The 72,089-nt window shown below is 34.9% G+C and overlaps 5 protein-coding genes and 4 long non-coding RNA genes across 9 annotated transcripts; 6 read left to right on the top strand and 3 right to left on the bottom strand.

The window, feature by feature from the left end:
- The first annotated feature begins 14,986 nt into the window (after positions 1-14,986).
- LOC149587267 (uncharacterized) lies at positions 14,987-17,618 on the top strand. The gene is made up of 3 exons (XM_089863450.1): positions 14,987-16,236; positions 17,013-17,315; positions 17,503-17,618. Exons 1-2 carry the CDS (start codon positions 15,990-15,992, stop codon positions 17,204-17,206), a joined length of 441 nt encoding a protein of 146 aa, XP_089719576.1. The 5' UTR covers positions 14,987-15,989; the 3' UTR covers positions 17,207-17,315; positions 17,503-17,618.
- Positions 17,619-17,634: 16 nt separating this feature from the next.
- LOC149587266 (uncharacterized) lies at positions 17,635-20,311 on the top strand. The gene is made up of 7 exons (XM_089863773.1): positions 17,635-17,645; positions 18,207-18,477; positions 18,738-18,917; positions 19,096-19,146; positions 19,209-19,282; positions 19,449-19,680; positions 20,166-20,311. The coding sequence occupies exons 2-7, from the start codon at positions 18,258-18,260 to the stop codon at positions 20,309-20,311; spliced, it is 903 nt and encodes a 300-aa protein (XP_089719899.1). The 5' UTR covers positions 17,635-17,645; positions 18,207-18,257.
- A 3,166-nt stretch (positions 20,312-23,477) lies between these two features.
- LOC149587265 (uncharacterized) lies at positions 23,478-24,238 on the bottom strand. Its single transcript, XM_089863354.1, has 2 exons — positions 24,201-24,238; positions 23,478-24,126 (listed from the first exon to the last, which is right to left on the bottom strand). Exon 2 carries the CDS (start codon positions 23,945-23,947, stop codon positions 23,570-23,572), a length of 378 nt encoding a protein of 125 aa, XP_089719480.1. The 5' UTR covers positions 23,948-24,126; positions 24,201-24,238; the 3' UTR covers positions 23,478-23,569.
- Positions 24,239-34,063: 9,825 nt separating this feature from the next.
- Positions 34,064-36,716, top strand: LOC149587264 (uncharacterized). Its single transcript, XM_089863689.1, has 3 exons — positions 34,064-35,313; positions 36,090-36,392; positions 36,580-36,716. Exons 1-2 carry the CDS (start codon positions 35,067-35,069, stop codon positions 36,281-36,283), a joined length of 441 nt encoding a protein of 146 aa, XP_089719815.1. The 5' UTR covers positions 34,064-35,066; the 3' UTR covers positions 36,284-36,392; positions 36,580-36,716.
- On the top strand, positions 36,712-39,388 carry LOC149587263 (uncharacterized). The gene is made up of 7 exons (XM_089863550.1): positions 36,712-36,722; positions 37,284-37,554; positions 37,815-37,994; positions 38,173-38,223; positions 38,286-38,359; positions 38,526-38,757; positions 39,243-39,388. Exons 2-7 carry the CDS (start codon positions 37,335-37,337, stop codon positions 39,386-39,388), a joined length of 903 nt encoding a protein of 300 aa, XP_089719676.1. The 5' UTR covers positions 36,712-36,722; positions 37,284-37,334.
- Positions 39,389-42,459: 3,071 nt separating this feature from the next.
- On the bottom strand, positions 42,460-43,311 carry LOC149587262 (uncharacterized). The gene is made up of 2 exons (XR_016380363.1): positions 43,037-43,311; positions 42,460-42,943 (listed from the first exon to the last, which is right to left on the bottom strand). It is a non-coding gene; the product is annotated as an uncharacterized LOC149587262 (long non-coding RNA).
- A 3,538-nt stretch (positions 43,312-46,849) lies between these two features.
- Positions 46,850-47,644, top strand: LOC149587261 (uncharacterized). Its single transcript, XR_016380305.1, has 2 exons — positions 46,850-47,052; positions 47,114-47,644. It is a non-coding gene; the product is annotated as an uncharacterized LOC149587261 (long non-coding RNA).
- Positions 47,645-49,429: 1,785 nt separating this feature from the next.
- Positions 49,430-50,234, top strand: LOC149587260 (uncharacterized). Its single transcript, XR_016380249.1, has 3 exons — positions 49,430-49,473; positions 49,529-49,688; positions 49,758-50,234. It is a non-coding gene; the product is annotated as an uncharacterized LOC149587260 (long non-coding RNA).
- A 4,016-nt stretch (positions 50,235-54,250) lies between these two features.
- LOC149587259 (uncharacterized) lies at positions 54,251-54,808 on the bottom strand. Its single transcript, XR_016380378.1, has 3 exons — positions 54,673-54,808; positions 54,541-54,590; positions 54,251-54,476 (listed from the first exon to the last, which is right to left on the bottom strand). It is a non-coding gene; the product is annotated as an uncharacterized LOC149587259 (long non-coding RNA).
- Positions 54,809-72,089: the final 17,281 nt, after the last annotated feature.

Below are 72,089 nucleotides of genomic sequence, written 5' to 3'. Positions count from 1 at the left end.
TGATGTGATCATATATTCGCCTTTGATCCGAGTTTAGTAACGCCACATTGTCATCATCAGTCTCGAAATTGATTTCCATGGCAGCTTCCACATCAGCCATCGCGTGTTCAGTTTCGATAACAATTTCTTTCCCTTGTAGCGCATTTTCATCGTCTTCACTTTCGGCCTCCGATACTATGGTTTCTAGCTCGTTCGCCTTTTTAGAAGCCTTCCGTTTCTTTTCAACTTCTTTGGAAACCGACAGCTTCTCGTGATATTCTCTCCTGTCTTTTAACACCGAAAGCGAGTTTTCGAAAGCATCGGCGTATGTTTCAAAATCGCCCAATAGCTCAGTTTCGTCACGCCACGGTTTGAAGAGGATCAGTAGAGCGTGACAATACTGTTCTTTCTCCTCCATCGGGTCGTGAATAAAGTGCTCTATTATGTACGGCTTAATTCTCTTTCTCATGAAACCCAGATTGTTTTTCAACTGGATGAGATTCGCATTTTTCTCGACACCCTCGGAGCGCATGGCATAATCGTAAAACTGACCAAATTCCCGCAAACTAAGATTTTCCAAGCTGTCGGGACGATTCGGATACTTGTCGTCGACGAACCCTTTTTGGCAAGTGTCCTTGCTTTCGGGGTCAGTTTCCCTCAAACGAGCGAGTTCCTTGTAACCTTTCAAAATTCTCGATCGGTTTTCTTTCAAGTTAGTGTTTATAAATTTAGTGCTGTCAGACTTGTTGTAAAGGTCTTGGCCCAGCATCATATCGAGAGCTTCATAAATTCCTATTTGCTTGCACGTCAAAGATTTCAATCTATAGGCAAATAATTTTTTGGACAAACTTTCGTTGCCTAACTCGGCCAAAGTTTGGTCCATGTCAGCCCGGTCTCCCTTTGTCACGTAAGCCGTAACATAGTTTGCCACTATTTCCGATTTGTCAGCGACAAATTGCAAATCCATGTTGGCTTTGGAAGCCAATAGTAGCGTTGGATTATAATCATTTATTAATTCTTCGTGCTGTTTTCTCGGCAAGTCGTACAACCGTTTCTGCACCTTTTTCATTTTACGGTGACGAGTAACTGATCTAACGGAATTCATAGTCGCTACGTTTGTTACGTTACGAGGGAAACCGTAACGACACACTCTCGATCCTTTTTTAGAATTTTTCACCTTCTTGTAACAACTGGAGGTGCATTTGTGAAATTGAAATTTTTTTACCAGCCGGTGCAATTCTGGACTTATCGATGCGCTTGGCATCGAACACGTGACGTGTTTTTGCACGTAATCCAAAATAGTCTCGGGCGAAGAAGTTCCAATCTTTGGAGCGTCCTTGGCCCACAAAAGCATGTGGTAGTGAGGTAAACCACGAGATTGGTATTCAACCCGCCAAAAATGATGTTCTATCATGCCAAGAACTGGATTTTGCTTACACAAGACAAAGTTGTTTAGCAGCGACCTCACTTTGTTGTGAAAGTGCAAATTTACGCTAAGCGGATCCAAATTCAACAATTCAGCCACCGTCATCGACTCTATTCCTGGAACGTCTGAATTCACTTTTCTCAAGTGATCGTGCAGTTCCATATCATCGTATTCGGCCGGATTAAAAGTTAAAAGCCAGGTGGGAGGACCAAATTCCCGAATCATCGCTAAAACGTTTCTAAGAACTTTATACCAGTAGTCCTTAGTTCCTCGAATATGACCCAAGAAAGTAGCTAAATTACTCTCAAGTTCTTTATCGCCAGATTCAACGCGACTGAGCAAATTTTCAACCCCAATAGGCATGGGTTTTTTTACACGAAGAACGTAGTTCAAACTGCTAGAAATCGCTTTCATTTCGCATTCTTGATAAGAATGGAACAGATAGGCGTAATCTCGTCTAAAAATTGGACTCTTGTTCAAAAAACGGGATAAACGATACTCGGTTTCCGTTATTTTCCCAAATGGTCTATCATCGTGCTTGCCAAAGCGACCCTTAGGGAACAAATGAACAAAGCTCATGTATTCCAAGTTTTTGTCCCAAGTGCTAACTGGCTCGGCTTCGACGCGCTTCATTTGGTAAGCGCCCAGTAAATCTTTCGGTGGTTGAACGTTCACTGGATGAATAGAGTAATGATCGTACAGATCATTGGCTTCGCCCTCAGATAGTTTTCGCAACAAAGCCTCGGGCTGTGTTAAAATTTTGTAGGCGTTGCCTGGTGCAAGCCTAGACTGATTTTCATCCTGCTCCTGTATGTTCGAAGCGTTTTGGTCACCTTGGACGTCGTGACTACTATCCGCTGGCCCTTCTGTTTGAAGCGCAGCGGAAGCGCGTGTCAAGGCATCAGATCCATCATTAATTAACGCAAGTGGATCTGTTAGGCTCAGTAATTCTTCGGGAGTCGATGAATTTCCATTTCCATCAATTTCTTGCGTGCCACAAATATATTCCTCATTCATTGTCGAAATATCAATGTCTTTGTAAAAAGGGTTTATCTTTTTCAGCACACTGAATGCTTTCAACACTTTTTCGAGGCAAACAACCTGCTGCCAAACCTTTTTGTCCGCAGTGGGAACGCCGTTCACCAAGATATGCAGTTCGTGATTTTTCGGCAACGTCTTGGGAATCATCTTCAAATTTTTTTCCACTGGAATTGGAAGATAAATTACTCTTCCCTTTAAAGCTTTAACCGTACCAAACTTAACGTTGGAATTGGTTTTAGTGCCTAACCGCACCACAGTGTGGAAGGCTTTCACAAGTTGAATTAAAACTTTCTCGAACATGTTTAAATTGGTGACATCTGGCGGAGGATTGTCAACTGCCAAGTTGTTCAGAAAACATCTAATGGGAACTTTACCCTTTCCCAAATCCGTAGCGCAGTAACGACATAGAAGCATGTCCGCTTCTCTAGCGTCCGAATTATTCATTATCCAGCCAGCTCTTAAAATCAGATAGGCCTCGTTCTCAAAAACAGCACTGTTTACCAATTTTTCTACTGCTCTTAAATCAGATTTTTTCAATAATCTTAAACAGCAGTCGCAGGGCGTGTCGTGAAACTCGTTGGTGTTTAGCATTGCCCGAGCGAATTGATTCTCGTAAAGACTCAAGATTTCACTTTCATCGAGACTCGGCCGAGGAGCGTTAACGCTTCCTTCAGGAGCATCGTTTTGTTCCTTATTTAAATTTTTCCCACGTGTAGCAAGGGTTTTCCTTAATTCCGCCATGACATTCGTCACAGACTCGTAATCACCACGTTCAATTTCAGTTGAAATTTTAGTTAGCGCGTTAAGCAACGCTTTGATGTGATAAATATTATTCCCCCAGTAGCAAAATCGACGTTGGGCCAACGGAGTCGGTTCGAGGTCCAACCAACACTGACGTAAAAGCGTCGGTAAACTTTCATTTCGACCGTCGAAATGTCCTATCCGTTTAAGCGTTGGCCCGACTTCCGGCCGTAGAAATTTTGCCAGCACTTTCACCGACTCTAAAAAGTAAGCGTGTCCAGCTCTTACATTATCAAACAAGAAGTCGGCTTTGTTATCTGGTTATGGTCGGATTATTAATCTAATTGCGGTCGGCTTTATCTACTGTTATTTGTCGGATTGATGGCTTGTTTGTGGTCGGCTTTATGGCTTGTTTATGGCCGGCTTTATGGCTTAATTAGGGTCGGCTTTACGACTTGATTATGGTAGGCTTTATGGATTGTTTATGGTCGGCTTTATGGCTTAATTAGGGTCGGCTTTACGACTTGATTATGGTAGGCTTTATGGATTGTTTATGGTTGGCTTTATGGATTGTTTATGGTCGGTTTTGTGGATTTTTTATGGTTGGCTTTATGGATTGTTTATGGTCGGTTTTGTGGATTGTTTATGGTTGGCTTTATGGATTGTTTATGGTCGGCTTTTGGCTTGTTTATGGTCGGCTTTAAGGGTTGTAGTTACCGTCTTCTAAACACCACTTTCATCTGGTCTTTTGTCCATCCCACATGGACACCAGTGTGTACTTACTGGCTTCTACTCCTTCATCATCGATAAGGTTAGCGATCGGCTAGGGTTACAAGAAACTTCTAGTTTCCCAATGGTGCAGTTTCCACCAAAGGTTCACGCAATTGTGCTGTTATTATCCATTACTAAGATTCGAAACCTTATGTACCGATTGGAGTAAGACAACAATGGGCGTATGCTTCATTTCAAACGTCAATATTAGTCTAGTCTCTCAAGAATGTTCAATAGCTATTTTTTAAACGATGTAACACGCAATAAGGTTAGTAATTATCGAAGAAAATATATAATATTAATTATATTTATTTTAATGTTTAAGATAATCTTAAACCGTTGATACACTAGTGCACTTTGATAAAAACGCATTTTAGTTGGTAAGGAGTCGAGAAGCCAACATAATCCTTCATTACATTAACCGACTTAAAATGTAACTATCAGACTACTCTATTCTATTGTTGTCAAGGCCGACTGCAAAGCGGAGTTAGCAACTGAAGTTGGATAAAAGTCGGATTTCCGTTTTAAGTGCCAACTAGACCATAAACCGACGAATCTACCTCGAACCGACTCAAACGCGGAAGAAGCTTCATTATAACGAAATTTGACATGTTTAGTATTGATCGGTAGGTAGTCGGATATGCCAACCTCTCGACCCTTGTTGTTATTTGATAAGAAACCCATGTAAGTTGGTAAGGAGTTGAGCAGCCGACCTAATCCTTTCTTACACCAACCGAAAAAAAATGTAACCATCAGCCAACTCTATTTGTTTGTTCTCACGTCCGACTTCAAAGCGGAGCTAGTAACTGAAGTTGGATAAGCGTCGGACTTTAGTTGCAAGTGCCGACTAGACCATAAACCGACGAATCTACCTCGAACCAACTCAAACGCGGAAGAAGCTTCATTATAACTAAATCTGAAGTTTTTAGTATGATCGGTAGGTAGTCGGATATGCCGACCTCTTGTCCCTTAATTGTTGTTATTTTGATAAAAACCCATGTTAGTTGGTAAGGAGTTGAGCAGCCGACCTAGTCCTTTCTTACTCCAACCGACATAAAATGTAACTATCAGCCAACTCTTTTTGTTTGTTCTCACGGCCGACTTTAAAGCGGAGCTGGTATCTGAAGTTGGATAAGAGGATAAAAACCCATGTTAGTTGGTAAGGAGTTGAGCAGCCGACCTAGTCCTTTCTTACTCCAACCGACATAAAATGTAACTATCAGCCAACTCTTTTTGTTTGTTCTTACGGCCGACTTTAAAGCGGAGCTGGTATCTGAAGTTGGATAAGAGGCGGACTTTAGTTGTAAGTGCTGACTAGGCCATAAAGCGAAGAATGCACCTCGAACCGACTCAATCACGGAAGAAGCTTCATTACAACAAAATCAGAAATGTTCAGTGTGATCGGTAGGCCGTCGGATATGTCGACCTCTAGACCCTTGTAGTTATCCTTTATTTGATAGAAACGCATGTTAGTTGGTAAGGAGTCGAGCAGCCGACCTAATCCTTCATTACATTAACCGACTTAAAGACGACTATCAGCCAACTCTATTTTATTGTTCTCACGGCCGACTGCAAAGCGGAGTTGGCAACTGAAGTTGGATAAGAGTCGGATTTTAGTCGTAACTACCGACTGGACCATAAACCGACGAATCTACCTCGAACCGACTCGAACGCGGAACACTTGTGCTACTGGGGTCAGAATATTTCTAATTCCCGAATAGTGAGGAGCCAGTTCAGCGAAAGCACGCAAATAACTTTGGCACTCTTCGCTATCAGCGCAGTAAGCAGTGTGTCCTAGGAACGGAACTATTTTCACCATTACTTCGGCTCCATCTGGTGGTATAAACACGTTTGATTTTTTGCAAAATTCTTTTCTTAATTCGCAAAGGTCCAAATCAGACTCAAAAATTTTAGTCAAAGATTTTTCATTCGCATTGGCAACTGTGTTTACGAAAGCTAGTACTTTTGCAATGGCTCGAGTTCGAACATTACAAATATCACTGCATTCCCAATATACAGTTTTGTTTTGGGTTTCAATAAACCCACCTTCATTGATCACAAAATTTGCTTTTGGATTCTTCTCTTCAGTTTCAACAATGTTGAAAAGATTCGTAACATCTCCCGATTCATTAACTTGTAAAACTAGTTCAACATTACTAGTTGCGTTATTGTTTTTCATGTCAACGACATTTCCCATTTCGTCAACAAACAATTCTTTAGTCGAAGTGGTAACACGGTCTCTCAGAACTTTTCGTACACGACCATCAGAATCCAATTGAAAAATTTTGCCGTAATGTGACTCATCGTCATTTTTCAATATTTTACCATTATTTCCAATCGGATAATAGGTAGTTTCATGGAAATAGGCCTCTTTCATGCTACTGTGAAGCCTTTTACCACCCACAACTTCTGCCAAATTACCAGGATCAATGGACCCAATTTCTTTGATTTTCTGAACAAAATCCTTAAATTCACTAACTATCCTCGTTACTTGGGCGTGGTAAGCCGAATATAATTGCCTTTTGAAATGCAATATTCTACCAGCTAGCACTTGGCATTTTAGCTTGTGAGAGATAGACTTCGTGCGTTGTTTTTTAGTCTCACCGTTGAAAGACTCTGACGCCGCCAGTCTTTCAGTTAGACGTTTGACTAGAAACCTTTTATAGCTTTCAGCTATAATTTTTTTGTTTTTCGTTTTGAAAATTCCCGCATTGAGAAGCTTTTTTGCAAAACCAAACTTATCTTGTTTAGTGGGTTTCATATATTTTTTTTTATTTTTTGATTGGGAACCCACATTAGTAGTGCCACCACGTGGTTTAGTCCAATTTTTTTTTTTCGCAATACCAAGGCCAGATTTACGCGCAACTTGATTATTTGCGTATTTTCTCTGAAAGCACTCCTTCTTTTTCAAATAGTGCTTTTTAAGGCAAAGTTGCCTACTTTGCTTCTTTTGCAAAGCTTTACTCTCAGCTTGCAATTTTAAGTTAGCTTCTGTTCTAGATTTCCCCATTGCAAGGCGTTTTTTTTTCCGCTTAGCTTGTTCTCGAGTAACCATTTTAAATAGTCAAGAATGGCTGTCACAATAATGTATTTAATAATATATTGCAACGGGTTTTGCAAATATGTTTGTTACACCCAGCAGTTCACAAGGAACTTTTTAAGAACTCTTTGAATTGGCAAAGGTACACACAGAACCCTTTGAATTGGCAAAGGTACACACAGAAACCCTTGAATTTGCAAAGGTACACAAAGAAACCCTTGAATTTGCAAAGGTACACAAAGAAACCCTTGAATTTGCAAAGGTACACAAAGAAACCCTTGAATTTGCAAAGGTACACAAAGAAACCCTTGAATTTGCAAAGGTACACAAAGAAACCCTTTAAATTTGCAAAGGTACACAAAGAAACCCTTTAAATTTGCAAAGGTACACAAAGAAACCCTTGAATTTGCAAAGGTACACAAAGAAACCCTTGAATTTGCAAAGGTACACAAAGAAACCCTTGAATTTGCAAAGGTACACAAAGAAACCCTTGAATTTGCAAAGGTACACAAAGAAACCCTTGAATTTGCAAAGGTACACAAAGAAACCCTTGAATTTGCAAAGGTACACAAAGAAACCCTTGAATTTGCAAAGGTACACAAAGAACCCTTTGCAAAACACTCAGATTTCAATGATGTAGGTAATAATGAAATGTGAGTAATAAAAAATAGGCTTATCATAAACTTTAACAAAAGGAAAATTGGAAAGAAAAAAATAATTGAGCACAAACGATGTATGAAGTTGGTTTAAATAACCAACTTATTAACCCATAAAATACTTCTAAATATAATTTGAAGTAATAGATATAATTAAATACAGGTTTTTAATAGAGGAATACGAACCTTAAGCCTGGCTTCGGAAAGTTGCCGCCTAAAAGTGAACTTTGAAGAGGCAGAGTTCGTAAGGGTGTAGCCCACTCGATCACGCAAGTGCGTGCAACTTGCGTGATCGAGTGGGGCAGTGAGCTCAAAAATAGGATAATGTGCTCCCTGAGTGGGGTGTGGTAAGGGCGAAAAGCCGAAAAAAAGTGAACTTTAAAGAGGGGGAAGGTGCCCTATTAAAAATCAAAATTGCGGCTGTATGTAAGGAAGTTTTACTAGTTAAACCTTGGTTAAATCTATCACATAAGGGTAGTTTTTAGGTTTTAACGGGCAAAATTATAATTACATTTATATCATAGAATTGAACGTTGTTGAACAAACGATTATTCTCCTTTTGGAGTATATAGAGTTTGTAGAAAGTGGCAGAAAGAGATGTTAGTGGAAAGAGCCCAAGTATAAGTATGCAGTCATAAAAGGGAAGAAAACAATGACATGAGGTTAGATGTTTGTTTGAATATTTTTGGAAATTTCAAAACATGCTCCTGCAAATCTGTGTTTTATGTCAGGATTGGTTATAAACCCAGATTTCCCATTCATGGGAGCTTCACCTGATAACAAAATTTCTTGCGAATGCTGCGGTCTTGGATTATTAGAAATCAAATGCCCTTATTCAGTAAGAGAAATAAAAATAGACGAGTATGCACCCTTACGAAAACACCTTGATCAAATTTTAAGAATTTGATCAAAAATGTTTCCAAAAATAGAACGTTTGATAAAATAACAATTTGATAAGGTGGTTGGATCTGATTTTGACCATTTTTTGATAATATCTTTCCCTATCAAATAGAAGTTGGTCATTGTTTGATTCTTTCCCTTCCTATCAAACGAAATTTGATCCGTATTTGATAATATCTGTTTCTATGAAACAAAATTTGACCCATATTTGATAATATCCGTTTCTATGAATCAAAATTTGATCCCTATTTGATAATATCACTCCTTATCAAATGGAATTTGATCATTATTTGATAATATCACTCCTTATCAATTGGAATTTGATCATTATTTGATAATATCACTCCTTATCAATTGGAATTTGATCATTATTTGATAATATCACTCCTTATCAATTGGAATTTGATCATTATTTGATAATATCTCTCCCTATCAAATTGAATTTGATCATTATTTGATAATATCTCTCCCTATCAAATTGAATTTGATCCTCATTTGATAATATCTCTCCCTATCAAATTGAATTTGATCCTCATTTGATAATATCTCTCCCTATCAAATTGAATTTGATCCTCATTGGATAATATCTCTCCCTATCAAATTGAATTTGATCCTTATTTGATAATATCTCTCCCTATCAAATAGAATTTGATCCTCATTTGATAATATCTCTCCCTATCAAATAGACTTTGATACATATTTGATAATATCTCTTCTTATCAAATTGAATTTGATCCTCATATGATAATATCTCTCCCTATCAAATAGCATTTGATCCTCATTTGATAATATCTCTCCCTATCAAAAATAATTTGATCCTCATTTGATAATATCTCTCCCTATCAAATTGAATTTGATCCTCATTTGATAATATCTTTCCCTATTAAAGAGAAGTTGATCCTTACTTGATAATATCTCACCCTATCAAATTGATAATACCTCTTTCTATGATAAAACATTTGACCCATATTTGAAAATATCTCTCTCTATCAGACAATTTTTTAATATTTTTTATTTCGGAAATGGAGTTTTGATAATTTTTGACATGATCAATAATAACGTGATAATTTTTTACATGATCAATAATAACGTGATAGTTTTTACATCATCAATTATAACGTGATATTTTATTGGATTTTACTAATTGATTTTGCAGAATTAACAAGAATAGTATCAGGGATAGATAGACTTTTTTAAGACGGAATGGGTAACAGGGTTATTCGGGTGCGCGTCCTAGTCCACGACCCCCTTACCCGTGACGGAGGGGTATGAAAGAAGAGGCGGGTCTTATTTTTGTTATGCCGTTGTATGTATATCCGGGTCAAATAAACGTCGTCTGCCCCTTCGTCTGCCAAGTTGGAATGGGCACGGATTGTAATTTTTGAAATAACATTGTTTAAAAATGGAAGTTACACAAGACATAGGGCTTGCAACTGAAAAAAAAACGGGGAAGACCCAAGAAAATTAAAAGTGAGTTAGAATTGAGTAAAAGTCTTCATAGATATTACAGCACGAACAGGTTTTAACCAAACACTAAACTCACAAAACTCCTGACCATTCACTAAGCCTTGGTTAACTTCATCAAATTCGTTTACAAAATTATGAGGATAGTAGAAATGATTGGCTTAAGAAAGAATTAGCGAACACTTTTCACCTTTACAGATGTACTCCAAATCCAAAACACCGGCACCAAATTCACTAACTACCTTCTTAATTGCTATTAAAAACAATTCCCGAATAATTACCGGACCCTCGTATTTAGACGGCTCCATTTTGAACCCCTGTGAAGACGCTTATCTGTACAACCATAGCCCACTCGATCCGCGCTCTATAGCTATATAGCGCGAGCAGCTTGCGTCGTGACGCGCGTGATCGAGTGGGCTATGGTACAACGCAAGAGGGGTCGTAGTCATGGCGACAGAGGTAAACAGGAATTACGTATTTTTGGCCCTCCCCGTCAGCAACGTCACCAATACGTAGTTTTTGTGAGCCAATAAGATAATTTAATTTTTTGGTTACGTGTTGAAGGAAGGGACTATATACTCGTCTATGAGTCGGACTGAAGTAAAGGCCAAACATTGTTTATTCCGTCTTAAAAAAGTCTATCTATCCCTGATAGTATCAAATGCATTTCTATACACGAAAATTGGATTACTTTCTCATAGTCTCCAAATAATTGTCTTCTTCAAATCATAGTTAAAAACAATTTTATATAAAAAAACTTAAGACAACAACTCGGTTGAATATGATAAACCTCAATCACAGTTTTGGTTTCATTTGATCACCTCTTCCTTCATCATATAATTGATTATAATTTAATAAAAACGATATGCAATCTCTATCAAAATAATTCAGCACAATTATCTAATTGTCTATAATTGACGATAGACATGAAAATATTTTAGTAATTATCCGACTTCACGCAGCTCGTGCTAAAAACGTTCGACAGTTATATATTATTTTGAGTCATTATGAAATGGTATTAAATTTCATAAGAAAATTATATATTTAGTATATCATAATAAATCTTGTTGTTAATGACCCGGCTTATGCGGATGCCTCATAGATTGTATTCTACAAAATTTGGTAGTACACAAACGTAATCCAATACTTCAATAACTTGACTGACAATAGCACTGGCTGGAATAATACAAATTCCGTTACATTTTGATTCAACATTTAGCAAATGATTAACCCTAAAGTTGCATGGTTCTTGGTATCGGAAGGCCGTCATCCCCATCTTAAATTTTTGAATAATTGCATATGCTGAACCATTAAAACTAAACAAATATAGCACATAGCCTACACACTTTTCAGTATGTCTCAAGGTCGTATTATTCATAACGTTTGGCGAAATCAAATTGAATAGAACAGTATATGAATTCCTCTTCTGTGCTCGATTTAATTCTTTTGAATTGTATACTATATTTCGAATTTTTAATCTTGGATAAATGCGCACAGTTGTCGGAAATCCAATTTCAATCAGCTTTGCTTTTATATTGGTTTGACATGAATACTTTTTTGGCTTCCCTAGCAATTTAACCTCGCCAAAATTAGTTTCAAGGAACGCGTCAGAATTGCTACCAGCTAATCGGTTCAAAAATGAACTAGCAAGGGAGGGTTTCTTTATGTAATGTTTTTCAATTTCTAGAGCATGATTTATGTGAATATATTGAATGATTTGTTTATTTATTTCTTGAGTTCCGTGAAAGCATGTTTTAATTCTTTGATTATTGTCCTCAAAGATGAATGCGGACGTTGTCTATAGAGGTCCCCAGTTGCGTACAGTGTCGCATAAATGTAGCAATTGATGAACATTAAATGTACAAAAACTGTTCCCATATATTTTACAAATTCCTTCAAAAGAAACTCTGATAATTCTATATCGGCATGCGTAATTTTGCTCTGCAGGAGCAAATATATTGAATGACATAATAAAGCCAAGTGTTTCAAAAACCGACCAGGAATGATTCCTTTGAGAACTGGCAATGCATAAAACAGTAAAAAGTTTCTATACTCCGAAGCTTTCCGATGCTTCAAGGTTGTAATTGAACGAGGGGTTCTTGTTATAAATCTTGGCGGCTTTATGGAAAGTAGTTTTTCATCAACCAAATGCAATTTTGTTCCAAGATAGTATTCTCCCAAATGATTTTTACTATTAACTATAGCGTTTAAAAATTGTCTCGTAACTCCTAAAAGCACAGTGTGCATATAGTCCGGAACGAGCGCCTTTGATAAATCTACTTTAGGAATCATAGATAATACGGACAATCCCTTGATTCCTTTTACAACTGATCCAGTTGTTAAAGCTTCATTCCCGGCCTCTATTATAGATTCATGTGTTCTGTTCGGGATGCCGTCCATATATTTATACACCCTTGATGAGATGTCGTATTCACCAGGATGTTCACAAACAGCACATCCAAATTTCCCATTAAATTGGGTCATGTTTAGCAAAGGGGCCCTTGCTACAGCGTCTACGCAAAATATTTGTGTAAATACTTTGGACACCATCTCGGTTTTTGTTTCTCGGTGTACCCAGAAAATTCCATCTGATTGCAACTTTTTTAAGGTTTTCGTTAGGGGATACAAAAAGGAATTCATTTCAGGTTTACCGCTGCCATACCAAAGGCCAGCAACTAAAATGTACTTCCGTTGGTTATTGGAGCTTATTTCTGGAATACATAATTGGATTGGCCATAAGCTTTTGTTGCTACTTTTGAAGATGGGCACGCCATCAACATTACACATTAGCGAAAAGTTATTTACATTTTTTAGTTCATTTATCTCTGAATATTGTTTACCATCGAAAATATTGTGGATTGAACGTTCCACTTTATTTCGCTCTCTAGTTAGACTTTCTCTACTTTCAAAGCTATGCCTTAAATGGTCAAACAAGCGACCTCTTTCCAGATGCACTTTTAGTGAGTTCACGATATCGATTTCGTAAAACATTTCAACGTCTTTTGATATTTTAGCTATATTTTTGCAACAGCTTGGACACTCAAATCTAGTTTCTAATTCTAGTTCTAATCCCAAATAAAATGTGCAGGATGAGCAAAATAAATGTCTTTTTACAGGGGCTGGAAACGACTGTATATACTTGTAAAATGTAAACTTTGAAGTAAAAAAATCCGTTTCCGGAGGTAAATGCAAAAAAATAAGAGCTATGATATCGTCCAAACAAGACTTGGAAAGTTTGTGCTTCAAAGATAGGGATAATATGGAAATAGCGCTCTCAAATTTTGTTATTTTACTGTTTTGGTATAACAATTCTTCTCTGCTATCTTCATCTTTATGGTAATTAAATTCTTCATCCTCTATTTGATTTAGTGGCTCTGGTACAAAGTAAGCGCCTGAACAATAAATGACATACATAAAAAATTCAGAATGTGTTTGTTGGTTCTTAATACTGTATGCATTATGCCACGCTTTACATTTAAAATCAGTGGAAAAAGGCAAGCGATCAAACCGTAAGTAAAGTGATGAATAATGTTAGTTTTTGTAATGCTAAAAGTAATATTTTGAAGGGATTCATATTAAACCTATAATTTTATTCTTCGTATTTTATTAAACTACACCATCGAATAAAAAAAGGCAAAAATATTAAGGAATGACCTACAATGCCAGGTTATCACAGTTTCTACATCCAAGAAACATTTATTTATAAAACTACCGAAATTTAGAAAATGTATACCTTTATTTTCAAATAATGTGGGTGCATCAATGGTGGCTTCGGCGTTTATAGTTTGTTCTGAATTTGGTGTACACTCTGTCAAAATACGCTTTTATATAGTACTGTACAAGCAGGTGTCAAATAATTCTTAAACCTTTCGCTCGTATTAGGTAGATGGCTTATTGTTACTTTTATGTGTATGAAGGGTGTTATGCAAAAAGATGTGTCACAAATTCAGGGGCGCATTCTACGGGTCAAAACAAGACTAAGTCACCAAAGAAATATGGTCCAAAACTGAACACCCGCGGAGATACGGGCCATCAAAGTATCACGTAAAATGCGATGAATTTTCCCTTCAAGTGAAGCGACGAATATGGCTTGACCATATTGTTTTCAATTAATTGGTCATAATTGAAAAAGATTCGATATTTAAGAAACGATCGATTCTGGGGGGTAATATTACGAGTCATACAGTATTACAATCACGTTAGAATTAGCATTGGTCGTTTGTCGCCGTATGCGTCATTTCTTGCATACGTGGCCGATAGTGAATCTGTCTTAGAAGAATGTCCCACGACACAGATATCCACGAATGTTCGATGGCAAACGTAACTCCACAGGGTTCGATAACAGACATGCGAGATTGGGTAATAATACCACGGTCTGGTTAAAACACCGGTTTTAAAACGTTCATGCCGTTGTCACGACATCCTTCCAATAGGCGCTCTTGCTTACACGTAAAGCGCTTTACTCGTTGGCTTGACAAAGAAGTTTAATGAATGAAAAACCAAGCCACTCAGCAACTACAGCGATCTGAAAACGCCGTTGTAACTTTAGGCCAAATTAAAACACTTTACCAAATTAAATGTTTAATTTTTTGGTCTAAAATGCTTTTAGCTCTGCCTCCAGAATCGATCGTTTCTTAAATATCGAATCTTTTTCAATTATGACCAATTAATTGAAAACAATATGGTGAAGCCATATTCGTCGCTTCACTTGAAGGGGAAATTCATCGCATTTTACGTGATACTTTGATGGCCCGTATCTCCGCGGGTGTTCAGTTTTGGACCATAGTTCTTTGGTGACTTAGTCTTGTTTTGACCCGTAGAATGCGCCCCTGAATTTGTGACACATCTTTTTGTAACACCCTATATTAAAGAATAATTTAGTTCTACCAATTAATGGTGCCAGGAAGGAGTTAAGTAACTAAGTCTCAAAACTCAAAAATAAAACAAGAAGTTGGACCCCATGCAATTTACATGAAGGTGAGAAGGCCTGAGGTAATCACCTTGTATATTCTCTCTGGCCGCACAATCAATTTTCCACCGATTCTTGGTGCTTTTCGGTATCTATATATGTACGTCGGAAATGTCATTTTAAATCGTCATTAAACTAGCGACTGATCTGCACGTACAATAATCACTCTCATGCACACAGAATCTTTTAGTATAACAAGATTAGAATAAACTTACTCTTGCTCCCTCATTATAAAGATATTTTCTATATTTTCTATTTGACATATTGAACAAATATCTTCTAATGATACCAAAATTATTACTTTTTGAAAGTCTTTATCAAAATCAATTTCAATGCTTCATACAATAGTTCAAACACTGCGGTTTTGAGATTTACACTGAAAGTTTTCCGTAAATAGAATTCGCCTACTCACAGAAAGAACTTTTATTCCTTTAAGCTTTGCAAGAATTTGAAAAAACAATTCCTTATCTTGGGTACATAATCATGGACAGTATACTAAGAAAATGGGAAAGGAAAGTCATTTGTTCGAATAAAAGAGCAAATAGCATGTATTTTTCAAAATCTTTAAACACCCTCTAGTTTAAAACTGGAATTCACCATATGTCAAATTAAATAAATCAAAATTTTTATAATTTAATGCGAGTGCTTTGATATAAATTTGCTTAAGTTTTCGTCCTCTTTCAAATAAACAGTCTACTTGTAAAAACGAAAAGACCGCCTACCTGACAATCAAAAATAGCGTCACGACAAGTCCATACAACACGAGTAAAGAAATTCCAGGTTGGGCCCAATACATCTCATTCACAGCGATGGACGTTTTCTTGACTTGGCTACTAGGCCTATGTACTTGTATTTGCATTCCTGACTCATCTCTGTCCGAGAGCTAGAACAGAGTACGCCGTCGCCTTTACGTGTTCAAAATTGTCGATCTCGGCGTCGCGGTGGTTTCCGCCATTGTTTCTTAAAGTTGAGCTAGAAGGGAACTGATTTTTGGCCGTCGACATGGAAGAAAATACCTCAACGGAGTGTAATCAAGATTCAGATTTTAGTGGGACCCAGAATGAACTCGAAAACCAAAATGATGAAATTGAATACGCCTTGTTGGAGTTTCCTGAAGAAAATTTCGTGGATATTTACAAAGTTGCGATTATCCGTGATTGGGATCCAAACAAACCACCTGACGATGGATCAGAAGTCTTTGTAAACTGGAAAAAATCTATAGTCTCCGCAAAAGTGATCAAGCTTGCTTGTAAGTAAAACATGTGATATTCAGACGGAATGTCATACATTTCAAATTTTGGCCGTATTAAACCGTTAGTGAGTCAGTTTCCAATTTAACATTGTGACAGTTGTAGCTTTGTAAATGCATGGTATGATCACCTTTACAAGTGTGTGTCACTGGTGAAAACTGTGACGTTCGGGGCGTTCCAATTGCATGGTATATGATTTTCATTACTAGAGAATAGACTAGTGGCGGTAGAGAGGGGTGTAAACTTCGTATCCCTCCCTCTGGGCGCGCTTTTGTAAGAGGGGATGACACTGAGATAAGAGATAGGGTATGACGTTTGCATACTTAGAACTGCCATTACTCTATATAAGCCACCCCCAAAAAACCATCCGTTGGATGAGAACTCTATCGTCGTTAGCTTTTAGTTAATATTATGTTTCCACTACTCAAACGTCTAGAGCTTTTTCAAAAACAGGTCTATATCCCAAGTATCAAGCTGCGACCACCAAACACCGCATGCAAAGTGCAGGGAGGGTAAGTTGTGCGACCTTGTCCTTATATCGCTTTGCTCCTCAAATACGAGTTGCATTTGTTTACGTGAGGCGGCTTATAGTTGTAGTAGTGGAATAGTTAGTATAAGTCGCTGTGGCATAGTGTCTTAGTTGTTACCACCCCTCTATGCAATGTAACGGACCCAGATGTAAATAAGCTACAAGCTTAACGTGGAATTCTCTTCCTAGTAAATCTTAGATTATTCAACTAGGTTAATGTACTTTGAGAGAAAATATTTAATTTAGGTACCAAATTAGAGTTGGTTCCTCTTCGTGAAAATATGCTAGATGAAACAATTAAAAGAGAAGTGCAAGAGAAAGATTCAGAAGCAGGTGATGAAGAATATACATCGGCTTCAAGATCGCAAATGAAGCGGAATGTAAAGTCAAATACGAGAAAACGAACGAAAATAGTTAATCATTGTCAGAATAAGGTATGACACAGTTTTAAAAACTACACTGTCATAAAACTACACTCTTAAATCATAATCGTTTATGCTATCGTAAGTTTAGAACCGCAAGTCTTAAAAAATCCTTAGAATATTGAAGGTAGTCCAACTGATAGCTCTCTATAGCAAGACAGTGATATGTTAGACTACCTTCAATATTCTAAGGATTTTTTAAGACTTGCGGTTCAAAACTTACGATAGCATAAACGATTATGATTTAAGAGTGCAGTTTTATGCTATCGTAAGTTTTGAACCGCAAGTCTTAAAAAATCCTTAGAATATTGAAGGTAGTCTAACATATCACTGTCTTGTTATAGAGAGCTATCAGTTGGCTGAGTAGTACGTCTCACCCTCCTTAGTCTAATTAACATGGTTCATAGCCATCATATTGGTGAATTTCAGCTGTCCTTCTGCATTGAAAGTTCTACAAGTATGGCTGTGTATATTATCTCACTAGTCTTAGTTCTCCTCTCCAAACCGAAAGCTCTCTGTATGTTCAGGGTGTTTCAGAAAGGTCCGTAAGAAATTATTGGGGCTGCTTAATTGACTCGAACTTTTTTTGTATATAGTATTTTGCCTTAATGGCCGACACTGTTTGCAAGTTATGATAGGAGTGTTATACGAATGACCCCTAAAATTTAAGTAAGAAAGTGGAAGAAAATGCTTATTTTAAATAAGGGGACATCTGTAACACACGCTAATCAAAATTTCTAAACAGTGGCCCTTTTTCGACTTGGAAGAGCCCAACAATTAATTTAGTACAGAACTTTTCAGAAACAGTCTATATATCAGAGCCCGGCCATCTTTGGCATAATATTGTAAAATCCAGAACGGATTCATGCATGAATCCGTTCTTGGTAAAATTAAGATTTAAAAATCGTCCCGTCTTTACCGGAAGCTTGGTATTTAATCATAAGAGACACCAACCAGGAAATCAGGATACATTTTTGCTAGTAGGCAATTTATGGTGATAAAATTATTATTGAACCAGAAAAAAACCAAACTGGAGGAAAAAAACATCAAAGACCAAGGGAAGCGGAAAATGCAGGAATTGATTCGCAGCAATATTGCGTCAACCAAAATAGAGGATACTAAGACCAAACAGTTAGTAGACATCTCTTGCAACAGTTGTGAAACTAGTATTTCAACGCTAAACAGCTTACAAGATAAATGTAATGCTATTGAGAAAAAGATTGACAAAGTTGGAGATTTTTTAAGAGAAATGTTTGCTTTTATGCAAGAAAAATATCCTAAAGATAAAGGTAGTGGCTTGTGTGCCAAAATAATGCGACGCCAATTAATTATTCGATGCCCCTGAATAAAGTTAAAATTTGATCACTAATATTACATAGAATTAGTTAAGTCATTTCCTATTTATTGAAACTATTAATCAAGGTTAAAATTAGACCCATGGTGGTTATTATAAATATTTGGTTTATCTATAGTTCTTAACTTGGCGATGCATTATTTGGTCTACATATAATATACCTATTAAAATTACAATATCATATAATTAATGTAGGTTTAGCAACCACCAAAACTCCAAAATTAAAAACTATGTCTGATAGTGAAATCCAGCTTGGAAAAAACTATTTTACCAACGAGGACCAAATGTTTCTAGAAAAAGAAAACAAATTAGAGCCAAGAAAACAAATACTTTCAGAAACTCCAAAGGCTGCGTCATCGAGCATGGAAAATTTTGGTTTGTTTCAACTATTTTCTATAGTATATAAGCAATTTGCATGTTAAGCCGGATCAGGTATTTTTGCAATAAGAGAAATATGAAATTATAAGTTTTTAGGAAGATCCAGTAGGCCATTCTCAACCCACGGCGGAAAGGGATGGTTTTTTAAATTCATTTTACGAAACACTTTTTATAGATTCACTTTTAGATGCTACAAAGTTCACTTTAGAAACCAGTGTCTTGCCTGGTATGTTGTAAATGTTGTCAATGTTGTCAATAATGTTAAATTTATAGTTTTTTTTAAATAAGATCCAAAATCACCATTGAATACGAGTGTAAGCAATGTGCATGAACATTTGAAGTACTCCGCATCGGACTCTGATGTAAGCTATTTCCTAAGCGTTGTCATTTTAAAAACTTCTCATAAAGTAAAAATGTTACGAAACCATTAGTATCCGCATTTGATATGACTATTTTCTAATTAATTTGGATAGTAGTATAGTCCGTTGAGTCACGACGAAGAAAAGTTGTTATATTATGCTTTTTTAGGTGGTGGAACTTGTAAATGGAAGCAAAGTTTTCTTGTCAAGATTCATTTTAAGACGGGCTGAAAACTCTAGCAAAACTGCTTCAACCATGGCTCGATTGTTGCTTGTAGAAACGTTTAAAATAGAATTTCTACGAACATGTTCATTGTATGGGCGCACGGCAAACGGTCCACATGGAAAACCTGCAGATTCACGGCAAGGGTTGTATAGACCAGCTGTTGACGCCATAATTGGTAATTGAATTGAATAATGGTCTTTAAACGACTGACAAAGATCCAAAATTCAAATACAAAATATTTTTCAATAGGGGAATCCAGAAAGTTTTTCAATGTCTTGCAATGGGCATCTTGTTTAAAATGTTCCCGCGCATGCGCACATTGTACAAAATTGACGTTAGACCATGGCCAACTTTGCGGTTGGCCTGGTTGGCTATGGTCTGACGTCAATTTTGTACAATGTGTGCATGCGCGGGAATCTTTTAAACAAGATGCCCAAGACATAGCAAAACGTTCTGGATTCCTATATTAAATGTTTTGGTGTCAGCTAAATCTCTACTAGTGCTATATTGCTTTAATCGAAAGGCACATATAACAATAATCAGGTCCCTTAACTTTCGCTTACATTTCCTTTCTCTTGAACCTGGGTCACTTGAAAATTTACTTTAAAAGTATAGCATGATAATTTGTTACTTAACACTATTTAACATGCTTGATATCAGATTTCGTTTTGGATATCGCTTCTAAAAGAAACTGGAAAAAATGTAAAAAAGATATTGTGCGAACACTAGGAAACAAACTTAGTGAATTAAGAAGAGAAGAGATAAATGAAAAAAATTTAATATCCATAATGTTTCCGATTTTTTGACAATTGGATTGAATAAAATTTTCTTGAAGCTTGAAATCAGTTTCATTCAGTATGAACAGGATTTGTTCTAAAAAATATATGCCTTGATTAATTGAAAATTTATAGGTTTTTCCCCTTACTAAAAATTATTTCTTAGCACAAAAACACGTTGCTACTTTATTAATTAAAAATAACAGTTTGAACAAACTAGTATTTGAAATTGATCAAAGTATTGATGAAGTTATAAATGAAATTAGACTAAAACACGGACTAAACCTATATTAAAATTGCATAAAATCGTGGTTTCTTTTTCTGATTTTGAAATTTAGTCAAAACTTTTATACTACCAGGATCGGAATTGAATTAAAACACCGATTATTCTGCGTTTAAATTTTGATGGAAAAAATAATAAATCGTGATTGAATTTTGAGCAGAAAGTCGATAGAAGCTGGGTATAAAATTTGATTTGAAGTAATATTTATATTTTATGAATGATAAAAGGGAATAAGATTTGATCAAGTATATTATAGAACAGGGATTAAATTCTGATCTGATGTATGATAGTAGAACCAGTATTAAAATTTTATCAAGTCTAGGATAGAATCGAGATTACCATTTGATCAAGTGTAGAATAGAAGCGATATTAAAATTTGATCAAATGTATGATAGAGCCGCGATAAACGCTTGATCAAATGTATGATAGAATCACGATAAACATTTGATCAAATGTATGATAGAACCACGATAAACATTTGATCAAATGTAGGATAGAACCGTTATAAACATTTGATCAAATGTATGATAGAACCGTTATAAACATTTGATCAAATGTATGATAGAATCACGATAAACATTTGATCAAATGTATGATAGAATCACGATAAACATTTGATCAAATGTATGATAGAATCACGATAAACATTTGATCAAATGTAGGATACAATCGAGATAACATTTGATTAAATGTATGATAGAACCACGATAAACATTTGATCAAATGTATGATAGAATCACGATAAACATTTGATCAAATGTATGATAGAATCACGATAAACATTTGATCAAATGTATGATAGAATCACGATAAACATTTGATCAAATGTATGATAGAACCGTTATAAACATTTGATCAAATGTATGATAGTATCGTTATAAACATTTGATCAAATGTATGATAGAATCACGATAAACATTTGATCAAATGTATGATAGAATCACGATAAACTTTTGATCAAATGTATGATAGAATCACGATAAACATTTGATCAAATGTATGATTGAATCACGATAAACATTTGATCAAATGTATGATAGAATCACGATAAACATTTGATCAAATGTAGGATAGAATCGAGATAACATTTGATCAAATGTATGATAGAATCACGATAAACATTTGATCAAATGTAGGATACAATCGAGATAACATTTGATCAAATGTATGATAGAACCACGATAAACATTTGATCAAATGTATGATAGAATTACGATAAACATTTGATCAAATGTATGATAGAATCACGATAAACATTTGATCAAATGTATGATAGAATCACGATAAACATTTGATCAAATGTATGATAGAACCGTTATAAACATTTGATCAAATGTATGATAGTATCGTTATAAACATTTGATCAAATGTATGATAGAATCACGATAAACATTTGATCAAATGTATGATAGAATCACGATAAACATTTGATCAAATGTATGATAGAATCACGATAAACATTTGATCAAATGTATGATAGAATCACGATAAACATTTGATCAAATGTATGATAGAACCACGATAAACATTTGATCAAATGTAGGATAGAATCGAGATAACATTTGATCAAATGTTTGATAGAACCACGATAAACATTTGATCAAATGTATGATAGAACCACGATAAACATTTGATCAAATGTATGATAGAACCACGATAAACATTTTATCAAATGTATGATAGAACCACGATAAACATTTGATCAAATGTATGATAGAACCACGATAAACATTTGATCAAATGTATGATAGAACCACGATAAACATTTGATCAAATGTAGGATAGAATCGAGATAACATTTGATCAAATGTATGATCGAACCACGATAAACATTTGATCAAATGTAGGATAGAATCGAGATAACATTTGATCAAATTTATGATAGAACCACGATAAACATTTGATGAAATGTATGACAGAACCACGATAAACATTTGATGAAATGTATGACAGAACCACGATAAACATTTGATCAAATGTATGACGGAACCACGATAAACATTTGATTAATTTCACAACAAAACCGCGATAAACATTTGATTAATTTCACAACAAAACCGCGATAAACATTTGATTAATTTCACAACAAAACCGCGATAAACATTTGATCAAATGTATGATAGAACCACGATAAACATTTGATTAATTTCACAACAAAACCGCGATAAACATTTGATCAAATGTATGATACAATCGCGATAAACATTTGATCAAATGTGTGATAGAACTGGGATCAAAATTTGATGAAAATAATGAAAAATTGCTTTGAAAACATTTTGATTAGATTTATTGAAATCCAAACTAAATCAAGGTTTGATCGGCCCTATTTTGGATCAACTTCGTTTGATCAATATTTGATCATACATTTTCGTAAGGGCAACTACGAAATCTTCATGCTTGGAATATTGTTAACAAACGAAGAAGTATAAACTGTCCTCTAGTTACGCTTACTATTATCAAGTACAAACCCAAATGATGATCCGTGATAGAAGTTATTGTGATTTTTGTCATTTGGACACTGAATGAAGTCAAAATTGAAAGAATTTTACCTGACTGAACTTTGGGAAGAAATAATTCAAAAATGTACAAAAAATTTTTACAAGTGCATATTATTAGAATTGGTTTGTAAGCATTTTAGAAGAAATGTTCTCTATAATGGCATTAGAGAAATTCCAGTGAACTCTCTAGCCGCAATTGTAAAAATCTGGTCAATAAAAAGTATTGTTATTGCGGTAAAGGGGAAGAGGGGAGAATGATAGCTTGTGATAATGAGAACTGTGATAGAAATAGTTTCATAATAACTTTCATTACATATCTTTAAAAATTACAAAGGCCCCATGTACAAAATATTTTCTAAATACCAAACCCAAAAACCGAGGTAGAGGTAGACCAGGAAAGAAAAAGTGATAAAACTTAATTTGTGATAATTTTTATTCCTTCCACCTTAATTGTGCAATAAAAAATTTAAAATTTGCAAAAATATACTATGAACATCTTAAATCTAATCAAATGGTACTACAGAATTGATGGAAGGCAAGTATAATAAACGGTCCTCGTTTCATTTGATTGTATTTTTTGAAGTCTTCATAAAAATTTATATTTTCTATGGTTAGATCAGTTTGAATTTCGGCAGTTTTGTATGTATTATTGCTTGTCTGACTCGATACCTCCACCATTTTAACATTAGCTTGAACAGATGCATTTAAAAAAAGTGGTACGCATTGACAAGCAACTTCAGCTCTTCCAGAATCTTCAATTCTGTCTTCAAGAATGCTTATTTCCATAATCACAGAATCATCTAGACTGTCTACCGTTAACACAGAATCATCTTGACTATCTTCCGTTAACACAGAAACGAAGAGATCATTTCCCAATGATGACATTGAGATCGCATTTTCACTTTTTGATTCCAATTCTCTCTTCTTCTCAGAACGCTCTAAATACCGATTATGTAAATCTAGTCTAGATTTTGGAGATCTTAAGCTTTGCACACTTCTATATCCCAGGAAAAGTGATGGAACCCAATCAGGGTGCGTCTCATCTTCCAAATTTGATGGTTTTCCTAAATTAAAATACATTGCATTAATGAAAAAATTTTAAAACTTGTACCATTTCTTTAATTTTAGTATTTCTTACCTGAAATAAAATGACGACTACATATTCTATGCCATTTCTGTATTATAGGGCTGGGAGTATCGAAGATTTTTGGTATCGATACCGGTATCGAGTACTGAATATTGTACTCGATACCGGGTATCGGTATCGGAGATAAAATACTCGATACCCAAAGTATCGAGTACTTTTTTTTAAAGCGCCACCTATGATAGATTTTGCGTATTTAATTATAATAAGCTTTGTAATTAGTTTTTATTTCTTGGAAAAGCATTGCTGCAATATTTTAACATTTAATTTAAATTTATTTAATCTAATTTTTAAGATGTGATTTATGTTTAGTTAGCGCTATTCACATAAATTTTCTGAAAGCTAGAATCCTTTAAGTATAATAAAACACGACGAAACGCGTCTAAGTTAAATTTCAGGTCATTTGTATCAATAGGACGAAGGAACTGGCCAAAAAACATACCTCCTCCTTTAGAACTTAATATTAATTTTCGGTTACTCCGAATTTTCTTCAAAATCGCGCTTATATATGTAAATCCAATTCTTTGATCGGGATTCTATAGCACGAGCAGGTTGCGTCGTTTTGTGCGCGATCGAATGGGCTATGGTTGAAGAAGCTAGGTCTGACGTCAGTCTACTCTAGGGATGGAGTATAGAGACTAAATTATGTCGACGAGGGAAACATTCACGTGTTAAAATATAAAGCCAATGATTGGCCGCAAGTTTGAAAAAGAAACGTTCCTTCGATTCCAGGGGGAAAAGATGAGGGGATAAAGTACTCGATGCTTCGGATTTTTCGAAAGTACTCGATACCAGTATCGGATCCCAAAAACGGTACTCGATACCGGTATCGAAAGACTGAAGTACTCGATACCAAGTTGGCATCGAGTAGTATCGAACAGCCCTACTGTATTAGATCAAAAGTTGAAAAAATTTTTTCAAGATGAAGGGCGTTAACCCAAGCCTGCCTTCTTTTACGCGAAAGTTCTTCAATATAAGGCCCATATTTCTTATTTACACAAGGAAAACAGTAAAACGAAATCCCCTTATCTTTTTCCGTGCGACTTTTACACTTAAAAACTGAACAATAAACCATTTTTAACTAAAATATTAATTAAAATTGCTAAGCCTGTGCCACTCTATGAGGATTTTAAAGGAAAACTCATTTGTCGTCTGCTACGTCAGACTCACTCAGAATCTGGCAGCCCGAAACCGGAAATAAGCACAGGACAGTGGACATTGTCCAATAAAATTTTAAAATGTCCCATAACTTTTTTTTAAACTATGGACAGTTTGACCAATGAGTATCCCGAAATTTTGATATCTTGACTATGGAGAAGCGACAATATTTTGGCACGCACACTCCAGTTACAATGTCCTATAAATTTTCGAGTCAAATAGGGGGTCACTGGACACACGTCCTATAAGAAATATTTCTTATTTCCAACCCTGATTGCAAACCAGCAAAAACAATTTTGATTGGTCGGTTACGAAAGTTCTAAAGACCACCACTAACCTAGCTAGCGCTGAACAGGGTGAGAAATAAGGAAAATCTTTAAACTGGTCATTTGACCAGTAGAGCCCAAGGGTTTTAATTAAAAAACTGGTCAATGACCACTTAATATTTCTACATACTGTCAGAGCTGCACTGAAATGGTTCTAGGTTCTATATACTGTTTATTTGTTTTATATGAATTGATTTCTATATCTCACTCAAAAGTTAGTTTATATATGTTAATAAAAATAATTAAACTTGGAACCTTTAATGGAAACATGTTCCATTTTAATACGAATAGAATTTTCAAGGTTTGAAGTGTTTAAATTTGTTGTATTACAAACACTAAAGCCTCTTACAATGAAAGACTAACGACTCATAAAAACAACGCACATCGCAGCTAGTCTATAGGCACTGGTGCTACTGCTAACCGGTCCGGATAACGGCGTTCCGTCACTTTCCCCTTCCGTTCTTCATTGAATCATTGCTTACAAGCAATATGTCACCATGGAGTAGTATAACAGGAGACTAATTGTTGTGTTATGCTTCTACAAGTAAACTTTTATTGTATATACATCAAAACTACTCCATGGTACAGTGCGCCGGGAATTTATTTTTTACTAAAGAAGGGCAATTTAAAAAGTGGTCACGGTGACCACTAGACCCCCAGGCATTTAATAAATAAACTGGTCAAGGCAATTTTTAAACTGGTCATTTGCCCAGTGCCACCGCCTTATTTCTCACCCTGGCGCTGAAGACGAATTATTGGGGGCAGCACTGTAGAGCGTCTTTTTTCAAAAAAATTAATAATCATAACTGTCAAAAAATATAAATTTAATAAACCAAAACTTTTTAAAATGTATTAAACCAAAAATATTTAAAAATGTAATAAAACAAAAAATATTTAAAATGTAACAAAATAAACATTAATAAAACTTGTTAAAAGTGTTTGAGATAAATTATAAATCTGGGGTCCATTAGTTAACAAAATAAGGTGTGCTGTCATTACTTTCCTTGGAAAATCACTGTTAACGACAGTGCTTTTTCTTATGTTTAATAGTTTGCAAGATAAACAAAGATGTTACGTTGGCGAGAAATATGTGGATATCTTCTGTAGAAAGCGTGGTTTTTCATAAAGCATTACCTAATTTAAGATTTTAATCATTTGGGTAGAATTATTAGTTCAAAATATTCCTAAATCCAATTACAGTCAAAGCTTCCTGACATTTAAAATGTAGTTTGGTCTAAAAGCTATAAGGAGCTAACAACTGGCTAGGGGGAACAGATAGTCTGACGTCACACAGCCCCTCTCTGGTTGGAATTTTTGCGAGTAGAATACTGTTTCCAACCGTTAGGGGGGATGAAACTCCAGTAAGAGATAGAAGGGTGTGACGTTTCAGGGTCAGAACTGTTAGCTCCCTATTGTCTCCGTCATGAGTTCCCATATCAGAAGGGGAAAAGAAGTATTATATTCTTCCCCATAATATTTATCAAATTATTATTAATTTATTAATTTCTTTATCAACTTGCGTTAATCATTTCCTTCCTAACATAACTAATTAAAAGATTATTAATTTCTTTATCAACTTGCGTTAATCATTTCCTTCCTAACATAACTAATTAAAAGATTATTAATTTCTTTATCAACTTGCGTAAATCATTTCCTTCCTAACATAACTAATTAAAAGATTATTAATTTCTTTATCAACTTGCGTTAATCATTTCCTTCCTAACATAACTAATTAAAAGATTATTAATTTCTTTATGAACTTGCGTAAATCATTTCCTTCCTAACATAACTAATTAAAAGATTATTAATTTCTTTATCAACTTGCGTTAATCATTTCCTTCCTAACATAACTAATTAAAAGATTATTAATTTCTTTATCAACTTGCGTTAATCATTTCCTTCCTAACATCCCTTACGAAAACACCTTGATCAAATTTTAAGAATTTGATCAAAAATGTTTCCAAAAATAGAACGTTTGATAAAATAACAATTTGATAAGGTGGTTGGATCTGATTTTGACCATTTTTTGATAATATCTTTCCCTATCAAATAGAAGTTGATCATTGTTTGATTCTTTCCCTTCCTATCAAACGAAATTTGATCCGTATTTGATAATATCTGTTTCTATGAAACAAAATTTGACCCATATTTGATAATATCCGTTTCTATGAATCAAAATTTGATCCCTATTTGATAATATCACTCCTTATCAAATGGAATTTGATCATTATTTGATAATATCACTCCTTATCAATTGGAATTTGATCATTATTTGATAATATCACTCCTTATCAATTGGAATTTGATCATTATTTGATAATATCACTCCTTATCAATTGGAATTTGATCATTATTTGATAATATCTCTCCCTATCAAATTGAATTTGATCATTATTTGATAATATCTCTCCCTATCAAATTGAATTTGATCCTCATTTGATAATATCTCTCCCTATCAAATTGAATTTGATCCTCATTTGATAATATCTCTCCCTATCAAATTGAATTTGATCCTCATTGGATAATATCTCTCCCTATCAAATTGAATTTGATCCTTATTTGATAATATCTCTCCCTATCAAATAGAATTTGATCCTCATTTGATAATATCTCTCCCTATCAAATAGACTTTGATACATATTTGATAATATCTCTTCTTATCAAATTGAATTTGATCCTCATATGATAATATCTCTCCCTATCAAATAGCATTTGATCCTCATTTGATAATATCTCTCCCTATCAAAAATAATTTGATCCTCATTTGATAATATCTCTCCCTATCAAATTGAATTTGATCCTCATTTGATAATATCTTTCCCTATTAAAGAGAAGTTGATCCTTACTTGATAATATCTCACCCTATCAAATTGATAATACCTCTTTCTATGATAAAACATTTGACCCATATTTGAAAATATCTCTCTCTATCAGACAATTTTTTAATATTTTTTATTTCGGAAATGGAGTTTTGATAATTTTTGACATGATCAATAATAACGTGATAATTTTTTACATGATCAATAATAACGTGATAGTTTTTACATCATCAATTATAACGTGATATTTTATTGGATTTTACTAATTGATTTTGCAGAATTAACAAGAATAGTATCAGGGATAGATAGACTTTTTTAAGACGGAATGGGTAACAGGGTTATTCGGGTGCGCGTCCTAGTCCACGACCCCCTTACCCGTGACGGAGGGGTATGAAAGAAGAGGCGGGTCTTATTTTTGTTATGCCGTTGTATGTATATCCGGGTCAAATAAACGTCGTCTGCCCCTTCGTCTGCCAAGTTGGAATGGGCACGGATTGTAATTTTTGAAATAACATTGTTTAAAAATGGAAGTTACACAAGACATAGGGCTTGCAACTGAAAAAAAAACGGGGAAGACCCAAGAAAATTAAAAGTGAGTTAGAATTGAGTAAAAGTCTTCATAGATATTACAGCACGAACAGGTTTTAACCAAACACTAAACTCACAAAACTCCTGACCATTCACTAAGCCTTGGTTAACTTCATCAAATTCGTTTACAAAATTATGAGGATAGTAGAAATGATTGGCTTAAGAAAGAATTAGCGAACACTTTTCACCTTTACAGATGTACTCCAAATCCAAAACACCGGCACCAAATTCACTAACTACCTTCTTAATTGCTATTAAAAACAATTCCCGAATAATTACCGGACCCTCGTATTTAGACGGCTCCATTTTGAACCCCTGTGAAGACGCTTATCTGTACAACCATAGCCCACTCGATCCGCGCTCTATAGCTATATAGCGCGAGCAGCTTGCGTCGTGACGCGCGTGATCGAGTGGGCTATGGTACAACGCAAGAGGGGTCGTAGTCATGGCGACAGAGGTAAACAGGAATTACGTATTTTTGGCCCTCCCCGTCAGCAACGTCACCAATACGTAGTTTTTGTGAGCCAATAAGATAATTTAATTTTTTGGTTACGTGTTGAAGGAAGGGACTATATACTCGTCTATGAGTCGGACTGAAGTAAAGGCCAAACATTGTTTATTCCGTCTTAAAAAAGTCTATCTATCCCTGATAGTATCAAATGCATTTCTATACACGAAAATTGGATTACTTTCTCATAGTCTCCAAATAATTGTCTTCTTCAAATCATAGTTAAAAACAATTTTATATAAAAAAACTTAAGACAACAACTCGGTTGAATATGATAAACCTCAATCACAGTTTTGGTTTCATTTGATCACCTCTTCCTTCATCATATAATTGATTATAATTTAATAAAAACGATATGCAATCTCTATCAAAATAATTCAGCACAATTATCTAATTGTCTATAATTGACGATAGACATGAAAATATTTTAGTAATTATCCGACTTCACGCAGCTCGTGCTAAAAACGTTCGACAGTTATATATTATTTTGAGTCATTATGAAATGGTATTAAATTTCATAAGAAAATTATATATTTAGTATATCATAATAAATCTTGTTGTTAATGACCCGGCTTATGCGGATGCCTCATAGATTGTATTCTACAAAATTTGGTAGTACACAAACGTAATCCAATACTTCAATAACTTGACTGACAATAGCACTGGCTGGAATAATACAAATTCCGTTACATTTTGATTCAACATTTAGCAAATGATTAACCCTAAAGTTGCATGGTTCTTGGTATCGGAAGGCCGTCATCCCCATCTTAAATTTTTGAATAATTGCATATGCTGAACCATTAAAACTAAACAAATATAGCACATAGCCTACACACTTTTCAGTATGTCTCAAGGTCGTATTATTCATAACGTTTGGCGAAATCAAATTGAATAGAACAGTATATGAATTCCTCTTCTGTGCTCGATTTAATTCTTTTGAATTGTATACTATATTTCGAATTTTTAATCTTGGATAAATGCGCACAGTTGTCGGAAATCCAATTTCAATCAGCTTTGCTTTTATATTGGTTTGACATGAATACTTTTTTGGCTTCCCTAGCAATTTAACCTCGCCAAAATTAGTTTCAAGGAACGCGTCAGAATTGCTACCAGCTAATCGGTTCAAAAATGAACTAGCAAGGGAGGGTTTCTTTATGTAATGTTTTTCAATTTCTAGAGCATGATTTATGTGAATATATTGAATGATTTGTTTATTTATTTCTTGAGTTCCGTGAAAGCATGTTTTAATTCTTTGATTATTGTCCTCAAAGATGAATGCGGACGTTGTCTATAGAGGTCCCCAGTTGCGTACAGTGTCGCATAAATGTAGCAATTGATGAACATTAAATGTACAAAAACTGTTCCCATATATTTTACAAATTCCTTCAAAAGAAACTCTGATAATTCTATATCGGCATGCGTAATTTTGCTCTGCAGGAGCAAATATATTGAATGACATAATAAAGCCAAGTGTTTCAAAAACCGACCAGGAATGATTCCTTTGAGAACTGGCAATGCATAAAACAGTAAAAAGTTTCTATACTCCGAAGCTTTCCGATGCTTCAAGGTTGTAATTGAACGAGGGGTTCTTGTTATAAATCTTGGCGGCTTTATGGAAAGTAGTTTTTCATCAACCAAATGCAATTTTGTTCCAAGATAGTATTCTCCCAAATGATTTTTACTATTAACTATAGCGTTTAAAAATTGTCTCGTAACTCCTAAAAGCACAGTGTGCATATAGTCCGGAACGAGCGCCTTTGATAAATCTACTTTAGGAATCATAGATAATACGGACAATCCCTTGATTCCTTTTACAACTGATCCAGTTGTTAAAGCTTCATTCCCGGCCTCTATTATAGATTCATGTGTTCTGTTCGGGATGCCGTCCATATATTTATACACCCTTGATGAGATGTCGTATTCACCAGGATGTTCACAAACAGCACATCCAAATTTCCCATTAAATTGGGTCATGTTTAGCAAAGGGGCCCTTGCTACAGCGTCTACGCAAAATATTTGTGTAAATACTTTGGACACCATCTCGGTTTTTGTTTCTCGGTGTACCCAGAAAATTCCATCTGATTGCAACTTTTTTAAGGTTTTCGTTAGGGGATACAAAAAGGAATTCATTTCAGGTTTACCGCTGCCATACCAAAGGCCAGCAACTAAAATGTACTTCCGTTGGTTATTGGAGCTTATTTCTGGAATACATAATTGGATTGGCCATAAGCTTTTGTTGCTACTTTTGAAGATGGGCACGCCATCAACATTACACATTAGCGAAAAGTTATTTACATTTTTTAGTTCATTTATCTCTGAATATTGTTTACCATCGAAAATATTGTGGATTGAACGTTCCACTTTATTTCGCTCTCTAGTTAGACTTTCTCTACTTTCAAAGCTATGCCTTAAATGGTCAAACAAGCGACCTCTTTCCAGATGCACTTTTAGTGAGTTCACGATATCGATTTCGTAAAACATTTCAACGTCTTTTGATATTTTAGCTATATTTTTGCAACAGCTTGGACACTCAAATCTAGTTTCTAATTCTAGTTCTAATCCCAAATAAAATGTGCAGGATGAGCAAAATAAATGTCTTTTTACAGGGGCTGGAAACGACTGTATATACTTGTAAAATGTAAACTTTGAAGTAAAAAAATCCGTTTCCGGAGGTAAATGCAAAAAAATAAGAGCTATGATATCGTCCAAACAAGACTTGGAAAGTTTGTGCTTCAAAGATAGGGATAATATGGAAATAGCGCTCTCAAATTTTGTTATTTTACTGTTTTGGTATAACAATTCTTCTCTGCTATCTTCATCTTTATGGTAATTAAATTCTTCATCCTCTATTTGATTTAGTGGCTCTGGTACAAAGTAAGCGCCTGAACAATAAATGACATACATAAAAAATTCAGAATGTGTTTGTTGGTTCTTAATACTGTATGCATTATGCCACGCTTTACATTTAAAATCAGTGGAAAAAGGCAAGCGATCAAACCGTAAGTAAAGTGATGAATAATGTTAGTTTTTGTAATGCTAAAAGTAATATTTTGAAGGGATTCATATTAAACCTATAATTTTATTCTTCGTATTTTATTAAACTACACCATCGAATAAAAAAAGGCAAAAATATTAAGGAATGACCTACAATGCCAGGTTATCACAGTTTCTACATCCAAGAAACATTTATTTATAAAACTACCGAAATTTAGAAAATGTATACCTTTATTTTCAAATAATGTGGGTGCATCAATGGTGGCTTCGGCGTTTATAGTTTGTTCTGAATTTGGTGTACACTCTGTCAAAATACGCTTTTATATAGTACTGTACAAGCAGGTGTCAAATAATTCTTAAACCTTTCGCTCGTATTAGGTAGATGGCTTATTGTTACTTTTATGTGTATGAAGGGTGTTATGCAAAAAGATGTGTCACAAATTCAGGGGCGCATTCTACGGGTCAAAACAAGACTAAGTCACCAAAGAAATATGGTCCAAAACTGAACACCCGCGGAGATACGGGCCATCAAAGTATCACGTAAAATGCGATGAATTTTCCCTTCAAGTGAAGCGACGAATATGGCTTGACCATATTGTTTTCAATTAATTGGTCATAATTGAAAAAGATTCGATATTTAAGAAACGATCGATTCTGGGGGGTAATATTACGAGTCATACAGTATTACAATCACGTTAGAATTAGCATTGGTCGTTTGTCGCCGTATGCGTTATTTCTTGCATACGTGGCCGATAGTGAATCTGTCTTAGAAGAATGTCCCACGACACAGATATCCACGAATGTTCGATGGCAAACGTAACTCCACAGGGTTCGATAACAGACATGCGAGATTGGGTAATAATACCACGGTCTGGTTAAAACACCGGTTTTAAAACGTTCATGCCGTTGTCACGACATCCTTCCAATAGGCGCTCTTGCTTACACGTAAAGCGCTTTACTCGTTGGCTTGACAAAGAAGTTTAATGAATGAAAAACCAAGCCACTCAGCAACTACAGCGATCTGAAAACGCCGTTGTAACTTTAGGCCAAATTAAAACACTTTACCAAATTAAATGTTTAATTTTTTGGTCTAAAATGCTTTTAGCTCTGCCTCCAGAATCGATCGTTTCTTAAATATCGAATCTTTTTCAATTATGACCAATTAATTGAAAACAATATGGTGAAGCCATATTCGTCGCTTCACTTGAAGGGGAAATTCATCGCATTTTACGTGATACTTTGATGGCCCGTATCTCCGCGGGTGTTCAGTTTTGGACCATAGTTCTTTGGTGACTTAGTCTTGTTTTGACCCGTAGAATGCGCCCCTGAATTTCTGACACATCTTTTTGTAACACCCTATATTAAAGAATAATTTAGTTCTACCAATTAATGGTGCCAGGAAGGAGTTAAGTAACTAAGTCTCAAAACTCAAAAATAAAACAAGAAGTTGGACCCCATGCAATTTACATGAAGGTGAGAAGGCCTGAGGTAATCACCTTGTATATTCTCTCTGGCCGCACAATCAATTTTCCACCGATTCTTGGTGCTTTTCGGTATCTATATATGTACGTCGGAAATGTCATTTTAAATCGTCATTAAACTAGCGACTGATCTGCACGTACAATAATCACTCTCATGCACACAGAATCTTTTAGTATAACAAGATTAGAATAAACTTACTCTTGCTCCCTCATTATAAAGATATTTTCTATATTTTCTATTTGACATATTGAACAAATATCTTCTAATGATACCAAAATTATTACTTTTTGAAAGTCTTTATCAAAATCAATTTCAATGCTTCATACAATAGTTCAAACACTGCGGTTTTGAGATTTACACTGAAAGTTTTCCGTAAATAGAATTCGCCTACTCACAGAAAGAACTTTTATTCCTTTAAGCTTTGCAAGAATTTGAAAAAACAATTCCTTATCTTGGGTACATAATCATGGACAGTATACTAAGAAAATGGGAAAGGAAAGTCATTTGTTCGAATAAAAGAGCAAATAGCATGTATTTTTCAAAATCTTTAAACACCCTCTAGTTTAAAACTGGAATTCACCATATGTCAAATTAAATAAATCAAAATTTTTATAATTTAATGCGAGTGCTTTGATATAAATTTGCTTAAGTTTTCGTCCTCTTTCAAATAAACAGTCTACTTGTAAAAACGAAAAGACCGCCTACCTGACAATCAAAAATAGCGTCACGACAAGTCCATACAACACGAGTAAAGAAATTCCAGGTTGGGCCCAATACATCTCATTCACAGCGATGGACGTTTTCTTGACTTGGCTACTAGGCCTATGTACTTGTATTTGCATTCCTGACTCATCTCTGTCCGAGAGCTAGAACAGAGTACGCCGTCGCCTTTACGTGTTCAAAATTGTCGATCTCGGCGTCGCGGTGGTTTCCGCCATTGTTTCTTAAAGTTGAGCTAGAAGGGAACTGATTTTTGGCCGTCGACATGGAAGAAAATACCTCAACGGAGTGTAATCAAGATTCAGATTTTAGTGGGACCCAGAATGAACTCGAAAACCAAAATGATGAAATTGAATACGCCTTGTTGGAGTTTCCTGAAGAAAATTTCGTGGATATTTACAAAGTTGCGATTATCCGTGATTGGGATCCAAACAAACCACCTGACGATGGATCAGAAGTCTTTGTAAACTGGAAAAAATCTATAGTCTCCGCAAAAGTGATCAAGCTTGCTTGTAAGTAAAACATGTGATATTCAGACGGAATGTCATACATTTCAAATTTTGGCCGTATTAAACCGTTAGTGAGTCAGTTTCCAATTTAACATTGTGACAGTTGTAGCTTTGTAAATGCATGGTATGATCACCTTTACAAGTGTGAGTCACTGGTGAAAACTGTGACGTTCGGGGCGTTCCAATTGCATGGTATATGATTTTCATTACTAGAGAATAGACTAGTGGCGGTAGAGAGGGGTGTAAACTTCGTATCCCTCCCTCTGGGCGCGCTTTTGTAAGAGGGGATGACACTGAGATAAGAGATAGGGTATGACGTTTGCATACTTAGAACTGCCATTACTCTATATAAGCCACCCCCAAAAAACCATCCGTTGGATGAGAACTCTATCGTCGTTAGCTTTTAGTTAATATTATGTTTCCACTACTCAAACGTCTAGAGCTTTTTCAAAAACAGGTCTATATCCCAAGTATCAAGCTGCGACCACCAAACACCGCATGCAAAGTGCAGGGAGGGTAAGTTGTGCGACCTTGTCCTTATATCGCTTTGCTCCTCAAATACGAGTTGCATTTGTTTACGTGAGGCGGCTTATAGTTGTAGTAGTGGAATAGTTAGTATAAGTCGCTGTGGCATAGTGTCTTAGTTGTTACCACCCCTCTATGCAATGTAACGGACCCAGATGTAAATAAGCTACAAGCTTAACGTGGAATTCTCTTCCTAGTAAATCTTAGATTATTCAACTAGGTTAATGTACTTTGAGAGAAAATATTTAATTTAGGTACCAAATTAGAGTTGGTTCCTCTTCGTGAAAATATGCTAGATGAAACAATTAAAAGAGAAGTGCAAGAGAAAGATTCAGAAGCAGGTGATGAAGAATATACATCGGCTTCAAGATCGCAAATGAAGCGGAATGTAAAGTCAAATACGAGAAAACGAACGAAAATAGTTAATCATTGTCAGAATAAGGTATGACACAGTTTTAAAAACTACACTGTCATAAAACTACACTCTTAAATCATAATCGTTTATGCTATCGTAAGTTTAGAACCGCAAGTCTTAAAAAATCCTTAGAATATTGAAGGTAGTCCAACTGATAGCTCTCTATAGCAAGACAGTGATATGTTAGACTACCTTCAATATTCTAAGGATTTTTTAAGACTTGCGGTTCAAAACTTACGATAGCATAAACGATTATGATTTAAGAGTGCAGTTTTATGCTATCGTAAGTTTTGAACCGCAAGTCTTAAAAAATCCTTAGAATATTGAAGGTAGTCTAACATATCACTGTCTTGTTATAGAGAGCTATCAGTTGGCTGAGTAGTACGTCTCACCCTCCTTAGTCTAATTAACATGGTTCATAGCCATCATATTGGTGAATTTCAGCTGTCCTTCTGCATTGAAAGTTCTACAAGTATGGCTGTGTATATTATCTCACTAGTCTTAGTTCTCCTCTCCAAACCGAAAGCTCTCTGTATGTTCAGGGTGTTTCAGAAAGGTCCGTAAGAAATTATTGGGGCTGCTTAATTGACTCGAACTTTTTTTGTATATAGTATTTTGCCTTAATGGCCGACACTGTTTGCAAGTTATGATAGGAGTGTTATACGAATGACCCCTAAAATTTAAGTAAGAAAGTGGAAGAAAATGCTTATTTTAAATAAGGGGACATCTGTAACACACGCTAATCAAAATTTCTAAACAGTGGCCCTTTTTCGACTTGGAAGAGCCCAACAATTAATTTAGTACAGAACTTTTCAGAAACAGTCTATATATCAGAGCCCGGCCATCTTTGGCATAATATTGTAAAATCCAGAACGGATTCATGCATGAATCCGTTCTTGGTAAAATTAAGATTTAAAAATCGTCCCGTCTTTACCGGAAGCTTGGTATTTAATCATAAGAGACACCAACCAGGAAATCAGGATACATTTTTGCTAGTAGGCAATTTATGGTGATAAAATTATTATTGAACCAGAAAAAAACCAAACTGGAGGAAAAAAACATCAAAGACCAAGGGAAGCGGAAAATGCAGGAATTGATTCGCAGCAATATTGCGTCAACCAAAATAGAGGATACTAAGACCAAACAGTTAGTAGACATCTCTTGCAACAGTTGTGAAACTAGTATTTCAACGCTAAACAGCTTACAAGATAAATGTAATGCTATTGAGAAAAAGATTGACAAAGTTGGAGATTTTTTAAGAGAAATGTTTGCTTTTATGCAAGAAAAATATCCTAAAGATAAAGGTAGTGGCTTGTGTGCCAAAATAATGCGACGCCAATTAATTATTCGATGCCCCTGAATAAAGTTAAAATTTGATCACTAATATTACATAGAATTAGTTAAGTCATTTCCTATTTATTGAAACTATTAATCAAGGTTAAAATTAGACCCATGGTGGTTATTATAAATATTTGGTTTATCTATAGTTCTTAACTTGGCGATGCATTATTTGGTCTACATATAATATACCTATTAAAATTACAATATCATATAATTAATGTAGGTTTAGCAACCACCAAAACTCCAAAATTAAAAACTATGTCTGATAGTGAAATCCAGCTTGGAAAAAACTATTTTACCAACGAGGACCAAATGTTTCTAGAAAAAGAAAACAAATTAGAGCCAAGAAAACAAATACTTTCAGAAACTCCAAAGGCTGCGTCATCGAGCATGGAAAATTTTGGTTTGTTTCAACTATTTTCTAGAGTATATAAGCAATTTGCATGTTAAGCCGGATCAGGTATTTTTGCAATAAGAGAAATATGAAATTATAAGTTTTTAGGAAGATCCAGTAGGCCATTCTCAACCCACGGCGGAAAGGGATGGTTTTTTAAATTCATTTTACGAAACACTTTTTATAGATTCACTTTTAGATGCTACAAAGTTCACTTTAGAAACCAGTGTCTTGCCTGGTATGTTGTAAATGTTGTCAATGTTGTCAATAATGTTAAATTTATAGTTTTTTTTAAATAAGATCCAAAATCACCATTGAATACGAGTGTAAGCAATGTGCATGAACATTTGAAGTACTCCGCATCGGACTCTGATGTAAGCTATTTCCTAAGCGTTGTCATTTTAAAAACTTCTCATAAAGTAAAAATGTTACGAAACCATTAGTATCCGCATTTGATATGACTATTTTCTAATTAATTTGGATAGTAGTATAGTCCGTTGAGTCACGACGAAGAAAAGTTGTTATATTATGCTTTTTTAGGTGGTGGAACTTGTAAATGGAAGCAAAGTTTTCTTGTCAAGATTCATTTTAAGACGGGCTGAAAACTCTAGCAAAACTGCTTCAACCATGGCTCGATTGTTGCTTGTAGAAACGTTTAAAATAGAATTTCTACGAACATGTTCATTGTATGGGCGCACGGCAAACGGTCCACATGGAAAACCTGCAGATTCACGGCAAGGGTTGTATAGACCAGCTGTTGACGCCATAATTGGTAATTGAATTGAATAATGGTCTTTAAACGACTGACAAAGATCCAAAATTCAAATACAAAATATTTTTCAATAGGGGAATCCAGAAAGTTTTTCAATGTCTTGCAATGGGCATCTTGTTTAAAATGTTCCCGCGCATGCGCACATTGTACAAAATTGACGTTAGACCATGGCCAACTTTGCGGTTGGCCTGGTTGGCTATGGTCTGGCGTCAATTTTGTACAATGTGTGCATGCGCGGGAATCTTTTAAACAAGATGCCCAAGACATAGCAAAACGTTCTGGATTCCTATATTAAATGTTTTGGTGTCAGCTAAATCTCTACTAGTGCTATATTGCTTTAATCGAAAGGCACATATAACAATAATCAGGTCCCTTAACTTTCGCTTACATTTCCTTTCTCTTGAACCTGGGTCACTTGAAAATTTACTTTAAAAGTATAGCATGATAATTTGTTACTTAACACTATTTAACATGCTTGATATCAGATTTCGTTTTGGATATCGCTTCTAAAAGAAACTGGAAAAAATGTAAAAAAGATATTGTGCGAACACTAAGAAACAAACTTAGTGAATTAAGAAGAGAAGAGATAAATGAAAAAAATTTAATATCCATAATGTTTCCGATTTTTTGACAATTGGATTGAATAAAATTTTCTTGAAGCTTGAAATCAGTTTCATTCAGTATGAACAGGATTTGTTCTAAAAAATATATGCCTTGATTAATTGAAAATTTATAGGTTTTTCCCCTTACTAAAAATTATTTCTTAGCACAAAAACACGTTGCTACTTTATTAATTAAAAATAACAGTTTGAACAAACTAGTATTTGAAATTGATCAAAGTATTGATGAAGTTATAAATGAAATTAGACTAAAACACGGACTAAACCTATATTAAAATTGCATAAAATCGTGGTTTCTTTTTCTGATTTTGAAATTTAGTCAAAACTTTTATACTACCAGGATCGGAATTGAATTAAAACACCGATTATTCTGCGTTTAAATTTTGATGGAAAAAATAATAAATCGTGATTGAATTTTGAGCAGAAAGTCGATAGAAGCTGGGTATAAAATTTGATTTGAAGTAATATTTATATTTTATGAATGATAAAAGGGAATAAGATTTGATCAAGTATATTATAGAACAGGGATTAAATTCTGATCTGATGTATGATAGTAGAACCAGTATTAAAATTTTATCAAGTCTAGGATAGAATCGAGATTACCATTTGATCAAGTGTAGAATAGAAGCGATATTAAAATTTGATCAAATGTATGATAGAGCCGCGATAAACGCTTGATCAAATGTATGATAGAATCACGATAAACATTTGATCAAATGTATGATAGAACCACGATAAACATTTGATCAAATGTAGGATAGAACCGTTATAAACATTTGATCAAATGTATGATAGAACCGTTATAAACATTTGATCAAATGTATGATAGAATCACGATAAACATTTGATCAAATGTATGATAGAACCGTTATAAACATTTGATCAAATGTATGATAGAATCACGATAAACATTTGATCAAATGTATGATAGAATCACGATAAGCATTTGATCAAATGTATGATAGAATCACGATAAACATTTGATCAAATGTATGATAGAATCACGATAAACATTTGATCAAATGTATGATAGAATCACGATAAACATTTGATCAAATGTAGGATACAATCGAGATAACATTTGATTAAATGTATGATAGAACCACGATAAACATTTGATCAAATGTATGATAGAATCACGATAAACATTTGATCAAATGTATGATAGAATCACGATAAACATTTGATCAAATGTATGATAGAATCACGATAAACATTTGATCAAATGTATGATAGAACCGTTATAAACATTTGATCAAATGTATGATAGTATCGTTATAAACATTTGATCAAATGTATGATAGAATCACGATAAACATTTGATCAAATGTATGATAGAATCACGATAAACTTTTGATCAAATGTATGATAGAATCACGATAAACATTTGATCAAATGTATGATAGAATCACGATAAACATTTGATCAAATGTATGATAGAATCACGATAAACATTTGATCAAATGTAGGATAGAATCGAGATAACATTTGATCAAATGTATGATAGAATCACGATAAACATTTGATCAAATGTAGGATACAATCGAGATAACATTTGATCAAATGTATGATAGAACCACGATAAACATTTGATCAAATGTATGATAGAATTACGATAAACATTTGATCAAATGTATGATAGAATCACGATAAACATTTGATCAAATGTATGATAGAATCACGATAAACATTTGATCAAATGTATGATAGAACCGTTATAAACATTTGATCAAATGTATGATAGTATCGTTATAAACATTTGATCAAATGTATGATAGAATCACGATAAACATTTGATCAAATGTATGATAGAATCACGATAAACATTTGATCAAATGTATGATAGAATCACGATAAACATTTGATCAAATGTATGATAGAATCACGATAAACATTTGATCAAATGTATGATAGAACCACGATAAACATTTGATCAAATGTAGGATAGAATCGAGATAACATTTGATCAAATGTATGATAGAACCACGATAAACATTTGATCAAATGTATGATAGAACCACGATAAACATTTGATCAAATGTATGATAGAACCACGATAAACATTTTATCAAATGTATGATAGAACCACGATAAACATTTGATCAAATGTATGATAGAACCACGATAAACATTTGATCAAATGTATGATAGAACCACGATAAACATTTGATCAAATGTAGGATAGAATCGAGATAACATTTGATCAAATGTATGATCGAACCACGATAAACATTTGATCAAATGTAGGATAGAATCGAGATAACATTTGATCAAATTTATGATAGAACCACGATAAACATTTGATGAAATGTATGACAGAACCACGATAAACATTTGATGAAATGTATGACAGAACCACGATAAACATTTGATCAAATGTATGACGGAACCACGATAAACATTTGATTAATTTCACAACAAAACCGCGATAAACATTTGATTAATTTCACAACAAAACCGCGATAAACATTTGATTAATTTCACAACAAAACCGCGATAAACATTTGATCAAATGTATGATAGAACCACGATAAACATTTGATTAATTTCACAACAAAACCGCGATAAACATTTGATCAAATGTATGATACAATCGCGATAAACATTTGATCAAATGTGTGATAGAACTGGGATCAAAATTTGATGAAAATAATGAAAAATTGCTTTGAAAACATTTTGATTAGATTTATTGAAATCCAAACTAAATCAAGGTTTGATCGGCCCAATTTTGGATCAACTTCGTTTGATCAATATTTGATCATACATTTTCGTAAGGGATAATTAATCAAAAGATTATTAATTTCTTTATCAACTTGCGTAAATCATTTCCTTTCTAACATAATTAATCAAAAGATTATTAATTTCTTTATCAACTTGCGTTAATCATTTCCATCTATTATTATTATTATTAGTTCCAAACCATTGTTTGTTGGATGGCTCACTAATAGTGGTTTTGTTCGAAACTGAGCTTCATTCATGAAATATTACATATAACCACAATTAATATAACTTGTTAAAAGTGTGTTTGAGTTAAATTATAAATATGTAAACTATTAATTAAGAAAATAAGGTTTGCTGTCAATACTTTCCAGAAAATCACCGTTAATGGCAATAGTATTTATTGTATTTAATAGTTTACAAGGTAAACAAACGTGTTACGTTGGTGAGGAATATGTGTTTAAATCTTCTGTAGTGAGCGTTGTTTTTCATAAAGCATTACCAAATGAAACATTTTAATCATTTAGGTAGAATACAAGGTTTTAATTAATACAATGGAACCCTGATTTGAGTAAATAAATAACGGCATTTTTAACTATCACTACTGTTACCTATGCTTACGAAATAAATAAAGCATAAATTCATAGCATAATACAAAGCAGACTTCGAAGACAGAGCATATATGAGGAAACCAGGATGGGAAATAAGATTGACGGGCCTGGTGCACTATGGATATTGTTTTGACCAAGGCTTAGAGAAATTAATTCACCATGGCTGCGCACCACGATTAGAAGCATTAAAGGGGCTGAAGCGACCAAGGCTTAGCGCAATTTCACGGGTTTCACCGCCTTAAAAAAAGTGGCAAGTTTAGAAACAGATTGTGGGACAATAGAAAGGTGGAAAATTATGAAATTAGGCTTATATTAAAACTTGAAACCTACTTTATATTATATTTAAAATCTATCCATCAGCAAATCCTCAAAAAATATGAAAATGACAACGATAAAGGACCCACTCTCAAATTTTTTCCCCTTAAAAAAATGGCGACCACAAACGGGGTATTTGTCACGGCGGCAATATTAAAGCAGTCTTATCTCACTACCGATAGGGCATTTCAACCAAAAGGCATTAAGAAAAAACAATCGGATTAATATGACGCAACTAAACGCAAAAAAAGGCCAATTTTGGTCGCGCTGCAATTTTCTAGTAAATCAGTCTATCCATGCTTAAATAACGCAGATTGGGGTAATTTTGAAAATTTAAAATTAAACATACTTAAACTTAAAATTAATCAATGAAAGCTGGAAAGCACAAATACTAAATATGAGGCTTTCATTTGAAACCGTTTTCAAATCAAACAAACGTATAGTTATTTCATGACGGCTTCCACAAAAAGGCTATCTGTTAAATTTTTCCCATGTTATTTCTATGGAAAATTTCATGATTTTCATCAAAATATCGTAAAATTTTTATGGAAATGAAAACCACCCTTAGCAACTTTATTTTTTATAAGAAAAACTAATGGATGGATCTTTTTGAAATTTTAACCACATATTTAGGTCCCGAATTGTAGTTCTGTGGAATTTTTTCAAAGCAGTTAATACGATACAAAAAAAGTTATAACCAATCAAAAAACCATCTTTATACATTAAAGTCGGTATGAGGTCTTATCTAAGAGAGCTATCGCTCTCCTAGAATAAAATATTTTGTGTAGCTTCTGGGTGGGTGGGTTTTCGATGATTAATGTTTTTGTGTCTTTTCGGTAAATAATGTTTGGGTGTCTTTTCGGTATAAAAATGTTTGGTTGGATTTTGTTAGGAAATGTTTTGAGTGCTTGGAGAATAAATATCGTGGCAGAACTCCAGTTTTCAGAATAGGTGAGGTGTCTACCATGGAAATATAGCGGAGAATCGGGAATGAAGATTCACGATGACATGAATTAGAGAAGAATCTAACAACAACAAATTCTTGAAGAAGGATGCGTATATTAATTTTCATTTTGAAATGGATGGTAATCTCCGAAGATAATGGTTCGAATTATTATATTATTTTAATTAAAAAGACTCACTTGTCCTAATGGCATGAAAATATTGATATTCGAATACTCCTCCTTTTGTCTGGAAGTTTAATTTTTCCACCACTTTTGAAATTAGACTACTATCTCTTTAACTTTTAGAATGCCATATATTTTTTGTTAAATCTAAGGTTAATTATAGAACGTTGTATTTAAAAAAGTAGTCTTCAAAAAATGAATGAAATGGATTTTTAATGTGTATATAAAAAACTATATAAGTAGTTCACTGGAATTTACACAGTCATCATAATAATAGGGGCTGGGCTTCATGAAACGAGGAAAAAATACCTTTTGTATTTTATTTCCGAGTAGGTAGGCTGCCTTGTTTTTACTTTTGCGCTCTTTAGAGCAGCGAAAGTATTGTTCTGACCCTTGCTGGAACGCTGGGCGCCTTTTTTCCCCCCTTTTTCCCCTTTTTTTCGCGTGCGCGTTCGGATATTTCCAACTAAATAAATATTTTGAATTTCAAATTTCCCGCGAATTTTCGACTCCAAATTCACCCGTAGTTCACATTACACTTCTTAGGTGGCGTAACGCATTTTATTTCAAATGAAATTATTTTCGTAAATTTCCAAATCCCCGAAGAGACTCGAACACACCATCGCACAGAGCTTTCACTCCACGGATTGACGCCTTTACGCTCTCGGCCGTCTACTCTTATCAACAAGCTCGAGTTATGTTGCTTAAACCTAGCATCTCTCTCACGTCTCTCGGCCGGCTTCGGGAGGAAAGTATACAAAGGCGAATTTTTCCCGATACATCCTCGTACCGCGAATGTCCCCGCGCACTTATACGGCCGTAAACAAAGTTTAAAAAATAGGGCCGCGCCGCGTAGAGCGTAGGAATACATTCTCTGATCTCGCGATTGCGTCGCTGCTTAAGTTAAGTCAATTACAGACTCATTGTAATTTTAAACTTTTCCAATAAAATAATTCATGCTTCACAACAAACTAGATTTTCGTTTCGAAATAACCGTATGTGAATATTTATTAGCAAAATCAGGAATCTTCTATTTCTTTACGACTACACTAGTTTGAAGCGCTTTTTCCTCTTTCCCTTTCCAACGACCATATCAAAGGACTAGGATCTACCGTACCTTGTCCATGAGCAATAGTGTCTGAATATGGTATTTGGCGGTTCGAGGATGTCTCGCGTGTTTTAACGTTATGCCTATGGCGTTTTGTATACTTCCCTCCCGTAGGGAGGTTTCTTATATTACTTCTGGTGTTACCCTGCAATTATGCAGCTATGGGAAAGCTAGGAATTCAGTTTTACTAGGAAATTTGAAATTAAAATTAATTGTTTCACCTTTTATTTGTCAAGGTGTCAATGCTTGCTACCAGAAAAGAAAGTTTGATAATTTGTTGCGATGCTCGTAATGATTCTCCCGGGTACTCAGCAAAGCACTGCACGTACACTGCAATAGACATGGAAACTCAAAAAATATTAGCTGTGGAGTTAGCTGATTGTCGTCTCACAGATAACAAAAGCGGCAATATGGAGGCTTTGTGTTTCAGAAGGCTAATTATCAAGCTGGAACAACATTGCACCATAGCTGAAGTAGTGACAGATGGACACATTCAAATCAAGGCTATTATTAGTAAAACCTCAAGATTTAATAATATGATTTATTATGGAACAAAAATATCTATCACAAATTATGACAGGGAACGAATACCCACATATTAAACACTCCCATGACATCTGGCACGTCGCGAAAATACTCAAAAAACGTCTTGTTGCGGTATGTGAATCTAATTTTGAATAATAATTTGGAGTCAATACACTGTAGCCGTAGAGTCAGATAGTGTTTATCTTTAGTTATTTTGAATTTTCAAGAATTGTGTTACTTGGCACTCAAAATCCATTTAAACTTATGGCCTAGGTATCTAAACAAAATGGGTGAAAAGTCATTGCTGAATGGATTGATGATCTTGTGACGCATTTTTGGTGGTGCGCTAAGGACTGTGAAAATGACGCTAACACAATGATAGTGAGGAATTTAAGTGTAGCTTTGGTTTGATTTCAATTATTTAAAAATGTTTGAAAATTTCTTAAGATGCTATGGATTTGTCATTTGCACCATGTCCAAAATGTGCACAATTTTCCTTACGGTGAATGTAGGCATGAGGAAATTAATGAGGGCGATCGTGTAAAGCCATGGCTGCAAAACAATACCTTGCCATTCATTGAGTTGCGAAAAATCGTTTGCGACAAACAGTTCCTAAAAGATTTTCCATATTATAAGAATTTCAGGTTGGTTTTTTTTAAACTTTTTTTGGTAATTTTAGCATAGCTAATTGATAATGATCTGGAAATAACACTTATTGCAGACATACAGGGGCTTTGGAATCATACCATAGCGTATTGTTGAAGTACGCCCCAAAAAGACTAAATTATCCGTAAGAATATAGTATTAGTATTGTCATAAGTTAGGCTATATGCTAAATATTAAAAAAAATTTTAGGTGGAGACAAAATCGGATTTATGTACTAAGAACGTCGGATCGTAGCTTTAGCCTCTAGTACCATCCTCGCATACTTTATTGAGAAACTTCGTCTGCTTATATTTTGACTCCACCCACAAATTCTGTGTATAGCGACTTCTAGAGATCGAAAATGTCATTCTTATCTCTATTTTCGTGGATAAATTTTATTACGAAATTGCTTTTTACAGAATTTGTGGGTGGAGTCAAAATATAAGCAGACGAAGTTTCTCAACAAAGTATGCGAGGATGGGTAGTGAATTTGCTACGTTCAACGTTCTTCTTACATAAATCCGTTTTTGGTGGAAAGGATATATAGCAAGGAATATTTTGGCCGTCCTTGACCATAATAGTAGCCTTTCTCGCCCAGTGGCGACTAATAAAAATGGAACAACTAGGTAAAATTAATATAATTAACTTTTCTTTCTCAATTTATAGTTGACATAACTTTTTTCCCAGAATGAAGTCGAAGTTTTCGAAATCTACGACGAGATGGACTGTTGTCCCAGTTAAAATACCCAAAAGACATCAGCAAGCAAGAAATCTTATGGACCTAACAATGTCGCGCGAAGTTGTTCGCAATGTTTTGGATATGTTTCCAGAAGATCCTGCTATAACGATGAATAGGAAGAACATTGCTAAGGTTCCTTGCCCTCCCAGACATGAATTGCTGGCTGATCTTGCTAAGCATTGCAAATTTGTAGAAAAAACTTTACCAGAAATTAATTTGTAAATTTGAAAAAAAAAATATATATATATATAGTCGCTGCCTTCAAGTTAAGGTGCTGAAAATCATTAATTGGCGTAGCTCCATTCTAAGAGAATACAATGTATCTGCGGGTTTTTGTTAAAGTTTGCAGAGAGCCACAGTCTTAACTTTTTAACAGAATGAACTCGTTAAAAACAATTATGAAAGAAAACCTAATCATATGTTTTAATTTTCAAAGATGAATTTGTGAAAACCACCAATAATAACCCCCCTAAAGATAACGGTTTTGTTTATATCCTGTGTAAATACCATTTGGATTTGGATACCTTATAACTCGCCGATTCCCTTGGCCAAGCTTACCCCATTGCCAATAAATATACTGCCTATAAGCAGCATGCCTGTATTTTCCATTAACATCCCCGTCCTCCTGGAGAAGGTGCACTAAATTTTGTCTCATTTCCATTTGGATATCCAATACTCCTCTATTCAAAATTAAATTTTCCAAATCTGGGCTATCTGTCATGCAACCAGTGTTTCTTCTCCTCGAGCAACATTTCCTCTCTTCTGGGGTTGGCATCTCTTGGCAATTGCCCCACTTACACCATGGGGCATCATTTCCTTCATCTGGGTTAGGTGGTGGAGGGTCAACATTAGGGATGGGATTTGGTTGTGGAGGCTCAATATCATCTGCGCTTAATTGATTAACAATTTTTTCCCATGGTTCTTCAAGGTCCACTGAAGTTTCCAAATACTTCATTATCCTAATGTTAGGGTTATCGTCTTGGATTTTTTCAATTAATATTCGGAGCTGCGCTGCTGTGAGGTTTTTCAGATCTACACGATTGTGAGTATCACTCTGCTGAATTATATGAATTACGTTTATGATCGATGCATTATGGAATAAAATCTTGTAAAAACATTGAATATTCTCTTCTAAATACCCCAGAACAAGTTACTTATAGGAAATTCTACAGGGCCGGTAGGCCCTTGTAGATATGACATGACACCCTTCCGTAATGTTAAAGAAAAAGTCACACCTTTTAGGGTTAGCGTCCCATAGAAAAAGCATTAAAAAATTTTCGGTTTTTTAACGAAATGGTCATAGGTCATACGGGAAAAGTATAGCGAAGTTAGTTTTCGGAATACTTCTAAATTAACAAGCATTTATTAAATGGGAAACTTACGTGTTTCGATTTTTAATTAATGAATTCTAATTTTTGTAATTTAACTAATTAAGATAGTACGTCAAAAAATTACTTTTGGGCCAGAAGTCAGCCTAACCTTATAGCGCGCTTAAACCATGCTTAAACCTAATGCTTCATTTTGTTCTCGTTGACAACTAGAAGGGCCTAGATTTGTGGGTGCTAACAAGTTACGTTGACAAATTTCAAATGTTGGCTTTCTTGCTGATTTTTACTAATTTCTTAGCAGTAGACGCTAACAAATTACTTTGGTATTTCATCCGAGCTTGAGCACCTTTATATGTATTTTCTAATTAACTGTAGCACCCTTAATAAGAAATACGTCGTTATCAGGTCGAATTTTCGTCTAGAAAAGTAATTCAGGTAAATAATTACAGTTAATAGAGGTTTTTAACTTTTTATATCATTTAAAGCAAGCTTTTCGACGTTGTTTACGGCCAAGGCTTAAGTTGTATAGACTAATGACACCCCAAGTTATTTCCCCATAGAGCTTAATACAGTCGAAGGCAGAGGGCTGCCATTACCCTATTTTAGTTACTCTATGTAATTATAGTCTCATATAGTGTCTTTCCTCTTTCTTTGAAGATTATTAAAAAGGCTGATTTCCGGCTCTCATTTGTTTTGGAATCCTGTATACGTATAGTCTGCTCAATTTTATGCTAGAAACCGGGTTTAGCCTAGGTTGTTTATTATGCTGTATTTACCGTGTGCGCTTCCAATATGATGTAAAAAATGGCATACCTATTCAAATTATTAACGTGTTGAAGTAAAGATAGTTCTTTTCACCCTGTGAAACTTTCGAGAACTTCAAAATACTACTGGAAAGGTGACAAAATGTGTGTTTACCCTGCGGCAGTAAAAGACTGGTACTTTGCGTTAGCGCAGTTTGTTCAACATCCCCATATGAGGTTAACATAAATATAAGTAACAGTGGTGTTAGTTTGTAACCGATTCACTTAACAGGGTCGTTATGTAATTTAATTAGTCAAATAATTTCCAAGTTTACATCAGCGTTAAATTTTACCAACGTCACCTCAGGGGATACAGAGGATTACGTTGTTTGCTAGTTCCACACTCCACATTGCCGTTTGTTAATTCGTCTAAATTGCTATGAATTGTTTAGGTACTTGATAAATTACTAGTATTCAAGCCAAACTATAGAATCACATCGTTTAATTAACATATTTTATAGATGCTCTTTATGTTACTGAAATTTAGCACAGAATATGATAAAAATTGAATGCAACGAGTCGTAAATAATATTATTTACTCAGACTAATTTTATAAGCTAAATCAACGCAACGATGGTGTTTCACCGTATCAAAAATTCAACAACGCCGGATATCTACGGAAAAACTGCAAGAAAGTTCTCACTGTACCAAAAATTCAACAACGGAAATCTACGGAAAAATTGCAACAAAGTTCATTAAGTTTTGAACATGGCAGTGCTGTTTACATTAGCGCAGTTCTTTCAACGTTACCATTTAAGATACGAAGGGATTAAGCAAGGAAAAAAAACGGCTCATTTTTGAAATAACTATTTTATTTTAAAAAAATTAAATATAATTTGAGAAAGAATTTGGTATTTAAAAAATTTATAATTAGAAAAATATTGTAATTAGGAAAAAAAAATGTATTTTGGAAAAAAAAATGTATTTACAATTTAGGAAAAGAAATTTATAATATTAATAAAATTAATAATAAAAAAAAATCATTCATTAAAAAAAAACACACTTGAAAAAAAAAAATTAAATGTAATATTTAAAAAAAACATTGCTTAATCTTGTTTTTTTTTTCAATCCTGTAAGGAAATGGTTTAAAATTATGATTTTAAATTATAATGATGAAGGGACCTGGGTCCAATTCTTTAAATATTTTAGCTCGTTACAACAATTGAAAATTATTCCTTAAAGGGTTAATGTCAATGTCGCGAGTCAGCAGGCAATTTTATGACAGATATAAATAGCTGCAAGTTTTATTGTGTGAGATAGACGCTCGCCCTTTAGTCAATTGTTATGACATGCAAAATATTTTTGAAGAACTGCAACCGCGCAGAAGAGTAAGCAGGAAACCGGCTATACAGGGTGTACCAAAAAGGGTGGTAGTACACCCAGACTACAGTTGGCTCTATTGGCGATTTAAAGTCGAAGATGCTTTATGACATTTTTGACACCGTTTATGACTGAATTAAATAAATGCTAATTTATATTTAATTAAGGGGTCGTCAGTGAAAATCTTAAATTATCATTTTTAAAAGGTGACCTGGACAGCAAAATCTCATAGAATAACTTCGACTCTAAATTGGATCTAAAGCAAACCAACCGACTTTTGTTCGGTCCTACCACCCTTTTCGGAACATACAACTTACAACTTGATTGCAGCATCAAGCTCCTCCATCGACATGTCTTCTTCTTCCTCCTCTTCGACACGTTTTGGCGATGTTCGCCCATCATCAGCGCCTTGAGGTTGGGCCGTCTGCTCCCCAGCGCTTTGAGGCGAGTTGATCATCACTCCGGCGAATTGGGGAGGGACAGGCCCAACCTCCGCCAACGAATTTTGTTGGGCTCCTTGGTCCCCTTCAACCAAAATTGAATAATACTTTGTAAATTTTCACTTTTAAGTATTAAATGAGTTTTATACCACGAACGCGGCTCCACCAGTCGCGCATCCGCAACACTCCAGCACCGTGAGGCGGGGTAGGCACCACTACGGCGCCTTGGGGAGGGACTGGCCCAACCCCCGCCATCGAATTTTGTGGGCCTCCTTGGTCTCCTATTACCAAAATTGAATAATACTTTGTACATTTTCACTTCTAAGTATTAAATGAGTTTTATACCACGAACGCGGCTCCAGCAGTCGCGCATTAAATGGCCGTAGCGGCCACAATTATTGCACCGCCGGCCCCTGGCGTTACGGCCTCCACCACCGTTAACCCGGCCTCCGCCACGTCCACGGCCCCTAAAACTGTGGCCCCCTCTTGGGGCAACAGCCCCGCGCCCTCTTAAGGCAAAAGCCCCGCGCCCTCTTGGGGCAAAAGCCCCGCGTCCTCTTGGGACAACAGCCCCGCGTCCTCTTGGGACAACAGCCCCACGTCCTCTTCGGGCAACAGCCCCATATCCTCTGGGGGCAAAAGCCCCAGCTATAGCATTTGCCATCCCATCTCCCACTCCGTTTATGTTTACCGTAACATTACAGTTTTCCGCTATGTTGAAAAGGCGGTCCATTTTCTTAACTAGATTTTGAAATAAAGACCCTTATTATTATGGTGCTAATCTTTCTTTCACTTACGGACTATTTTCATATTAATTGTAGGCCTAGCTGATTTTAAGAGTGAAATATATTAAAGGGATTGAAAATCAGGCCGGAGAAATGTGGTGAAATGTAATTATTATTTCTTGAATTAATCGAACTAAGTTTCTTGAAAACACGTTTATCTTAATTACGGGGCTGTACTGTACTTTTAAAACTTTTTTCACCATTAGCCAACCGGCAAGTACTGCCTGCTTTCTACTACCCCTAAGCCTTAGCTGCTGCCATGAAAGAAGGCAACGATCATTAACCGAGGCTTAACCTAAATATTTTGAAAAAGACGTTTTAAAAAAATTTCAAAGTGAAATTATAACCCATAAGTGCTCTAAAGGCTGCTAAATAAGTAATTAATCACAAAATAAACCTAAGTTTTAATAAATTTTCCATTTATATTCATATTCTATGGTAGTAAGTTTAAAAATAAATCCGCTTACTTTGTAACGTCTCGTTGTTTGAAAATTGTAAGTGCGTTCAGCAACCACTACCAAGTTCTCGGTTTAGTACCAGATTGCAATCTTTCTACGTAACCGGTAACCTAAAGCGCTTTTATGGTGGACGTAGCTAAACGCAGCGAATAAAACCGGGGAATACGGTAAATTTACTTTCTTCATTAATATAGCTTTTCCAGTGGTTTAAAAACAAAAATATAAGATAATTGAAAGAACAACAATTACAGACAGGTTTACAATATTTCTTTATTTATATGGCAGGAAACAATCACTACTACATAATTTTAAAAGCGGCGGTATAGGAAGTTTGTTCTGTCTAAAGCGACATCTCGAGGAAAAGGTGTTCAAAACATATGTTTATCTGATCTCTTAGAAGGAATAAAGAGTATAATTTCGGCATGATTGTTATTTTAAAAATGATTTCTAAAACTCTATTTGTAACGTTAATCTTGAGCTTAATATAAAGTTTAGTCGGTTTGAGTATTTTCAAAACTAAATTACCTGTTGCGACTTGCGAGTAATAAGCATCTCTTCAGAATCTATTTACAATGCCATATAATAAACGATGCGTGGTTCTTGGATGTTCAAGTTGTAGTGACAATCTAGCCCAAGACGGTTCCTACAGTTTACATTTATTTCCGAAAGGTACTGTAAACCTTAACAAAAAGTGCCCTTTTGGGCGACTGGGGTATTTGGCTAAGTTTTTTTTCAATGTAAAGGTAACGATGATCTAATTAAAATGTGGATTTTGGCTACAAATCGCGGTAAAGAGTGGAGACCGAACAAAGTGTCCGTTATTTGTTCAAAACATTTTTGTCAAGATGATGTTATCGTTACTAAAGGGAAAAAAAGGATGTTACTGAAACCACACTCAATACCAATTCATGGAACAAGTTTAGATAAAGACCTTCTAGGAAGCTCAAATTCTAAACTTTTACTAACAGTACATGAAGATATAAATTTACTACATGCTCAAGCTTTTGATGATAATGAAACAGCAATCCAATCAAAACCAACTGGAGGTAACGTTGCGCTTGTAGGTACAGTTCTGCCACCATGTAAAGAAGGAATAAGTATTGCAACAAGAAAATTTGGCACTAAATGTAAAGCTACACAAACTGTTATTACAATGGCTACGAAAGGTACTCAGACACTAAACTTAAATAATGTTTGGTTTCAATTGAAAGACATTTTTGGAGTATTGCTGCTAGAAACGTAAGACGCCAGAGACATTTGTTGTGTTATCTAATGTTTCAAGTCCAGAAAAAGGTGAAGAATGAAATTTAAATTTCTTCCAAGCTTTGCGTCAATCGCAAACAACATGCAATAGAAGTTGAAGATTATCAGGCTAGAAATGTAGAAAGCAACTAAATGCAAGAGTAATTTTTACTAAACATTATGTCATTAAAAAATGAATGACTATAGAATTGCATCAAAATGAATGTTTACCTAATTTTTACAAATTTAAGTAACTTCAATACCGCTTTTGAAAAGTTAGCCTCACTTATTTTTTCTTTATTTAATCCTTTTTTGTGATTTCGTTCTGTGTACATTATTTCAAATAAACATCAAAATTATTGAGATGATATTTTCCGCAATCATGTCAATTATTTCCTGGTCTATTGCTAAAATTTTCAAATTTCTTTAAATGAAATATTATTATCATAACAGATTTAAAAAAAGCAAACTCATTATTTCTTCATTAATAGACTTCCATGCTTTTAACGGAAAAATATAAGAAATAAACTTCCGTGCTTTTAACGGAAAAATATAAGAACAAATATTTTTTTCTCAAATAAAAACTTGATTACATAAAATAATCACAACCACATAATAATTTTAAAAGTTGCAGAATATAGCGAGTTTGTGCTGTTTCAAGTGATAGTAATTTTCACCTTCTGATTTAATCAAAGAGGCTAAAAAAGGAGTAGAAGGCTTGACTGAAGTGTTCTGGGCGGCTTTGAAATATTCACTCTGAACTTCCTGTGTGTTCCTAAAATGTTTTGCCAAAGCTGCTAGTTCAACTCCCGTTCTTATTACCTTCTTTGATTTAATAAAGTTTGAATTCCATTTGCTAAGTATATATAATATAAGGGTTTGTCAATTTCAGTATTTTCTTCATTAAACTCCCTTTTGCATACAGTCATGCCTCTCTGCAAGGAAGGCAGTATTGAAACGAGAAATATGTCAGTAAACGTAAAGCTCAATTCCACTTACAATTTTCCAACTTCTTCAGATTGCACATTCCACACGAGTTTTCTTCCAAACTATTTAAACGTACGTTTTATGTTTCAATCAAACTCAAATTTCTATCCTAGTCAATTTGGGTCTTAACCATTTTAACAATACCTTCAAACTCCATCTTTCTACCCAAATCCAATGGTGTATTGGCATTTTTGCTAACCACTTTTTACTGTAATCCACACCTTTGGACAAACATGGATCGTTGGTATGGTTTGAAAGTCGTATGATGGATTTAATGTGCGCCCCTTTTCAATCAAAGCAACAGTTACATTATATTGGCCTTTATTATTACTGATTAATGATGTGAAGCTCTTCTGAGCTTTTCGCATAAGTTACCTAATTTTAAATCAGGGCATTTCGTTGTCGATGTTGAAGTTTACACTACAATTAACGTTCAAGGATATTATCAAAGTATCTATTGCGAAACGGCAACATTAAACTTGCATAACTTACGTTCGCGGGATTCAAAAACTAAATCATAATTATAATAAAAAAGCTCTTACAATATACACTTTAATTGAAATTCAGCCTTGAAATTAGAAACAAAAAAGATCAACCAAGGCTTGGCTAAAATCGAGGAAGTAAACAACATATACAACAATGGTGGGTTATTCTCCGCATCTCTGAGTGGGGCGCTGTTTGTGGGTCTTACCTCTCTGGTCTTACCGTTTTCCGTGGAGTGCTAGGAATCTGTTACCATGGAGTGGTATTAATAGATTCTAAGAGAGTATTTTAAAGGAACTTTCGTTTACACGACAATAAATCTACCCCACGTAAAATAGCCCACGGAAAACAATATTCAAGCTCAGCCTCGTGTCTAAGCGGTCGTATTAAAAGGTTTACAAATTTCTTCAATAACATTTCAAACTAAACTGAACTGAATCAATGCTAGCTGGAAAGTTAACAACAGTGACGTATACGCGTTAAATGACTAACAGTACAGTGCACGTTGACTCGTGCTCGTGTTTGGTTCATTTTTGAATTTAATTGACGAATTCAGGCTTATTTGATAGGCCTACTTTTCTCCAAACTCTTAATTAGTTTTGATTCAAGGGCTGCTTATGGCTTACGCTTTTTTAAAAGCGTTCTAAGCTTAACTTTGCTGCTTTGAGGATTTATTAAGGTAAGATTTATTTTGATTTTTTTTTCTTTGTTTGTGCTGTATTCTTTTATATTTTCTTTGTTTGTGCTGTATTCTTTTCTGTCTCCTTTGTTTGTGTTGTATCCTATTTTTCTTGTCTACGGCTCCTGTTACACTGAATAAAATAGACCTCTTGTGGCTCACTGAGAAAACCTTCAGTGACTTGGTAATAGACCTATTGTGGCGCACTGAGAAAACCTTCAGTGACTTGGTAATAGACCTATTGTGGCGCACTGAGAAAACCTTCAGTGACTTCGTAGTAGACCTATTGTGGCGCACTGAGAAAACCTTCAGTGACTTGGTAATAGACCTATTGTGGCGCACTGAGAAAACCTTCAGTGACTTGGTAATAGACCTATTGTGGCGCACTGAGAAAACCTTCAGTGACTTGGTAATAGACCTATTGTGGCGCACTGAGAAAACCTTCAGTGACTTGGTAATAGACCTATTGTGGCGCACTGAGAAAACCTTCAGTGACTTGGTAATAGACCTATTGTGGCGCACTGAGAAAACCTTCAGTGACTTGGCAACGAAACACATCTTTGTGTGCTAAATTTAAGAACTCAAAATGGTTTCTCGAGAAAAAGTTAGAAGGGACAAGAATCGTTTGAAAAAACAAAGTCAAAGAGCGTTGATAGCTAAAACTAAGACTTTAGCGAACAAAAACAAATCAAAGTGCAAAAGGTACTATATAAAAAAACAGCTCTTTCAGAAGAAATCGAGTGATGGACTCAATCGCAAGTCTTTATTGACAAGTTCAATAAAAACTCAAAAGGTTTTGCAGGCCCCTAAAATAGGTGGCGCTTCTCGACAAATAAAAGTTGGTGCGAACCCGACTAAGAATTATCTTAAAAAAACTCCTTTAACAAAGGAATTTTTAAAACAAAAAATAAAAAAATGATTGCCGAAAGTTTCAAGCGGTTTTTGGTGACGCGACTTACGGACCGTTTAATGACGAAAAGAACTTTTGCTAATTCACGTAAAAAGCAAAGTTCCAAATTTGCATCCCACAAACTCCTATGCCAGTTGCTATCTGGAAAAACATTCTATTTAAAAAGGCGAATATATTCGGCCTACCATGCAAGGCGCTCGTTACTTATTGAAGATTTCAAAAGTTTCGCGAAGAAAGTGCAAGAAATTGGATTGGTGGATAGTGACAATTTTATCAAAGTCATTGGAGGAAAAAGGCTTCACAGTAGTCTGGAAGAAGCTTTTTATCACCAGACAACATATTTTACTTTGGGGAATGATGGCAGAATTTTAAAAAACGAGGACCACGAAACGCGTTTTAAAAAAATTTTGCAGTTCGACGAAAATGGTCTATTAATAAAAGTGTTAAGAGAAAGCTCTCGTATCGGCGAAAAGGTTAATGAATTATGGGTTGATGAAAGTGGTAATTTTATTGACCAGAAAAGACTGAACAAAGGCATTGAACGCTGCTTGCAAGTTAATGATTTAGGGGTTGTCACGAATCTATTCAATGCAGTAAAAAACGTGTCAGAGGAAAAAAATCCCAAAGCGAATATCGTAATTAACGAATCTGGGTTTATTGAAACCAAAGAAAAAGCTTCGTATTGGGAATGCAGCGACATTTGCAACGTTAGAGAGCGGGCTATTTTTAAAGTCATAGCTTTCATTAACCAGGCGGCAAAGGCCAGTGATAGCGACCTAAATAAACTTTTTGGCTCTGATTTTGACGTTTGCTCCTACAAAAATAAGTTTTGCCAGAAATCCATTGTCAAATTGCCATTGGACGATTCAGATTTTGAAGTAAAAGTTTTGCCGTACCTTGGTCATTTCTCTTACTGCTCTGAAAGCGAGGAATGCGAGAGTTACTTGAGAGCCTTCAGAGAACTGGCTCCACATTACACTACAATTAGAACTATTTTGAGTAAAATCTACTCCGTTAGAGCGTTGCTTAACGCTTTTTCAACATTGACCGATGAGATTGAGCATGGTGATTACGAATCTCTTCAAAATGTTATACCCAAAATTAGTAAAGTTGTGGAGGCACGTGGATTAAAAATGTCAAATGCCGAAAACGAGGCGACGAAAGGCGGTGAGAACGATATAAGGCCTTGTCTCGATGAGGGTGAAATCTTGGCTTTCTACGCTAAACAATTTGCTAGAGCTGAGCGTGATACGAATGAATTTCACGACACATCTTGCGATTTTTGCGCTAGATTATTGAAAAATTCTGATTTGAGGACCGTGGAAAAACTAGCATGCACTTCAGTTTTTGACAACCACGCCTTTCTCATTTTAAGAGCTGGTTTACTGTTGAAAAATCCAGAGTTCAGAGAAATGGACATGCTTTTATGCCCTTATTGTTCTAAAGAGTTGCAAAAGGGAAAGGTTCCAATTAGATGTTTCCTCAACGGCTTGGGGGTTGACGTTCCTCCGACCGAGGTCACGAGTTTGAACATGTTTGAAAAAGCCTTAATTCAGCTTGTGAAGGCATTTCACACTGTTGTCCGGTTAGGTACTAAAACTAATTCCAACATGCAGTTTGGCGCGGTGAAAGCTTTGAAAGGTAGAATCATATATTTGCCAATTCCAGTCAGTAGCGTCGCTAGGGTTTGAAATTTGGAGGGGCTAAATCTGGGCAAACTATTTTAAAGTTATTATAAGAACTTAATATAAACAAGATGGCCCAAGGGCTGGGACTTAATAGTAGCCACATCGTTATCTGTTTAATTAGCACATAAATAAAAAGAAAAAAATTCAAAGACCCTAAACAAAAAACCAGAAGTGACCGACCCCACAGTGGTAGCGTGTCTTACTGCTGCGCCAGTGCGGTGTGAATTCCCGGGTGCGGTGTGAAAATTTTTTTTAATTAAAATAAAATCTCTAACTGAGTTCAGCTACCACTATTGGTTCCATTTAAGCTAAAATCTGACGATAACGAAAGCGAAAAACCCCGCCAGTACTACTTCGGCTCGGGTCAAACTAAGAGCCTATCGTATACTACGATGTGGCTAAAAATTGCATAACGGGTTCTTTGGAAAATGTGTAGACCTTTAAAACTATCCGTAAATTTGTGTCAACGTGATATTATTCGTATTTTAAAGATGTACAAACTTTTATTGATAAGGACTACGGAACCGATTATAAAGGATTTCACTCGTCTTAGCAGAAGTGAGATGAGACTAGAAGTACTGAGCTAACCAAATTCTTCACTTGGCATTAGTGAATATTCTTGATAACACACCAACGGTTGGCCCTCTGGTAGCGGTTTCAGAATTTCCCCTCCAAAACGTGAGACGCTGGCAGTGGTAGACGGCCGAACTAGATTCAAGGAGCCGCGTCCGTGTTCCGCGGCTTTAGAACGAGGGGAAGGGGGTAGAAAATTTCTTGGAACTCGACCAATTTTTTTCTCTCTAGCGTACAGGGTTGTCAAAAACCCGGACAAAACTAGTTTTTGCCGGGACACGTGGAAAAAACCGGCAAAAACTAAATTCATGGTTACAAAGTGGTAAACTAGCGAGTTTCAAGTGCATTTTCGTGATGTTTGTTAATGTTATGTTAGAAAAATAACAATAGTATTTTTAATTTTTAAATTTGAGATGGTTATTGATGTATTAATTTTTAGTATTCAAATTTGCCAGGTGTCTTTCTATGAGCATTTGTCAGCAAAACAAAAGTGGAAGCGGTTTCATTCTTTAACCTATTTCAAAGTTTTCCATTAATGAAAGACAGAGTAGAAAACATTCTTTCTATCGAGGCTGAGCTATAACATTTCAATATATTTGGTTGGTTACATGGCCAGTATGAAGCGTGTGGAAAAAGACCAGAATTTTCTAACGCTATAGAGTAGTGGCACTTGTACCCAATGCTAGTAAATTAAAGACATAATGATAACTGATATTAATTAATTTATATTAATTTAGCTTCAAGTTGTTCGCGAATATTTAATGAATAATTATTCAAATACTTTGCATAGAATTCAGGAAAAAGCCTTAAAAAGTGGAAAAAACCGCGGAAAAAATAGTTTTTGCCACCGGATTTAACCTGGTTTAAACCGCGCGGAAAAATTTGTTTTTGCCACCCGGTTTTAACCAGGTTAAAACCGCGGTTTTTCCACCCCTGGCAAAAACTTGCCAACCCTGCTAGCGTAGGCGCGATGGAAGCGGCATAAAATCCTCAAATTTGTTCACTAGTGCCAGGATCTATTACCAATGCTAGAGCCCTTCACTTCTAGTCTCATCTCACTTCTGGTCTTAGGTTTATTTTTAGTTTTAATTAGCTTTTAGTCCACACTATTGGGACTCTCTTCGAAAGAACATGAAACATTTTACTTGTCTCCATCTGTTTTTTTCTTCAAAATTTTACTGTTTGATATTGAAAAATTTTTATATATTGCTACAGTATTTTAGGTTGCTAACAGAAATTTTTGGTAGGGTTTACGGATTATTTTGGGGGGGCTAAGTTTGGAATTTGGGGGGGCTATAGCCCCCCCAAAAAAGGCCTAGCGACGCCACTGATTCCAGTCCAAAAAAATTTGGATATGATACCAGCAGCACTGCCTAAAGATCACGAATTACACGTCTTGGTTAATGGTTTGCCCACTAGTGACAAAAAGATTTGGCAAAAAATTGTTCGCCTTGATGCTTTGAAAAAGGCCGTCGCTAAACTGAAAAAAATTAATCCATTGTACAAAGACATTGATATTACCAGAAGGGAATAAAGGAGAAGGGAGACATTAGAGGCTGATATGGTAACGGGAGTCCGACCAACCTCAAGAAAACCGCGAAAACTTTGCGCAAGTACACAGCTTATAACCAATTTACTGCAAATATAGTTCTTTAAGTTCTCCGCGGTATCAGGCGGCCTATTTGTCTGCTAGATTTTCATTCTCCAAAGGCTTAGGGCTGTCGATGTTTCGTTCTTGTGCAATTATAACCTAAGTATGTATTTTATTGAAACTAATTTTTATTTTTTAATATTAAAACTTACTTCCCGTGCATCTAAATTAATTTGCACAGCTTGATTTCGCTTAACAACATGAACTTCGGCCATTTTTATCTCCTTCAATGTAAAGTTGTAAACAAAACTACTTTTTATACGTCAACCGAGACGTCACCTTCTTATGTGACGTCACAGTTACGACAGAAGTTAGATAGCCAATCAGTGAAGGGTAGTTGATTTGAGGTTAGTAAGACTGTTGTTACGAGTGTAAAGCATTATGGAGATATAAAGCGGGTCCCTTCTCCTTTATTCCCCTCTGATATTACTCTTATCAATAAGGATTACATTTATGGCACCGAAGAGATTAACGGAACTATTGAAGACGAAAATTCATTAACTCCCGATGAATTATTGGCGAAAACGGATCCTCTGGCGCTGTTAAACAACCGCGACGAGGTCAATACAAACGGCTTCAGTACAGTTGCAAAAAATCCGCTAGCGGAATCGCACCAAATCGATATCGATGTTATCAATGATGGTGTGATCGAATCAAATCTTTCGCCAGACGACCGTTATAAAATTTTAACTCAACCTGAGGCACTGTTGCGAAAACTCTCAAAAGATGAAGTGAATGAGCTGTACGATCACTATACAATTCACCCGGTGAATGTTCAGCCGTCAAAAGATTTGTTGGCTTCTTACCAAATGAAGCGTGTCGAAGCCGAGCCTATCAGTAATTGGGACAAAAATCTAGAATACATGTCATTCGTGCACTTGTTCCCAATGGCTCGCTATGGCAAGCACGACGAAAGACCGTTTGGGAAAATGACGGAAACTGAATACCGACTTTCTCGTCTTTTGAACGCGAATCCAATGTTTAGACGTGATTATGCGTTCATGTTCCATTTATACCAAGAGGCCGAAATGAAATCCATTAACAGTAGTTTGAATTACGTTCTACGCGTGAAAAAACCCATGAACGTATCGGTCAATGATTTCGTGAATCAAGTTGATTCTCGAGATTCGGAGCTCGAGAGTAATTTAGCGACTTTCATGGCCCACATTCGAGGAACCAAGGATTATTGGTATAAAGTTCTCAAATGTGTTTTGGCCATGATTAGGGAGTTTGGCCCCCCTACTTGGCTTTTAACTTTTAATCCGGCCGAATACGATGACATTGAACTTCACGACCACCTACGACGAGTGAATGCTGACGTGCCAGGGATCGAATCTATGTCGGTGGCTGAACTATTAAATTTAGATCCTCTTAGCGTTAGTTTACATTTTCACAACAAAGTGAGGTCTCTCCTAAGCAACTTTGTGCTTTGTAAAGAGAATCCGGTTCTTGGACCGATAGCGCATCATTTTGTGCGCGTCGAGTACCAATCTCGCGGCTTAGCCCATTACCATTGCTTGTTGTGGGCCGAGGAAGCTCCCGTGATTGGTTCCTCTTCGGCAATAGCTATTTTAGAAAACGTGCAGAAGTATGTCACGTGTTCAATCCCAAAAGCTGCTGAAAGTCCAGAACTTTACCGGCTAGTAAAAAAATTTCAAACACATAAATGTTGCAGCAGTTGCTACCGAAAGGTTAAGAGAGGAAATAAGGAGCTCAAAGTGTGTCGTTACGGTTTTCCTCGAAACGTAACAAACGTTGCGACATTGAACTCTGCTGAATCAGTTACGCGTCATCGTAAAATGAAACGAAGCCAAAAACGCCTGTATGATTTGCCCAGAAATGAGAGCGAAGTTTTTATCAATGACTACAATCCGGCATTACTTTTGGCATTGAAAGCCAATATGGATTTGCAGTTTGTCGCCGATTCCTCGGAACAAGTGGCGATATACGTCACGTCGTACGTGACAAAGGGAGATCGGGCTGAAATGGATCAGTGTTTCGCAGAGTTGGCACACGAAAGCTTGTCTAAAAGACTGTTCGCTTATGGACTGAAATCTTTCACAAATAAATCGGTCGGTATTTACGAAGCCTTGGACATGATGTTGGGTCAGAAATTGTTTCAAAAGTCTGACAGCACCAAGTTTATTAACACTAACGTGAAAGAAAACCGATCCAAAGTTTTGAAATGTTACAAGGATCTTGCGCGCTTGAGGGAAATTGATCCTGAAAGCGAAGACATTTGCCAAAAAGGTTTTGTGGACGATAAGTATCCCAACAGACCCGATAGCTTGGAAGATTTAAGCTTGCGCGAGTTCGGCCGATTTTACGATTACGTCAAGTACTCGGAGGCAGCGAAAAAATCTGAAAATGTAATCGAGTTGAAAAATAATCTCGGTTTGATGAGAAAGAGGATTAAGCCCTACATAATAGAACATTACGTTCACGACCCAATAGAGGAACCAGAAAAGTACTGCCACGCTCTACTAATTCTGTTCAAACCATGGCGAAACGAAACTGAGTTATTGGGCGAATTTGCAACCTTCGCTGAAGCTTTCAAAAGCTCATTAACGACGCTAAAACCCATGAGAGAATACCATGAAAAATTTCGGTTTCCAAAGAAGTTGAAAAGAAGCGCAAAGCCTCCGAAAAAGCTAAAGAGACTTCAGCTATTTCGGATACAGAAAGCTATGACGATGAAAATGCCCTTCAAGGGAAAGAAATCGTCGTTGAAACGGAAAATGCGATGTACGATGTCGAAGCCGCTATGGAAATTGATTTCGAGGGCATGACACTAGACCAAGTTGCGCTACTCAACACTGATCAAAAAAGGGTGTACGACAAAGTCATGGATCACTTCACAAAAGAGGGAGGAGGGCAAAATGAAAATTTTTGCCATTTTGTGTCTGGTCCGGGTGGCACTGGAAAGTCCTTTCTTATTGCCACTATCGCCAACGCCGTTAGACGCCACTTTAAAAATGCCGGTAGCGTCGCGATCGCCGCTCCCACGGGCTTGGCTGCTCTAAATGTCAACGGCGTAACGTTGCATAGATTACTTATGTTGCCAGTAGAACATGGGCGTACCGCGGAATACCATTCCCTCAATTCCGAAAATATTTCCATTATGAAACAAACTCTGGGAAATTTGAAACTCTTGATAGTCGATGAGATCTCTATGGTGTCTTCGGTCTTACTAACTTACGTTCATTTGAGGCTAAATGAATTTTGGGAAATGAACAAGCCTTTCGGCGGTGTCGTTTGCATTCTCGTTTTTGGAGATTTCTTCCAATTGCCGCCTGTACAGGGTAATCCCGCGTTTTTAAAAGTCACTTCCCAGGAAGCGAGACTAAGATTTAATAGCATTGGTGGCACTGATCTTTGGAAGTATTTCCAATACGATGAACTAACGCAAAACGTACGACAGGCCGGCGACAGAGTTTATGGCGACCTACTTAACCGAATTAGAATTGGAACTGTTACAAAAGATGACGTTTCAACCTTAGAAAGTAGACTAGTTCCGGGAGGGAACAAAATTGAGGTGGCTATGAATCTTTACGTTAAGCTGGTTAAAGAAGGATTTCATCCCATCTGTTTGATGCCGAAATTGGCCATGTGCGATAAATTTAACATAAAAATGCTCGAAGAAAGCCGACAGAAAGTTGAATGCGTTGAATGCGAAGACAAACTCGTTGATTACGACAAAAAAATTACCAAAAACATTGTCAGGAGACTCAAAATGTTAGACAATGAGCCGTCTAAAACTGGAGGTCTAGAGAGCAAGCTGTATCTCTGCGTTGGAGCTCGAGTAATGGTTAGGAGAAACATCAATTTCGAAGAAGGCGTTATTAACGGCACTATGGCCGTTATAACGGGATTCCAAAAGAACGACAGTGGGAACATCACTGGTATCCGAATCCGAGTTGATCGGGAAGCAAGCGACGAGAACAATAAGCCCGACTTTTTAGTCGAGAAAATGAGCGTCAAATTCTTGCTAATGACCAATTTGTACGTGAAACGAACGCAGTTCCCCTTAATTTTGGCATACGCCATTACTATTCACAAAAGCCAGGGAATGAGTTTAAAATGCTCAATTATGGATTTGGGAACAAGTTTATTTGGAACCGGCATGGCCTACGTTGCTTTATCGCGAGTGACTTCCTTGGCCGGTCTCCATCTCTTGCAGCTAGACCCGAATAAAATTATGGCAGATGGACGAGCCATTGCGGAGTATAACAGACTGCGTCAAAAACACAGACCTGATCTTCCACTTATAGAAATAGTGGGGTCGGAAGCAAAGAGAGGGACAAAAAGGCCAACGTCAAAGAGTATTTTAGATGGTGAAGGAGAGCGATTTGATGAAACGGCAAAAGAAAGACCAAATAAAAAGATTAGACTAGGTCTTCAGAGTGTAGACATTTTTCCCTTGAAAGGATTTGAAAATGGAGATGGAGTAACGTGCTACGCAAATAGCGTTTTGCAATTGCTCTTACTGATTCCGGAATTAAGAAACATGGTTAAAGGGCATAAAGGATCATTGAGCGATAAGCCTATTTTGACTTGCCTTCGTAACACTATTGAGCATGTTGAAAATTCAAATTTGAGTTCTGGCGACGATGGTTACAATTTGCGAACGGCTGTTGGTCTGCCTTTTACCCACAAACAACAACAAGATGCTAGTGAATTCTTATGGGTTCTCTTGCCAAAACTTTGCGAAGGAATGGAAACTTGTGACTCTAAAGCTCTTCAAGAACTATTATGGACAAAGTCGCAAAACGTTACCAAATGCCCGAACTGTCACCTTGAAAAAAGTTCTGGAAACATTATCCAAAGCTGCATCTTCACTCTTCCTTTGCCAAACCTCGCTAAAATTGATTGGAAACTATTAATCGAAAGGATGAGACCAGCAATGATGGCATGCGGAACTTGTAAACACAGAGAAATTAATGAACGTGATGTATTGATTTCTGCCAGTAAGTACGTATTTCTGTGGTTTCCAAGAGATACTGTAGTAAATGGTCACCCTATTAAGATTTTAACCAAAATATCGGGATTCGAAAATCAGAAAGTGGTTTTAAACCAAAGCGTTTACAAAACTAGGGGCGTGATCCTTCATAGAGGATCATCTTTAAACCAAGGTCATTATCTGAATTTCGTTCGAAAAGATAACAGCTGGTACGAGGTTAGTGATACAACAATCACCAAGCGTGACAGATTCGTCAGTAACTTGACTGATGTCTCAATCATCCTTCTGGAGAAAGTCTCTCCTTTTTAAAGAGAACCCAGCCAAACTAGCGTTGTTAAGGGTGATCACTAAAAAATGGTAAATTAAGGAAACATGGGAAATTTGCCCTTGAAATATACGGCGATATTGGTGTAAAATGTTAGCGACAAAAAATTAAATTGCAGGAAAAAAACTTGGAAGAAATTGTGGGTAAAAAAAATAGGAAGAAATTGTGGGTAAAAAAATCAGGAAGAAATTGTAGGGGGAAAAAACTAGGAGGAAATCGTCGGGGGGAAAATATTGGAGGAAATTGTAGGGGAAAAAAATAGTAGGAAATTGTAGGGAAAAAAAACTAAGAGGAAATTGTAGGGGAAAAACTAGGAGGAAATTATAATGGGAAAAACCTAGGAACAAATTGTAGGGGAAAAAAATTAATAAGAAATTGTACGGGGGAAAAAACTAGGAAGAAATTGATGAAAAATAAGCGAAAAGTACAGAAATAAATTATCAATCAAAATCTCATTTCAAATGAAAAGTTGAAACTTTATTATAATTTCATGGTTTGAGAGTTCTACAAAACTAATCAAAATCAAATGATATAACTTTACGATTAAGAGTTAAATTCCAGCGATTTTGAAGTTCTTCCAATTTATAGGAAATAGTTATAGTTATTTAGAAATTATCCACAAACTTCCAAGAAAGTAATTCCCTGGAGTCTATTGCTATATATTCCCCGCAAACGAAGAACTCTCTCATTTTTAAATTTCGCAAAACCACCAGCGGCAATTAAATCTAACAACATTCCATTCTATAATGCTGCCAAACAAAACAAGAGGATCTAGCTCAAAATTAAGCCACATCTCTTGCGATCTCTCGTTATCCCTGATTCCATCAATTTTGTTCTACTGAAATATCCTCTAGTATTCCGGTGAAAAAAGGGTGGGGGCCGGTGCATTTTTCCTTTGCCTGTTATGCAACGTGCATCACACGTGTTCACGGCCATACTTCCTCATATCCGTTAAAAAGAAAATCTTCGAAGCAAGCTCCTATACGACCCTGTTTCCCTTTAACCGCTTCTCCTTTTCCCCTCTCTTAAAGCTTTTTGGACGTTTTAAAATATATAGACATCATCTTCTAGCTCTTCTACTCATGATGCATTTCCTCAAAAATTCTCAATGATAAATGTATAGAGAGTATAAAACAAATAAACATTTATATTCTACGTTTCAAAAACTGTCATTTTTTAACTTACTTCATAAATAAGTACAACATAATATGCTTATCGGAATCTATGTTATTAGATATAAGTTAAATGTAATTAACGATACTCAAGTACTAACTTAAGCTATTAGAAATGTATCAACCCCTAGTGTATGGCGGTACAAAAAACTTAAAAATTTTCAGATTTTAAATAAATTAAGACTGAAGGAACAGATATTATAGAAAAACGTCTTGGTTTGGACCAAGGCCAAAAAAAAAACGATATGTGTGAGGTTTATCATTTGACTGAAGTTTCAGATATTGCGATTTTTTTAAATTATTTTTATTCCTTTAATCCTTAATCAATATTTAATTCAATCAACTGATTTTACTGTTAATCGATCTATTCCCTCTAAATTAATTTAAAATATTACATATCTACGCTTTTTCAAGAATAATTACATTTTCCGAAAACATTTTATCATGAAATTAATTATTTTGAAGGGATATCGTGTCGATACTCACTAACTTGTAAGCACCTTGACGGACATAGTTTTAATTAAGGCTGGCTTGACAAATTTTCAAGTTTACACCAAAAATTTTTAAATCTGTTGTAAGTTGCTGAGAAGACTGATGTTCCAGAAAATATGATAAAGAATTTATTTTGCTCAAACTAATTTAATAACTAATGTTGTCTACTTAAGACGAAGCAACAACCTTGGTACTCTGGTTTCTTTTAGTAGGTAGCTCTCCTTTTATGCACAGGAAAAATATGATATCGGTATAAATATAACCAAAGGTAGGGGTAAAGATTACATAAATAGAAATACGTCTCAGTACCAATGGTATGTTATATTCATTTCCTGTGGAAATAATATGGTTCAGTACATCGTACCTTACCAGTTGTGCGAAGTCACACTCAACTCCGACCTCCCCTCTTCCTCTCCCAATATATGAAATATATGATTCCAGTGTATGAGTCATCTGAGCCGTCGCAACACACTCAGCCCATATTACCATATAGGTCGAAACCTTTTCACATTAGTAAACGGTACATGACTTTCCCGACCTAACCTTAATAACCTAACACTATAAAAAATACATGTACATAAATGATTATGATTATAGCTTGACACTCGCTTGCGTCGAAGGACCGATCAGTTAGGCGGTGTACATTTGTTGGGTTTACACCATTTTGGAAATTACATACAGAGGAAATAAAACACAGGGGCGATGGTGCAATTGGGGTCGCGACAAAGAAATGTAGTATTTCGATATTCGAAGTTAAATGTATAAATTCGCGTCAACTATATATGCGTCTACTGTTAAATATTTACATTTTACTTTCGAGTTACATCAAAGTTCGTTTGCTCTTTTTAGACACTTAGTATAATATTTCAAACATTCAATATTGATCTCTCAACACGTACTCCCTTCAAAATAATTAATTTCATGATAAAATGTTTTCGGAAAATGTAATTATTCTTGAAAAAGCGTAGATATGTAATTTTTTAAATTAATTTAGAGGGAATAGATCGATTAACAGTAAAATCAGTTGATTGAATTAAATATTGATTAAGGATTAAAGGAATAAAAATAATTTAAAAAAATCGCAATATCTGAAACTTCAGTCAAATGATAAACCTCACACATATCGTTTGTTTTTTTCGGCCTTGGTCCAAACCAAGACGTTTTTCTATAATCATTGATGTGAGCTATCACGCTCAAAAATCTAAAGTCCCGCAGATTTTCTTACAACCTTATTATCGTACAGAACGGACAGGCCATTTATAGCCTAAAATTTGTAGCCTTACCACCACCAAACTAGTTGTTACCTTTCTCCAGAGTGAAATAAAACAACAAAAAAATGAATACCTCATTAGCTACAATGGAAGGCGTTAAGTCGTTAGGAATCAAAGAGGCTTCTTCTACATTGTTGGATTGGGCTACTTCATTATCATATTGTTTGGGCCTACTGGCAGCAGCATGATGGGGAATTTTCGAGTTCTTTATCTTAGGGCGACCGATTCTAATTCTTTTCCTTGGGGGCTTATTACCCATACCAATACCACCTGCGCATACATCGATTTTGCCATTACAGCACTCCAATTTCTCCCCACAAGTACATAAACTTGAGCATTTTAAGTTTTCCGTTCGGCATTGGCAAACGTTTCTATTTTTATTGCTTAAGCAATTGGTTCTACAAGAACAAGGCATTTTTATCAACAGAACAAAGTACTCACTAATCCTAAGCTAGCTAGCCAAGGCTTAAAATCTTGGAATAAAAAAAAACACGAGACAGACTCAAAACTAGAGAAGCTATAATTTATTTAAGCAATAGATGGCGATCATAGCAGCCAACTCACGGCTTCAATAAATTGTGTCCCATTTCCACAAAAAGTAGTTACCTTAAAAAAAGGGGATACTTTCTATTCACTCCCCTCGTAGCTAGAAGAGGGCTCGGAAATCCGCGGGAGGGAAATGCAAACCCTCCGATGATATCGTCTCTTGAAAACTCGTCTGCTACTCTGCTTAGTTAAGCGAGCAGTCCACGTTTACAAGTGAGATTAATGATAACTTTATAAATAATGATGTAGTTAAATTAAGTTTAAAATTAACCGATTGAGGAAGTTACAGTAGTTCAATATATATTATTCTGTAATTTAATTAAGATTAAAATAAATACATATTCACGAGTGAGATTAATGATAACTTTATAAATAATGATGTAGTTAAATTAAGTTTAAAATTAACCGATTGAGGAAGTTACAATAGTTCAATATATATTATTCTGTAATTTAATTAGGATTAAAATAAATATATATTCACGAGTGAGATTAATGATAACTTTATAAATAATGATGTAGTTAAATTAAGTTTAAAATTAACCGATTGAGGAAGTTACAATAGTTCAATATATATTATTCTGTAATTTAATTAAGATTAAAATAAATATATATTCACGAGTGAGATTAATGATAACTTTATAAATAATGATGTAGTTAAATTAAGTTTAAAATTAACCGATTGAGGAAGTTACAATAGTTCAATATATATTATTCTGTAATTTAATTAATATTAAAATAAATATATATTCACGAGTGAGATTAATGATAACTTTATAAATAATGATGTAGTTAAATTAAGTTTAAAATTAACCGATTGAGGAAGTTACAATAGTTCAATACATATTATTCTGTAATATAATTAAGATTAAAATAAATATATATTCACGAGTGAGATTAATGATAACTTTATAAATAATGATGTAGTTAAATTAAGTTTAAAATTAACCGATTGAGGAAGTTACAATAGTTCAATATATATTATTCTGTAATTTAATTAAGATTAAAATAAATATATATTCACGAGTGAGATTAATGATAACTTTATAAATAATGATGTAGTTAAATTAAGTTTAAAATTAACCGATTGAGGAAGTTACAATAGTTCAATATATATTATTCTGTAATTTAATTAAGATTAAAATAAATCTATATTCACGAGTGAGATTAATGATAACTTTATAAATAATGATGTAGTTAAATTAAGTTTAAAATTAACCGATTGAGGAAGTTACAATAGTTCAATATATATTATTCTGTAATTTAATTAAGATTAAAATAAATCTATATTCACGAGTGAGATTAATGATAACTTTATAAATAATGATGTAGTTAAATTAAGTTTAAAATTAACCGATTGAGGAAGTTACAATAGTTCAATATATATTATTCTGTTATTTAATTAAGATTAAAATAAATATATATTCACGAGTGAGATTAATGATAACTTTATAAATAATGATGTAGTTAAATTAAGTTTAAAATTAACCGATTGAGGAAGTTACAATAGTTCAATATATATTATTCTGTAATTTAATTAAGATTAAAATTAATATATATTCACGAGTGAGATTAATGATAACTTTATAAATAATGATGTAGTTAAATTAAGTTTAAAATTAACCGATTGAGGAAGTTACAATAGTTCAATATATATTATTCTGTAATATAATTAAGATTAAAATAAATATATATTCACGAGTGAGATTAATGATAACTTTATAAATAATGATGTAGTTAAATTAAGTTTAAAATTAACCGATTGAGGAAGTTACAATAGTTCAATATATATTATTCTGTAATTTAATTAAGATTAAAATAAATATATATTCACGAGTGAGATTAATGATAACTTTATAAATAATGATGTAGTTAAATTAAGTTTAAAATTAACCGATTGAGGAAGTTACAATAGTTCAATATATATTATTCTGTAATTTAATTAAGATTAAAATAAATCTATATTCACGAGTGAGATTAATGATAACTTTATAAATAATGATGTAGTTAAATTAAGTTTAAAATTAACCGATTGAGGAAGTTACAATAGTTCAATATATATTATTCTGTTATTTAATTAAGATTAAAATAAATATATATTCACGAGTGAGATTAATGATAACTTTATAAATAATGATGTAGTTAAATTAAGTTTAAAATTAACCGATTGAGGAAGTTACAATAGTTCAATATATATTATTCTGTAATTTAATTAAGATTAAAATAAATATATATTCACGAGTGAGATTAATGATAACTTTATAAATAATGATGTAGTTAAATTAAGTTTAAAATTAACCGATTGAGGAAGTTACAATAGTTCAATATATATTATTCTGTAATCTAATTAAGATTAAAATAAATATAAATTCACGAGTGAGATTAATGATAACTTTATAAATAATGATGTAGTTAAATTAAGTTTAAAATTAACCGATTAAGGAAGTTACAATAGTTCAATATATATTATTCTGTAATTTAATTAAGATTAAAATAAATCTATATTCACGAGTGAGATTAATGATAACTTTATAAATAATGATGTAGTTAAATTAAGTTTAAAATTAACCGATTGAGGAAGTTACAATAGTTCAATATATATTATTCTGTAATTTAATTAAGATTAAAATAAATCTATATTCACGAGTGAGATTAATGATAACTTTATAAATAATGATGTAGTTAAATTAAGTTTAAAATTAACCGATTGAGGAAGTTACAATAGTTCAATATATATTATTCTGTTATTTAATTAAGATTAAAATAAATATATATTCACGAGTGAGATTAATGATAACTTTATAAATAATGATG

This window comes from Phalangium opilio, unplaced genomic scaffold, assembly GCF_054372755.1.
Source record: "Phalangium opilio isolate 3A_F unplaced genomic scaffold, DU_Popi_V2 ptg001170l_1, whole genome shotgun sequence".
Lineage (NCBI taxonomy): Eukaryota > Metazoa > Arthropoda > Arachnida > Opiliones > Phalangiidae > Phalangium > Phalangium opilio.
The sequence above is the reverse complement of the archived record's forward strand: the minus strand, read 5'-3'. Positions and strand labels throughout refer to the sequence as shown.

What these genes read in the sequence shown, in the direction of transcription:
- LOC149587267 (XM_089863450.1), top strand. Translation starts at nt 15,990, where the DNA reads ATGGAAGAAAATACCTCAACGGAGTGTAATCAAGATTCAGATTTTAGT. An exon ending in AAAAGTGATCAAGCTTGCTT is followed by an intron (nt 16,237 to 17,012) that starts GTAAGTAAAACA and finishes TATTTAATTTAG; the next exon opens with GTACCAAATTAGAGTTGGTT.
- LOC149587266 (XM_089863773.1), top strand. Translation starts at nt 18,258, where the DNA reads ATGCAGGAATTGATTCGCAGCAATATTGCGTCAACCAAAATAGAGGAT. An exon ending in AAAATATCCTAAAGATAAAG is followed by an intron (nt 18,478 to 18,737) that starts GTAGTGGCTTGT and finishes TAATTAATGTAG; the next exon opens with GTTTAGCAACCACCAAAACT. An exon ending in AGCTGTTGACGCCATAATTG is followed by an intron (nt 19,681 to 20,165) that starts GTAATTGAATTG and finishes GCTTGATATCAG; the next exon opens with ATTTCGTTTTGGATATCGCT.
- LOC149587265 (XM_089863354.1), bottom strand. Translation starts at nt 23,947, where the DNA reads ATGTCATCATTGGGAAATGATCTCTTCGTTTCTGTGTTAACGGAAGAT.
- LOC149587264 (XM_089863689.1), top strand. Translation starts at nt 35,067, where the DNA reads ATGGAAGAAAATACCTCAACGGAGTGTAATCAAGATTCAGATTTTAGT. An exon ending in AAAAGTGATCAAGCTTGCTT is followed by an intron (nt 35,314 to 36,089) that starts GTAAGTAAAACA and finishes TATTTAATTTAG; the next exon opens with GTACCAAATTAGAGTTGGTT.
- LOC149587263 (XM_089863550.1), top strand. Translation starts at nt 37,335, where the DNA reads ATGCAGGAATTGATTCGCAGCAATATTGCGTCAACCAAAATAGAGGAT. An exon ending in ACTCCGCATCGGACTCTGAT is followed by an intron (nt 38,360 to 38,525) that starts GTAAGCTATTTC and finishes ATGCTTTTTTAG; the next exon opens with GTGGTGGAACTTGTAAATGG. An exon ending in AGCTGTTGACGCCATAATTG is followed by an intron (nt 38,758 to 39,242) that starts GTAATTGAATTG and finishes GCTTGATATCAG; the next exon opens with ATTTCGTTTTGGATATCGCT.